Raw genomic sequence first — 71595 nt, forward strand, 5'->3', positions numbered from 1 at the left:
TGTGTTGCGTTCTCTGTACAGCGAGGTGCATCACAGGCAAAGGGATGTCACTCTGCTAAAAGGGCACGTTTCAATTCACCTTTATCTCCCAGCCCTGCCTGGTGGGCACTGGGTCCTTGCAGGGAATGAGCTGACAGACAGAGAACAAATTGCTGCTGACCAAGGGCACACTGTTATCTTTGTCACACGAGAGTGCTGGGTTTCCACGAGATACAAGTTCTCCTGGGATGAACCCACTGAGGTCTGGCAGGTCTGCTGGTGACACTGGGCGCCAGGCAGTGGTGGGGAGGTGATCCCTGGAGAGAACTTCTGTGAGGTTTTAAAGCTGGGAAGGACACCTGCGTGGGCAGCCAGGCTGCTTCACTGGGTGGTGATGCTCCCTTCACCGGCCACATCTCCTTCCTATTGAAACAAATCCCTTAAATCTAATACAGCTTTCCATTTGCTGATGGAAGTGCTGTAACAAATGGTGTATGTTAATTCAAAAGTTGTCTAAACCCACAAACTTAGAATGCAAAGTATCGCAGGCATGTTTTATGAAAAATCCTTTTGCTAGGATTTTTTTCTCCTGAGTAGCTGAGAAGCCTCAGAGGAAAAGAAAAACAAAAATTATCTGCTGCTGTGGAATGCAACAGGTGCATCTTTGATTGGTCTTATGTGGTTGTTTCTAATTAATGGACAATCACAGTCAGCTGGCTTGGACTATCTGAGAGTCACGAGCTTTTGTTATCATTCCATTCCTTTCCTTTCAAGCATTCTGATGGAATCCTTTCTTCTATTCTTTTAGTTTAGTTTTAATATAATACATATCATAAAATAATAAATCAGCCTTCTGAAACATGGAGTCAAGATTCCCATCTCCTCTCTCATCCTGGGCCCCCTGTGAATTCCACCACATCAGAGAACTATAAAAGATGAAAATTTCACTAGGAACAGATTTGGTCACACTTTGAATAACAGAGAATTAATTTTTTAACATCAGCTTTGGGCTGGTGTTTTAACAAACCCACAGCTCCTATGAGAACATGCAGACAAGGTTTTTTTAAGCTGCAAACTAGGCTGGTGTGTTGTGCAAAAGTAAGAGGAGAAAACTTCTGTTTGTCTGATTTCCTTTCAATGCATGTTCTGAGAAGATGACACTTCTGCTGAAAACTTCCCACTCAGGCATTAGTAATTTTAATGAATGACATACCATTTCATGTCAAAAAGGCATCTTGGTCCCTGTCATCATTACTGGTGTATGGAAAAAGCAATTACAGTCTCTTTCAAATTCAGCAAGGGAAGAACAGCTTTGCAATGAATCACAGAACTATTTATGTTTGTGGGGAGCACAGGGGAGAGTGGAGTGGCAATAGAAAACACTTTCTGTGTTCTGCCTGCTTTCAGTGACCTAGAAAAACGTTGGGGTTTTTTTTTTGGCTCTCCATAGTTACCAGAATATCCATTTTTCTCTTTTTGTTTTGTTTTGTTCTCAAAGCCTGGCACCTGCAGGAGGTGTTTTCTGAGCTCTTTGAGCATTGGATCAGTAAATGGGGAAGAGCACATCCTCTCTCTGTAAAAATGTGCAGTCTCCTATAGTTTTTTCCTATTCAGGAGCTGCTCAAAGGGACATACCTTTCAAACATAATTCTTGCTATTCAGTGAACAAAGCTGAGGTTGAATATTGACCTCTTAAAGGGAATTATTCCCTTTTCAACACAAAGCTGGTTGCATTCCAGCTCAGAATGGCTGCTGCTTCTGCTTTTTAAAGATGAAGAAGCAGACACCAACACAAAGGGACTTGAACTGCCACATGCTATTTGCCCTTTACTTGAGTCTTGCTGTGCACACTCATAGAGGAATTGTGAATCTCTGTTTTCAGAGCAGTGAGGGTGTGCAATCACACAAATAAACTGGCACGGTGAGGTTCAGCTTCAGGAGACTCCTCCTGTGGTCTGGATTGTTCTTTCCATTCTGTCCAACATCTGCTCAGTAAATTGTGCAGAGCAGAGATTTGTGCAGAGCAGAGCTGCCAGATTGCTGTCTTCTCTGGTGCTTGGTACAGCAGGGCCCTGGGACTAGGCATGTGTTTCCAACAGACTCCTGAAGCAGATGATAAATGGCCTGAGTGTTGTGGTCCCTTCCACCAGTGTTGTTCCTGCTGGATCAGGCTGAATTCCATCAGGGCAATGTGGAGAGCCAGGGAGACTTTCTGGCAAGTTGCAGAGAAGGAAGAGCTTGTGCACAGCAGCCTGGGCACACTGGGACCTCGTAGCCAGCTTTCCTGAAAGGAAGGATGTGCTGAATGGCAAACACAAGCTGTGGCACATCCCTCTCCTGACTGCCCAGAGCTGCCCAAAGTGCCTTTGCTTTTATCTGTGCAGCCAGGTTTTACTTCTGGTCAAAGCAGAGCACCAAGGGCAAGGTGGAGAGGGAAAAGGGCTTGTCATGGCTGAGCCTGATCTCCACAGAGCCAGCACGTGGAGGGGTTCCACAGCCTGACCTGTGAACCAAGAAAAGCTCCAGGAGCTCCTGACTTATCTGGGGTGAGTGTCCCAGTCTGCTCACAATGCAAAGTGTTTGGGAAAAGAATACAGAAGCTTTCAGCATTTATTTAGGTGGAAATTTTGACTGAGTCCAAGGCAGCTTCCAGTTTTATAAATTTAAAAATCACCAGCCAATTTGTCTCTGGCATCCAGCCCACAAGTTAGCAGCTTTAGTTCATTGCAATGAGTTGAAGTTCCTAAGCTTTTCAAGAGTTCACAAACACTGAATTCTGAGCTCTGAGGCTTGTGGATGTAGCATTTCTTAGCAGGATCTGAAGCCTGTTCTCCTAAACCACATTTGACAGGTGAATGCAAGAGAGAAAATGTGGTTCCAGTGTGTATATTGAAAGCAGATGCAGCAAACTGAGTTCAGTGGCTCAGAAGGGGGTAGCTGCTGCAAAGCTTGACACAGAAGATAAATTATGAGGTGCTATTTCTGGCCTCTGGCAAAAAGAAAGGTGGGTGATAGAAGATTGACTTGAAAACAATCACTCTAAATGATTTTGGAATTGTATGAGCTGGAGATGTGCTGCATTTCACTGATGGATGAGTTCAGAAGCTGACCTAATTCCCCTTATTTTTGTCATATGGGCTTTTCTTTACCTGTTTCACTTACAGAAGAAATATTTAAAGAGAACTTAAAGTAATTTCTGTCTTTGAAAATAACACATATGACAGGCTATTTGCAACCTCTTTTATTTAAGCTAGTTATTTAAGATTTCTAAGCATTTAATTTGCTTTGTCTGATTCTGTTAGCTCCTCTACAGTGATTTATTTATTTAGGTTTTGTGGGTTTTATTTTCTTTGTTTTATTTTTTTCACATAGATGTTAACTTCTTCCATAAAGTAGTAGATAAATGTCCACCTATAATGTGTTAATTCTCATTGTACCTCATCAGAGAATGCATGAAGGAAAAGTCTATGAAAGGTGCTTAGATTCAGCTGAGACTTTTTCTGTAACAGTGGAGCAGCCCCTTTTCTACTTTCATTAATTATGCACTGCAGCAGTGAGTTTTGCAGTGAAATTTCCACATGCCTTAAGCCACACTAATGAACACAGATAAAAAGAAGTGATATTGTTTTCCCCCCTCCCTTTTATTTACTGTAAACAAAGCTGATTTTGTTTCTATTTCCCTCTGCATTGCTTTCCATTCACTGTGTTGCTTTGCAGCACCTCCACGATGGTTTTGATCCTGCATGACATTTTCAGCTGATATTTATTAAAGAAATTGCAGCAATGAATTAAGCTATTTAAAAGCTTAGCCCCTCTGTTCTAGACTTAAGCATATGTCAAACTGGTGGTGTTTGGAATTAGGAATGCTATGCTGGCTCTGCTGCCACTATAATTCTGCCAGCAAAAGTTCTCCTGGTAAAGATTTATGGCTTAGAAATTGTTGTCTAACAGCAAAACAGAACGGTTCTGACCACATGAATATAAAAGAGTATTTTCTTTGAATTCTGCTTTCACTTCTAGGAGACATGGATGAAGCCAAGTGGATAGGTCTTTGATTTAGGGATAAAATCTGTCCTGGTGAATCAGGCTTGAAGCAGAAAAGGAGCAGCTTGCAAGAGGGTGTGGCAAGAGCAGAGAAACTGATTGACCTGAGGCAGAATCTGTTAATGCTATTTATTACCATAAAAAAACAAAAAAAAAAAAACAGGATTGGAGTAGATATTTATTTGTAACATCAGAAGATGGCAATTAAAAGGTGCTTTAGTCCCAGATTCCTTTAAAAGCCCTCTCATTGTATTCTTATTTCCTGATAAGTTCTACTAGTTCTACAAATAGTTGATAGAAGAAAAGGTGTGAATTTAAAGCATGGCACAAAGAAAAAACCTCCTAGGAATGCTTCTGCCTTTTCTTATCTTTTCTGCTGATATGCTGCCAGGAACTCCACATTTATTTTTTTCTTTCATTCTGGCATGAAGTCAGAATTAGTCTTCAATAATGCTCATCTATGATCTTGCTAGTTCATTGCTTTCTGTTATTACGTAGTGTTATATGTGTAATTTGCATCTAAATTTCTCCAGTCTGTGGTGAATTTGGGACAAATCTGCTACTAGAAATAAAAAATAAAAATAAATTGAAGCATAATTTTGATGGGAAAAGGCTGTGAATTGATTAATTCCATTACTGCTGTAATCCAGCAGCTGGTCAGGGATCAGGACCTCACGGTGGAAGAGAAAGGAGATGAGTGTCCTTCCCAGACCTCACTATCAGACAATTAATGAATGGATACAGACAGGGAGGGAGGCAGAAGGACACATGAGCCGCTCTGAGTCAGAGGGCTGCAGCAAACCCACAGCCGAACACTTAGGGATGTTATTGACGTAATGCCACGGGAGAATTAGGAGGATAATGAGGATAGTTTCACAGATACTTAGGGCTGCCTGGGAAAAAGCACAAAGGTGCCTAAGTGAGTGTTTTAACAAGTGGGAGATAAGGGCTTTTATCCTGAATGGATTAGAGGACGGAGTTGGTTTCCTGACACTTAATGAAAGACAAGAACTGCATCATAAAGAACCTTGAAAGTGAAGCTTCTGTGTGATGCAATGGAGAAGAGGGTCCAGAAACCCAAGAGGGGTCTGAGATGGTTTAGGTTTGATGGATAAGGGGGGAACATAACCATGTCTTTTAGGGGAAGTGAAAAAAAAAAAATAGGGCACTGTAAGAGAGGAAAGAACCTGCACCTTTGGGGGATGAAGAGAGGGTGGATGCCAAAATGTCTCCTAAAGCACTTCCCAAGAAGGGCCAGGCCAGGGCAGCAGCCAGCTGGGGTGATGGGACTGTGCCCGAGGAAGAGGAGGGATGGAGATAAGGCTGTGAGTCCAGAGGGAGAGTTAAAGATGTCTTTGAGGTTTTTGATGTGCTGAGGTTGTACTGCTGCCAGGAAGGAAGGGAGGAGAGAAAGTTGAGGCAGGGACACAAACACGACATGGGCGGCGGAGGAGAGGCTGAAGGGAAGAAATAACTGAAGAAGTAGGAAGAAAATTAGAGAGTACTGAGCAAGGAAGCCAGACAAGACAAGATTGTGGGTGGTGGATGATGCCAGAGCTCTGGGCAGACTGAAGAGGATGAGGCTGAAGCGCTGATAGAGAAGTTTGATTAAGATAAGGCCACTTGCTGTGCTAGGAAGAGCAGTAATCATGAGGGCTAGAGGCTGGCATTTGTCTGCCTTTGATCCTTGAATAACAACACATGAAAACCCCTTGCATTTTTTATTTCTGTGTTTAACCTTGTCTCTAAAACCTCTTGCATTTGTGTAATTCCTTTCACCCTGAAGTATTTTACAGAGGGGACATTAGTTTGGCCAGCAGAGATTTTGGATTGAACCAGAGCAGGTGTAAATCTGGACAATGCAGAATGGAAAGTGGGAAGCAGCAGCAGGTACCACAGAATACATGGGTGAACCTTCCTTTGAGAGTATTAAATTGAAAGCAGACAAAAAAACTGCTTTAAAAAAATTTTTAAAAAAAATTCTCTTTAAAGCCTTCTCCACCGTGACAACTTACATGGAAAAAAGTTTTAATGGACCAGTATCTCCTCTCTTACAGCCCTGGAAATAAAACAGTCAGGTTTAAAACTGAAGGCATGATGAATTCATGCATTATCTTCCAGCAGGAGGAACTATGGATGCTCTTTTTCCATTTCCTGAGAAAATACAAATAATGAGGAAGTCGATACCCAGTATCTGATAAAAAACAAAGACTGGGCACCCACTCTTTTGTTGCTGCACAATGGTAGCTTATGCCAGCCCAGATAAGTGCTGTGCAAATTATTTTCCAGAGTGCCTTAGATGTGAAAGCCAGTGAAAGATGTAATGAAGAAAGCTTCCCTACTATCTGATTAAACAGTCCTAGAAAGGCCTGTTCTTGAAATAGCAAGAGAATTGCTGCTTGACACCTAAAGATTGTGCAAGACAGTAATCAGCAGCAGGGCTCTGCATGGCAGGGCAGCAAAACATTGCTCTGTGAGGAAGGTGCTGCTTGTTCTCTTCTCCTTTATGTGTGGTTTTCATTTGTGCAGAGATTCTTTTTTCCCCCAGGCTCCCTTCCCACATTTTCCCCTGAGAAATTCCATTGTGGCTATCACAGCTATATCCTAAACCTTCCAGTAATCTGCTGCTCACTATTGGTGAGGATGTATCACACCCACAGAGCCATTACTGAAGCAAATCCCTGACTTACATTATTACTATTTCTGTTTTCCTGTGTTATTGCTCAGAAAACGTCTGCCGCTCAGTGTTGAGCCCTGCAGATGACTGGCTCCACCTCTAGGCCAGTTACAGCTGGCTCTGCAGGGTGAGAGCTGTTCATGCTCAGGTTTTTATTTTCATTTAGGAGAAATCAGACCAGAATGTTTTGTTGCATAGATGGCTCTCAGTTACAGGCATATTTCTACTTTTATACTTACCTGCCTGAAGTCTAGGAGGAAGGAAAGTTTTCACTCTATTCACTCTCATAATGAAAAACTCACAAATACTTCCTAAACTTCATACATAAATATGTTGATAACATCCCTTTAATAAAAGGTTCCTGACTACTAAGAGAATCCTATTGATATCAGATAATATCAAAATATTTTTCTTTTTTTCAAATGACCACAGTTCTCGTGCTTTTTTACCCAACACATCCTTATATTTGCATTCTCAGCGAAAAAAACTGGAAAGGAAAAAAAGAGTTTAAGATTAAAGCTCAAAAACTTTGTGAGATTGTCTGAAAATGTCACTTAATGACTTAATGCATGCACTAATGCACCTTATTTTACTGGAACCAAAGTTTTCACAGACTCTCACATACTCTCTGAATACATTCTGAGAAAGAAATTAAATGCTTAATGACAAAATAAACAAAATCTACACTGGGAAGTCTAGAGTTTGCTTTTTGCTTTTGATAAATGGGTCGCTTTTAGAGATCTTGCAAGAGATTGCACACCCGAGTGGAGGCAGAGGCTCAGTAGAAGATTATTGGGAGATAATGGAGCAAGTCAGATGAGAAAACATGATGAAACAGCAGAAAATTTACATGCTGTTTTGCTTCTTCCCTTTGCATTAATAAAGCTGAAGCTTTTGTGTTTATTTCCAAATGCTGCCTGTTGCTGGATGTACCCGTATGCTGGATGACCTTCCCATTCCTGTGGTGCCGGCTGTGGGGAGCTAATGCCAGGCTGGGAAACAGCACTGAGCACATTTTCAGAGTCCTTTCTGTTGCTTGCACTGACTCAGTGTCATCCAGATTCACAGAATTCACAGAATCACAGAATTTCTGGGTTGGAAGGGACCTTCAAGATCATTGAGTCCAACCCAGCCCCAACCCCTCAACTCAACCCTGGCCCCCAGTGCCACATCCAGGCTTTGTTAAACACACCCAGGGATGGGGACTCCATTCCAGAACTTTATCCCCTTGCTGTGAAATCTTTTCCCTGCTATCCAGCCTATGTTTCCCTTGAGGCTGTGTGCTCTGGTTGTGTCAGTGCTGCTGCAGACAGAGCCCAGCCCCAGCTGAGCACAGGCACCTTCCAGGAGCTGTGAGAGTGATGGGGGCAGCCCTGAGTCTCCTTTTCTCCAGGCTGAGCAGCCCCAGCTCCCTCAGGGGCTCCTCTCAGGGTTTGTGTTCCCAGCCCCTCACCAGCCTTGCTGCCCTTGTCGATAAATGAGACTGGCTGACCAAAGGCCCAGAAAACAGCCAAAATGAGATCATTAATGAATAGCAGGCAATATATTTTATTATTTAACGCAAGACCCTTTGATATTGGCTTATGGGACAGAATAGTCTGGTCATGCCTGTAGTTAGAAGGATTAACACAAATGTGCTTGTAGTGCAATTACACTAAAAGAATTGTGCTTTGTCTTGGTGCAAGAGCAAAATATAGTCCTGTTTTACAGGGTACACACACCTCCCACTCTCCAGCCCTCGGGGCTGGGCTCAGGACACTGCTTTATGTGCCTGACTGATGTGACAGAGCATCCAGAGGTGCTGAGGGTGGCTGTGCCCTGGGGACACGGCTGGGCAGGGCTCTCCTGTCCTCTGCTCCCATGGGCCAAACACTGAGCTCTTCTCATATGCAGGAACTCGGTGACAGAGACCTTGAGATAATCCTGTTAAATAATTTATGAGGGAGGAACATGTCTGGACTTGGCAGAGAAAGGTGACAGGGCATACACAGCATAGGGCAGGTATGGAGTGAACCTTAAGCTCGGAGCTTAAACAGGACACTGGTTTTATGGGAATCTAAGAGAGGCTGGTCTTGTAAATTAGGGTAAATTAGTGTACTCAGGGCCCTCACACCAGGCACAGATGGTGCAGGGAATGGGACCACTAGTGGGGAAACTGGAAAAATTTCAGTGCACATTCTCCTGTAGTCATTGTGCTCTTAATATCTTGCTGGTGAGAGAACTCAGACAGAGAGAGGAGAGCTGGTTTGAATATACATTTTCATTTTAAACATTTTCACACAGCTCTGAGTCCTATCCTCTTTGTAAGGCTGAGAAGCAGGAATACAGCTGAAGGACAGAAGCAGGGACGTACTTGAGCCTTATTTAAAACTATCCCATATAGCCCAAGTGCAAATTATCAAGCTGAGTTTTTGCACCCAGGGTACCAGGAGCAGACCATGGAGTGACCCTTTAGCTCATCTCAGGAGAATATGATCTGATTTGACTCTGTATTTATGTTCTGCCCTGCAAAGCAGCTGTGTGGGACAGCACAGGGAAAGGACAGACATCCCTGGAGTACCTGTGTTCGGCCTTGATCAGAGCTCACATCTACCCTGCTGTTCCCTGCTGTTCCCTGGCTGCTCCCTGGCTGTGTGCTTCTCTTCTCCACCAAAGGCACTCTGCTGGCACCTGGCATGAGCACACTCCTGCTGTCTTGGCGGGAATTAGCTGGAATTTCCTTTGTTCACAATAGATTTTTTGCCTGTGGAAGATGGCAAGGATTATTTCTCTTCAGGCAGGTGATTTCTGCTTGTGCTCTGACACTTTCCATCGAGCTCAGAAATTGATAGTGCTGGTCAAACATGTTAACAACCTTTACTTCCCAAAGACTTATCATATAAACTGTGTTTTTCCATTTTTTCCCCCTGCTTAGGCAGAGACCAACTGAGACATCATGAAAATAGAGACTGTATGTAGCCAGTGTTCACAAATTACATGTAGGCAAGAAACACTAAGGATGGTCTCTCCATCCCATAACTGGCACATTTTCAGGAAAACTTTACACTGATCAGCTTGCCCAAAGTGGGAGTTGCTGTTGAAAGAGGTATGTCACAAATTGCCAGTCTGCCATGGGACTTTCAGTCCCCTGTGCCTGAGAAAATCATCAGTTGTCAAAATATGTCTCAAAAATAACGAGCACCTAAACTTCCTTGTAGGTTTATCTGCTCTCTGCCAGCACTCAGCAAGGGGCTGTCTTATTAAGCATTGAAAGAGCTGTGTTGTATGCTCTTCCTGACACATTGCTATTTAGGGCTCTGCCTAGTGATAATTTTTCTTTCTGGTTGGAATTATTTTCTTTTTTTTTAATTTGGTTTTCAGAACCAGAGCTATAAATCTGAAAAGCATTTTGCACGCTGTGTTAGGGCTTGATTGAAAACCCATTGAAATCAATGAAAGCTTTCCTACTGACTGCAGTGGGATTGGTGCTTGGGAAATCAGGAAGAAATGTCTTTTGAAATAAGAATTGTATCCATGTCATAATGTTTATTACCAGTAGCAGGAAATAAACCAAAACACACACATCTTTTCCCAACATGCCTCATATATCATTTAACTGCTACCTATATATCATTTAACTGCTACCTATATATACCCAGCTGGGACACAGAGTGCAGAAACAGCTCTTCTGGGCTACCTAATAATTCTGCTTTATAAACACAAATCGATGAGAAAAACAAAATTCCCTTCTCTGATTGATACAAATGTTCATAAAATTACACAAGAGGAAACATCCAGCAAGTGTCCCAGTCTGCTTCTGAGAACCTGGAAGGAAAAGCTTCCTTGTAGTCTCATTTCTGTGAAGTTCTGTGTAGAAAATATTTCTTTAATGCCTCACACTTTCCATGGACAGGTACAGGTTAGGAAATTTAAATTTGTAGCAAAGCTTGTGGCTGTGACCTGGTTATCAGAAGTTGTGAGCCAGAAAAAAAAAAAAATTAAAAAAAAAAGAGAAAAAAGATATGATGAAGATGTAAGAACCACTTGTGATACTTGTCTGGGTAATTACATGCAGATCCTGGAGACTGAAATGAAAGTGTGACATCTGCATGTTACTTTGTCATCAAAATTGCTGCAGTCTACTGACGAGCTCGTTACAATAGAGACAAGCCTCAAGTCTCTGGGGATGTTACAGAGACGTGAGGATCCTCAGGTCTTGTCAGAACTGAATTTTTATGTGGTATTCTCAGCTAACAGCGAAAATAATTATAGTTATGGTATTTCAGAACCCTAACTTTGCCAAGGCAGTATTTAAAGCCTGAGTAGAATTTTCACATGCTGACGAGGAAAAAAGGAAGCGGTGCAGAGAAGTCTCTGTGCAAAAACAAGTGCTGCTGCAGTGATGAGCCCTTTGATAGTGCCTTTATCAGCGTGCAGGCGTGTTTGGAATAGTGTGAGAGCCATGGATGGCTGTTGCAGCTTGTTCTTTGCCTTATGGGAGGCAAGAAAGGGCTTCTTGTTTGGTTGGTAAGATGAGCTGCCTGCTTGCACAAGGCAGTGAAGTATTTCCTAAGCTTTCCTGGATTCCTGCCACAAGGAAGTGCAGTGAGTGTAGTCACAGTGAATGGAACGTTGTGAGAGGGAATTAGAAGGGCAAAGTACCTTTAAAGATTGTGGCAAAAACCCTCAGCCAGCAAACCAAACCAAACTAAAACAAACCAAACTAAAACAAACCAAACCAACCCAAACTGAACCAAACCAAACCAAACCAAACCAAACCAAACCAAACCAAACCAACCCGACCCAAACCAACCCAACCCAAACCAAACCAACCCGACCCAAACCAACCCAACCCAAACCAAACCAACCTGACCCAAACCAAACCAAACCAAAACAACCCAACCCAACCCAACTCAAACCAAACCAATCCAACCCAACCCAAACCAATTCAACCCAAACCCACCCAAATCAACCCAAACCAACCCAACCCAAACCAAAACAAACCAAACCTCAGCTGTTCAGTAAATTACAGAGATGGCTGCAGAAATAGGTGCAGGCAGTGAGAGAGTATGAAAGAGAAAAGAAGACATTTTAGAACCGAACATGAAAAGCAGTAATTCTAGAACTGAAAAATGCTGTGTTTGTCCACTGCTCTTAAATGTTAGGATAAGCACTTTTGAAATGAGTAAAACAAAGATAAAACTCTACTGATAAGAGTAAGTTTCTGATTCCTCCTCAGCTCGTGATGTTTTTAAACACTGGCAAGCAATCAGAGCCCCACTCCTGAGATCAGCAAGAGCAGATGAGTGGGAGGCTACAGTGAAGTTGCTCTGAGGGCTGAGAACACAAACATGCCTTCCTCGAAGCAGTGAAGATATGCAAACTCCATTTACTTTTCTGTGTGGTTATCAGAATTGTGGTTATCCTCACTTAGCTGAGCTGGAAATGGTTTGCTGCTTTAGCTTTCCAAGTTTAACATCCATTATAAATGACTCTACTGATACCTGCATCACCCTGCACATCCAAGTCACTAAACACAGGTTGCAGCAGAGTGAACAAAAATGTCCTGTCTGTTTTCTTTCCAGGTGTGGGAAAGGTGTGGATAGAAACAAACCAGCAGCCAGAGCAGGCCTGTGCATTTGCTGAAGCTGTAATCTGAGATCTATGTATGATGTGCCAAATCAGCTTGTGGACTCTGAGACCAAATTGTGACTGGTTGGGATTTACCAAGATGGAAAATGGAGAGAAATATCTGCTGGTTTGAACAGAGCATTGATGTTCAAGGTGTGATGTTACATCTAAGGAAAACACTCTTAGCTCAAAAATGTTCTAAGAACTATGTTCTTAGTTCAAAAATGTACACCCCATGCAGTAGGGACAAACTGTTTTCATCACCTGCCTTTATCAAAGCAACTTGAGTTGGTTCCACACTGCTGTGAAATCAGCAGCATCTTCTGCTTTTATAAAACAAAACAACTTTGTTTCATGCTAAAATAGAACCTGGTGTTTCTACTCGGAAGAAATATGATGTGCTTTTCACTTTTTATGAGACATTTTGGAAAGAAGGCCCACCTTTGATTTTATCTACATTTTTCACTTAGTTTTTGTTTTGTTTGCCAAGCAAGATCAAAACCCCACACAGTGGGAATCTATTTTCAGTAAAAGTCCACTGCTCATTTCCATTCTTCCATCACGGTGCCCAGGTGAAAATGAAAATAAAACTTAAAGTAAGTGTATTTGAAGGCAAGTAGGCAATATTATCACAGGATCATGGAATGTGAAGGGGTTGGGAGGGACCTTAAGGACCATCTAGTCCCAACCATAGTGCCAGGGACAGGGACATCTGCTAGACCAGGCTGCTCAAGGATCTTCCAAAGTGTCCCTGGACACTGCCAGGGATGGGGAATCCATGACTTCACTGGGCAACCTGTTCCAGTGTCTCACCACACTCACAGTAATGAATTTCTTCCTAATATCTGACCTAAATTTTCCCTCTTTCAATTTTTATCCTTACTCCTTGTCCTATAACTACAGTTTTGGCGAAGAGCATAATAAAAAATACTTTTTAATTGTTATATTGTTTATTGCAAGACGAACGGGTTTATACGTTATTTGTGCAGGTATTCCCCTTACTAACAGGAGAATGGAAGGGAGCAGTGCTGTGCAGGAACTTCACAGGAACAGGCTGGGCTGGAAGGGACTTTAAGGATGGTTTGTTTCCAAGCCCCTCATGGGCAGGGACACCTCGCAGGGTGGCGGTGGTGCCGAGGAGCGGGGACAGGGTGACAAGCGACATCCCGACTGCGCTCCGTCCCTTTTCCTGAGCGGGCCCCTCACGGCCGCCGCGCTCCCGCCAGGAGGCGCTGTGGGCACGGGGCCCGCTCTCAGCGCGGGCCCTGCCGGAGCCTCCCCGCTGCAGACGAACCCTCCCTGCCCTCGGGGAACCGCGAAGAGCGAACTGCGGGCGCGGCCGGGGACGGACTCCGAGCCGGCCGCGCCTCTTTCCGCGCCCCGGCAGTCGCTCCGCCCCGCAGGACTACATCCCCCAGCATGCCCCGCGGCGGTGCCGCCCGGCGCGGCTGCCGCCTTCCGCCCGGCGCGAAGTGTCGCGCGGCGCGGCCGGAGCTGGGCTGGGGCCCGGGCCGAGCCCGCCGAGCCCCGCCGGGCCTGAGGCGGCGGCGATGGGCGGCGGGCGCTGATCCCGCCCCGCTCCCGCAGCCAGGCGCCCGCCATGGAGGAGGAGAGCATGGAAGAGGAAGGCGGCGGCGAGGCCATGATGGACGACCAGAACCACAACAACTGGGGCGCGGGCGGTTACGGGCGGCACCTGCTCGGCGAGCGGCTGCTGCCGCCGGCCGGGCCGCCGCGCCCCGCGGGGCCCGAGCACAACGGAGCGGGGCTGCGGGGCTGCGAGCCGGGGGCTGCCGCCGGCAGGGTGGGGGCGGCCGGGGCCATCGCCGCCATCAACATCAGCGCCTCGACCTCCAAGTTCCGTGAGTGAGCCGGGCCTGGGCACGGGGGGGCCCCGCCTGCTGCTGTGCTGAACCCGCTGTGCTGAACCCGCTGGCCCCGCTCCCCTCTGCGGCTCCGCTCGTTCCCACCCAGACCCGGAGCTCGCCTCGAGAGGCTCTCGAAGCGAGGTCAGACGGGTTAAGGCGCCTTGGAAGGCGAAAACAGCCTTTGCTCGCACAGCGCCCCAACTTCTGCTTTGCTGTCACGGTGGCTGTGGCTGTAGTGCTGGGAGAGTGAGCGTGGGCAGGGCTCTGGGCCGCTGCTGGTTCTGAAGCCCTTTAGCTCAGACCTTTCCTATACACTTTGCCTCTCAGCCTAGAAAAAGCTAGAGATGAATTGGAAGCCTGTTTGGGATTGCTGCTGGCAGCTGTGGGTAGAGCCCCTGCAAGGATCGTGCTGTCCCGGAAGGGATGAGTGTCTGCAAAGGGTTAATTTACCCAAGTTAGCCCCAAAAATAGAGTGATAACATCAGAGAATGGTTTGGGTTGGAAGGGACCTTAAAGACCATATTGTTCAAAGCCCCCTGCTTGAGTAGAACACCTTCCTCTAGACCAGGTTGTTCAGAGCTCCATCCATCCTGGCCTTGGCATTTCCAAAATGACCTTTGTGTGTAGCTTCTAACAAAAATGGCATTTTCTCCCTATTTTTTCTATGTTAAGATCTAGGCAATGGAAGATTTTTTGCTGTACATTTCAGTTCTACTTTTTTTCCAAAAGTCACCCTTCTGGGCAAAATAGGCCTTTTTTTTTTCTCATGGACTGTTGGAAAACTTGGGTTTGGGTAGTTAAAAGCATTCCTGGAAGTGCAACTGTGTGATTGCCACGACAAAATTGAGATGGGAAATGCACTTTGTGTGTCCTCCCTGCTTTCCCCCGTGCTCTCTCACCTGTCCATGTCCAGGGGTGATCAAAAGCTCAAAGTTCAGGCTCCTGGATTCCTGCTTCTTGGGTAAGCCTGGCTTTTGTGGCACATGGCCAGGGCTGGCTGCTTTGAAGTTAAGACTCCCAGGCTCTGTGAGCTCCCTGGCACTTTTCCTGCCTTGCTTGTCAGGTCTCCAGGTACCTTGGGGTGGCTTCTAAGCCCTGGAGACAGCTGAAATGAGATGTCGTTCGACCTTGCTAAACTAGGCTCTTGGAGTCCTGCTCCAGACATTCAGAATCTCAGTTTTTCTCTGTGTTTCAGAGTTAAAATGGTTTTCAAGCTGTTTCCAGCAAGTGGGAAGGTGATTTTCCAGCTAATCCACAATTTATGACTGAGGGGGAGAAGCAGCAGCAGAGCATGATTTTGCTTAGGGTGTGGTTTTGGAGTTCTTGTTTTCACTTCTCCAGCACTGGTATCCCAACGTAGTGTTTTACTGATCTTTTTTTAAATAATTATTTTCCTGGAAAACAGAAAATTGTCTAAGTGAAGTTCATTAGCACTTTTCCACATCCTTGTGTAGTGGACAGCTGTGGTGGTACATGGAAGTGAACAGAACAAGTCCAGTGAAGTGGGACTGACTGAGAACCTCAAGGAGCTGAGGTGGGCTCCTGCCTGTTCTTCTCCTGGCTCTGACAGAGGATCCCTTGATCACCTTGGTTTAATTTTCACCCATAGAAAAAGGGAGAGGGGTCTCTTTGGATATAAGTGTTTCCTAGGAGGGAATCTGTGTGTGCTGGATCCCTCCTGCCTGCTCTGTCCCACTAATGGCAGAGCATGTGTGGAGAAGTTTGCCAGTCCCAAGCTGGATGGAAAAGTTGTCTGTTCTCTGCTGCATGAGGCAGCTGGATGAACAACAGCTCCTGCCTTGCTTCCTGATGCAGAGGCTGTCCTGGACAGAGTATCCTTCCTGTCCTTCAAAGAGGCTAAATCCAGTTCTCCTACCTTGAGATTTTGGTGAGAGTGAGAGCTAAAAGTGGATTAGTGCATAGTTAATTTAATAGTTTTTTTTTTTTGGTAGCCTTTCTTGTACTTTAAAGCAACTTAAGAAAAACTTCTGTGTTATAGTAAAATTAAAACTAAATATTTACAGTTGATCAGCTTTAAATTACAGCATAACCTGATTGAGGTGAGCAATGAAGAGTTTCCATTTTGTTTCTTTTCTCCTTTTCAAGGAGGGGTGGTTATAAATGTTGCTGGGACAGGCACATGTGGCTGTGTGCACTGGCACATCCACTGGGTCTGCTGCCTTCCCTGTTGCATAACCTTGCTCAGTGCAGTGTGTGTGCATGGCTGTGTGGGCACATGGTCTGATGGAGGAAAAGTTACTGTTACTAACCAGCCTTCATGCAGGCTGAGAAACAGGTTATAAAAATAGAATAGAATTGGAAGCCAACCACGGGGCAAACTCATAAACTTGCTAATGTGTGCTGGGATGTGTCAGGCAGGGGGGCAGAGCAAAATCTCTTGTGAAAACATGCACGTGGGGGCTGAGAAACAGGAAAGCACAGGGCCACAGTCTGTACATGACTCTTGGACAGCTGCCTGAAGAGTTTGTGCACTTCAGCAAAATACTGAGCATTGTAGGGTGCACTGCTAATTGAGCAGTAAAGTTTCATGTATCTCACTTGCTGAGATGAAATGCAGCTTCTGGAAGATGCTTAGTTGCTTTCTTTTTATTGCCAGAATAAATGACAGATAATTGTCAGAGTGCTGTCTGCATTCTTGGCAGTAGGTTGGATCAGCCATCCTGCTCTGTCTCTTGCTTTTTAGCTACAGATTTGAGAAAGTGAGTGTGTGTAAGGTTTTATTACCAGTTTCATGGGGGATGTGTACCTACTCTTGATGGGCTATATTTTGTGTTTTTTTTTAGTCTTAGTGGGTTTTGCCATTCTTTTCATTGAAGTTGATATCAAAGAATTTTGTAGTTGAAGCAGTTCCATTATGACTATAATACTGATATATCTAGGTTATGATAGCTCATGCATATTGTTTTTTAATGAAATAGTTTCACTGCTGCATTTCACCTAAAGCTTTCCTTTTGAACTTTTTTTTTGTATGGAAAAGCAGCAGTTGTTGCTCAAGATTTACTTGTGAAGTCTTTAATAATTTTCTAGAAAATGCTGAATTCTCTGGAAAATACTGACTTCTTTCGATTCTGTCGGACTGATTTGTCTCCCAGCCCCACCCCCAGCCTTGCTGGGGTTGGATAAAATCCAGCATTCTAGCATGCTTTCTTACAAAATATCACTGTCACTTCCCAGAAACCAACTAAATTGCAGTTTGGGGATGGAAGCTCTTGGGCAAATTCTTTTAAATCTTGGACACATAATGTAAGGATAAGCATTTAAGCATGACATCCTAAAAAGAGAGAAAAATAAAAAATTAAAGGGCAATCTGTCTTTCCTTGCTAAGGGTCTGATTCCTTCCTTGCTGGTCTCAGCCCTGTTCTTGCAGAGTTTGTAGTTGGAGGGTCTTCAGGCCACCCTTCACTTGTGTGTGTGTAAGAGCTGCCAGGAGAAAAAGGACCTTACTAACTTGTGATAGTTATTAAAATTTTAAAGTACTTTGTTTACTGGATTAGAAGAATAAAAATAGTGATTGTTCTGTTTGTAGTCTTGGACTTTTAGCTATGTAAATATTGTGGTTGGCTTAGTTTCAGAACTGAAGTGTGGAAATCAAATTACATAGTACTTGTAAGAGACTTTTGAATGAGAATGAAGCTTTTCTGGAATGTTACTGTGAAATTATCAGTACATTTTCTATGCAGACTTTTCTGTGCAAGTCTCACGGGGCTTTTTGTGAAAGTGTTTTGTCCTTTACCTGTGCAGCATGTCTAATGGGCAGACCTTCCTGTCTGCTGCTGCTTTCTTTTTCCATATTGTAAAAAATTAATATCTCAACAGACTGTTAAAATTATTTTAACAGCCTGTTAAAATTATCTTACTTGACTATTTTCTTTCAAATTAATAGGGCTCATTTAATATGTTAAACCAGATGTGGGTGTGATTATACATTGAAATCTTAAAAGCAAGACTTGGTCTAATGTTTATGCTGACTTCAGCTTAATATTTTCTGTGGAGCAGAGTGGTTCTGTGGAGGCCCATCTTTTTTGGGGTAGCAAAGTAAAACAAGCTCAGGTTTTGCTGCAGAGTATAAACAGGAATAGTAAAGGTGCTGCTGCTGAGAACACCTGCCTGGAGTGTGGCTCTGTAAGGGATGAGAGCTCCAACACGGCGCTGCAGGGCAGGGAACAGGGGCTGAGTTCACTGCCAGGGAGGTGCTCTGCTGTTGCTGACTGCATGGCTGCTCCTTCCTGGGGCAGCTGACTTGCTGGACTTGCTAACTGAACTCCTGGTGGCTGTGTAGCTGCCCTGTGACCTCGGCTCTCTCGTTGGCAAGCAGTGATGGCCTTTCAGATTGCAGCCTGGGCTCCTGGGGCAGTGTCCTGCAGCCCAGGTAGAGGGGACCTGGTCACTGCTCAGACACTTTTGGGATAACTAGAACTGATTCTGGGATAACTAGAAGTGATTCTGGGATAACTAGATCTGATTCTGTAACAGCTGTGAAACAAGAGGGCACCAATGGCTGCAGCTGGATGAAGAGGAGCAGGAGTGCTGCACTAACATCCTCCTCTAAGCAGAGTTTCTGGCTGAAATACCCTAACATGGCACACAAATCTGTAATACTTGCTCCTACAGTTAGAGTTCCAACACCTCCTTGTCTCACACCTCTCTCTATTCCATGTTCACTTTACAATCTTTTATTTTCCTCATGATACTCATAACTGTTTTGCCAATTTCCTTACAGTTGTTCCTTATAATGCTGCCAGAAGTGACTCACTCACTCAGCTCCTTTCAATCCCTTTGAAAATACCTTTCAAAAATATTGCTTCTCAAACTCATCAGTGAATCTACATTTAAATGCATATTTAAAATTCATTGCTAACCAAAATATTTCTTTCCAGCGTTGTGTCTAAAATGGTCTGTGTGGGGTGAGAAGTATCTTTATTCTCTGTTCCATTTAGTGGAGTTCAAATGAAGAAGTTATTCTAGATTTCCTAGGCTGGATAGTTTTGATCCATTTTTGTTTCGATAGATTTGCTTTGATTTCATTGCTTGGATTCAAATCAGATTTGACTGAGGTGCTGGTGGTTGCTGAGGGCTTTTTGAGTGGGTGCTGTGAAGCTGTGGTGGTGTGACAAGGCAGTGAGCAAGTGCTGCAAGTAAGGCCCTGAAGGGAGGGTGTGAACCTGTGGGAACTGAGCCACGAGTGGATGGTTCAGAAATCCTCCCTGAAAAGAGAGAAATCCAAACCCTCCCGTGGCTGGGAGGGTGCCCTGAGTCACTGGTGCAGGAGGGGCAGTTGGGAAGCTCAGGAGGAAGGTCAGGGAGCAGTGGGAACCCTAATTTAAACACCTCCTGTTCTTCCCTCCGGTGATCTTTATCTGCAGTAATTGTCCCTGCTAGGGGGGAACTGTAATGCAGATTCAGAAAAGTTGCCTGGAAGCCTAACTGCACTTGAAGGCAGAAGGAATTGCATCATCTTTTAGACCAAGGAAGCTGCTGGTCCCACCTGGGACTTGTGAAATTAATACATCTCCTGGGAAGGAATATTCAAAACCTACCAGTCTTGGCCAGAGCTTGTCCTCATGAATGTGAAGATGCCAGGTTAATGATTGGTTCTGAACTGCCACAAAGTTTCATAATTTATTAGTCTGAACTAATCTTTTTATAATTTTTTATTATTATATTTTCATGTTACAACTCCCAGGAGTTTGCTTTTCCATGTTACTTAGGCCCCAAGGAAATAGCAAAGCACTGATTTGGCAGGTTTTCTGATTTTATTTTTGTAAATACAGAGGTACAAATTCAAGTCTGGGCTTTAGTTTTAGATGAGGTTGTTTTGGTGGAAGTGAGGTGTTCCCAGGTTTTTTGGCCATGATCTTGGTGTGATCTGAAATCACAGAGTGTTCATTTGTTTCTGGGCTTTTAGGTGAAGTTACTACATCTATTCTTGTCTTTTTCTTGCAGTAATGAATGTTATAACAATTGAAGACTATAAGAGCACATATTGGCCAAAGTTGGACAGTGCCATAGATCAGCTTTTAACTCAGAGTCCTGGTGACTACATCCCTATCTCCTATGAACAAATATACAGGTAAGGAAATACTTTAAATGCTGCATAACTTATTTTGTCTTTAAAAGGAAATGTTTATTTGATTTTGTTGTTTATGCATATGTCATATTTTGGGGAGACAAATTGGAAAGTTATATGAAATACAGTACTGTTTAAATGGTTAGAGTGAATAATAGATATCTATCTCCATGTTAATAGGAATAAATGCTAAAGAATTAAAATGCTGAAAACACTAACATTAAACTAAACCCCATCACAGTTGCTTAGTATAATGTCCTAGGAAATGTAGTAAAGACTCAACATCCTTTTCTCCAAAAAAATTGGCATGGTGAGCAGTTGATTTAATGTATCAAAAAGCTTCTTTATGGTAGCTAATAGGAACCAATTTGGTGTGGTTGATGTGCAGAAGGAAATAGAGGCACCTGGTGCCAAGGTCCTTTGATGTAAATTGACATTTGTGTGTTTTGCCTCAGGTGTTTTGGTGTGTTCTCCCCTTGCCAGGTGCCAGGCAGTTTGAAGGACACTCCTTTGGATCTCCATTCTTGTCTGGAGAAGCTTGGGCTGTCTTGGAGCTGCAGTTTGGTTTGAAAGGGATCTAATCACACAGCAGAACTGCCTTCAGGCTAAACCAGTGCTCAGTGCTGGGGATGGTGGAGAGTTTCCTTCCCCATCACACTGCTGCTCCAAACCAAAGTGCTAAATGCTCTGGAGACCTGGCAGTTCCTTAAGAGATGAACTGAAATGGAGATGCTTGTCTGTAGGTGGCAGATATTCAGGGTGTTGGTGAACAGGATGGCAAGGGGTGACTGCTCTGGATTTACTGCCCAGGAGTAAATCAGTAAAACCCCTGGCCCTTGCACAGCTGTGCCACTGCTGTCTTGCTTTTCTTCACCAGAGTGTTGCCCTGTGTGGAATAATGCTGCCAGTCACTGATGGCTGGTTTTAGAGACTTTCAGCTCTGTTATCTCATGGCCACTTCCTTTTAGCCACTCTGCAGTTTAAAACTTTGGATTAAGGCAACTGTTCAGTTTTGCCCCTTAGTTCACATTGAAAACTCAAGAAACTTCTTCTTTCCCCTGTAAACTTTTGGAACTGCTTTGATCAGGACTCAGAGATCAATCATCATGTGTATAAATAATTGAGATGGCTGTTTGAATTAAGAGAGCCAGCTTTAGTGTAAGTAATCAGAATCCTTTCCCAGCTTGAAATCCCCAATGTGCAAACAGTCTGCAGTAAGAGATCTCTCAAAAGTGATCTCTGATCATGAGTAGGTGTGCAAAGTTAATTGTTTAATTATACCTAGTTATGGTTTGCAGATAACTGGACTTCATCCTTGTCATCTTTCTACTCCTCAAAAGTTTTATTTACTGAAGGAATACTGGGTTTTGAGTTTCTCCTGGATAACCCCCCTTTACATCTGAGGCACTTGGTGCAGGACTGTAATGATGCATGGATATCTGTTGGATATATTTTATTATTACCAAAGCTAAAGATTTTCCATAGTTTAGTGTTAATGGTAAAGCTGGTGTGTCAGTTTTCCTTTAAAAATTATGTCTGGGGTTGTAATTACTCTGCCACAGCCTCTTCCAACCAGGAGATTGATTTTGGTGTTTTTTTAAATATTTTTAGACTGTTCCTTTGATTGAGAATCTAGACAAGATAGATTGACAAGGGAAGGATAATTGATATTTAAAAATAATTGAATTTAATAAGGATGCTTGCTTGGAGTATTTTTGAGAATCTGTAGCAGACTTGGAGTATAGATCTTCTCTGTTTCTAAGCCAGTTCTTTTGTCTGAAAAGTGGAATGTTTCTTGAAGTGGTTCAAACAGCTACATGTATATATTTTTTCTTTACAACAAAACTGACATAAAATCCAGTAGTATTCTTGGTCATCTTTGTGCTGACTAAAGGAATCAAGCTTTCCATAATGCAAACTCAAATACATTATTAGATCCCCAAATATTTGGGTATTTCCTGTATTTGACATGGTCAGTGATTGCTGTAGGTGTTTACTCCCCAGCAGTGAGAGCTGGGAGATAAATTCCAAGGTGTGTATGCAGATACTTACCATGGAGCACTTTGTCTCTAAGGCATTAGTGTCTGTTTTCAACTGAGTCCAAAGCCTGCCTGTGCATTGTCACTTCCACTCATAAAAGGGTTGGATAAATTGGCAGAGAGGTGTGAAGGAAGGTTTGAGATGAGGAAAACATGAGCAGCTAAGTTGTATTTCTGGAAGCCTCCACTGCCTCCCAGGTGCAGTGCAGTTTTCTGTTCCTCAGGAGAGCTTGGATATTCATCCACTGCTTGCCCTCTTAAAGTTCATTTGGGATTTCCTTTTCCTAAGGTTTGGTTATGTTAAAGAACTAACAAGCTTGAGACTTTTGGGTAACATCAGGGCAAGGATGATTCACAGAATTAGCCCACAATCAGGAACTGAAAACAGGATCTCAGAAGGAAAAGGAACCTCTAAGTAGAAGTGTTCAAATCAAATGAAACACACCCTGTGTGTACATGGGAAGACTGGTGTTTGACTACTGAACAAGTTGCAGAAATAGAGGCAGCAATAGTGTGTGTAACACTAAGGAGAAGTGTTCTTTAAATATCATTTTAGTTGCATACAAATAAAGCAGTCAGCTTGTGGAAGTGGCTGTGTACTGGTTAGCTGTGCAGCAAACAAATGTGTGGCCATCTGCTGGAGTTACCCAGCTGGCTGATTTTGTAAGAGATCACAAAAATCAATCTCACTTTTCTTATCAGTGTTTCTGTCTTTGATCCAAACCAAACTGATATTTGTGCTCTTAGCTAAAAACATTATACCAAAATATCTTTTGCAGTTGCTTGTTTCAATAAAGGATCTGCTATTGGTAGACTTGATACGAAAGAAAAGGAATGATCTTGACTGATAACATATAAATAATTGCAAACTAGAGATGCTCAGTATTTTTAAAATATAATAATATGACAAGTGTAGGTTGTCTTTTGGGTTTTAACAAATAACATAGTTCACCAAATAAGCAGACTTTTGCCATCTTTGTAGTTTGCCTGTTTTTGTGCCACCTTGTCAGTAGAGAATTGGAGAGCCATAGTTCCCCTACAGAGATACAGTGTAACTGTCCCATAGCCCTATTTTGGCTTTTGGGGCCCTTTAAAATCTGCAGAATTCAAGGCTGGGGTCAGGACCTTCCTGGAAATCATTTGTTTGCACATGTCCTAAGAGCAGTCTCTGCCTAAATTGCTTGTTCTTGGTGCAGAGGAGCGGAGAGGGGAGCAGAACAGAACAGAAATGTGACTTGCCCAGGGTAGCAGGTGAAGTCTCCTTGGGTCTCTTGCATTTGGCAGACACATTTTGAAATGCTGACTGAGGAGTAAAAGCTGCTTGGTACAGATGAATGTTGGTGTTAGTCCTGACAGTGAGGACTACTCCGATAACATCTTGCTGAAAATAATAAATGTATTTCTTTTACAACTTGTGTAAATATATCTTCAATGAATAGCCTTGTTTTGCAGATGTTATATTGCAATATGAAAGCAATAAAGTGTTCTTAGGAATCAAAGGTGGTACTGAAGACCAGACATAACACAGCAAAGCCATAGAATGCAGAATTAGTTTTATAGTCCTTCTTCTGCACCTTTCTTCATTATGAAATTGTAGAATTTTCTTAGAATTTAAGAAAGAAATGAAGAAAGAATGGAGAAGCCTGGTTGGGTCTGTAACTGTAGAACTTTTGCCATTTCTTTTTAACACTTACCATGGTTTTCATGCTACTTCTATGATACTTGTCAGCATTCCCCTTCTTTTAGTGAGGGTTTTGCCCTAGAATATTCACAGAATTGTTAAACCTGCTTATTTTAATGGAGACTTTATTCACAAAGGAGAGACAAAAGCAGAAGTAGGAGTGTGCTGTTGACAGAAATGTCCTGGCTGTTTGGAAGTGCCCTGTAAGAGAACTCATTGTAAGTTAAAATGAAGTTGGGGAGGGGGAATGGGATGGACACCCTGGAGCCTCCAGGGAGCCCCAAGAGCCTGCTGGAGCTCATTCCAACCTTAGAACTGTATTTAAAAGTTCCACAATCATTCAATTAACTCTATAATCCTCTAAATTAAAACTTGAACAAAATGTTTTGGTGTTACCTTTCATTGCAAACTGTTGTAAGTTCATTGTTTGTTCCTATATTTGTTTCTGCAGTTGTGTGTATAAGTGTGTATGCCAGCAGCATTCGGAACAGATGTATAGTGACCTAATAAAAAAGATAACTAACCACTTAGAGAGAGTCTCAAAGGAGCTGCAGGTAAGAAACTGCACAATCTACTTCTCTCTTTCCTGGGATCTGTGATTTTATCAGAGCAGTATGTAGGTGGCCCATGGAGGGGATTGTTATTATGACTGATTTACATTAAGTTACAAAATTGTCAACTGAAAACCAACTACTAGATCCAAAGCTTTGGCACTACCAGACCTTGGAGATCTCAACCACGTGGAGAGCACTGGCTAAACCTAAATATATGATATAGAATGAAAAAATGGAGAATGGGAAATCTTAAGTATCATCTGGGATGTAAATACCTCAGTCAAAGTGATTTGAGCACATGTGATAAATGTCTGCCATTCCTGTGTAAATGTGTATGAACTGTTTATGGTTCTTGTGCAACCAAAAGCAGCACAAAAGGGAAAATCTAAAGGAAAAAATCTAAGTGAATTAAATATAGATTGTGAAGTATAAGTTAAGAGTTAATGCATACAGAGCTCTGTTACAGCTTATTCTGCGTTTTTCTTGCCTATCTGTAGATGTCAGTGGTTTACAGCAGTCCTAATATGTACAGTTTGTCTACCCCTATCCTTCTCTGCATCTTACCTGTGCATCCATGGTTGTTTTCATGTGTGTACCTTGTTGAACATTCTTTTTAGACTAGAATCTCCAGATATGTACTTGAAATTGTCATTGTTGTAGCAGCAGCAGCACTGCTTGATTTTTTTTTTTCCCCTGAAGCTTTTTTCACTTCCATAGCTGATGTTTGAGTTTTGTACTGATTTGCAGTGCATGAGGTAGAGAAGCCAGATACCAAGAAACCCTAAACTACAGCAGCTTCTACAGTGCTTCTAACACATTGGTAACTAATTTAGGTCAGCTCAAAACAGTCTTAATACTTTAACTGCATGAGATATTTCTGGCTAAATGTGCATTCCCAAAATATATAGCACTGTGATCTCTCTGATGTCCTTTTTGTTGCACTGCTTTCCTCTTGTGGCTTTCCTTACAAGAAATTTAATAGGCATGGTATTTGCTAGGTTCTTTCTTCTTTTCTCTTTTATGGTCTCTTTATTCCTCATGGAGTGACAGCCTCAGTGTTCTGTAAAAATTGCTTGGAGCTGGTGAATGTAGTATTTAAAATAAAGCCTTCCCTTGGTTCTGCTGAGCTGGTGCAGCCTTTTTTCTTCTGTTTGTGAGAACTATGAATCATTTCAGCTATACAGGTTTGGCCAGTTCTTCTCATAGATATATCTCATAGTAATCCTTGGCTTTAGTTTGATTTGAATTTGGGAATACCCCAGATTCTTTACTTGCTAATCCTTGACTCTTCTAAGTCCTAAAACTGAGGCAGCTGATTTTAAAGTTTGCTTTAGCACATATAAGCTTAAATATCTCTGTGTAAAAACAAGGCTGCCTTCTGAAAATCAGCTTGTTAAAAGAATAATTAAGACAACTGTTTAATGCAATCTTAGCCATGCAAAAGCTTCCTTATGTGGGTTAGACACACCTGTGATATAACACAATACCATCCTTGAGTGCATCATGTGGGTTTTGTCTGATGTGTGAGCATGACTTGGCTTTTGGATGACAAATGGATCTTTTTGAGCTGCTGCAGGTAAAACGCTCATGTGCCTCAAAAAATTATTCTATAAATAAACTGTTTTAGCTGTGGGTTGTGAAATTAACTCTTAAGAAATTACTACAATATGTTTTATTACTCTGATACTTCTTTGATCTTAGTACATTTTGGTGACATTCAGTCACCTGAAATTTATGTTGAAAATGCAGTTCTAGATCTTTACTCTAGCAACAATAGCAGATTACTTTATAAATGTTGGTTGCTTAGAAGTTTCTGGTTCCCACAGCCAACAATGAAAAAACCCATATATGTGAATCCTTTATATATATGTGAATCCTTTTAATGCACAATTTGTGGTTTTTTGCTTTTTGACATAATCTCATTCACCTGCCAACAACATTTAAGAGTTTTGTTTATTTGGCAAGCTATGACTTGATGCAGGTTGTTGGTTTTTAATGTTCAGAGGTGCAAAGGTAGGAGAAGAAGAAGTAGAAGAAGGAATGTTGGTGTGTGTCAGGAAACAGATGGTTATAGAAACTGAAATGGCAGAAAATGCAATGTCTTTCCCTGGACAGGGCAGCACTTTCTTTGCATAGCAGTGTAACAGTTAAATGGCAAGTGGGCTGCAGAGTGTCTGCATGTAACCAACATGCCAGAGCAAGCTGTCTCCCACAGGAGCCACTCATCGACAGCCAAACCAGTAAAACCCAGATACCAAACAGTAAAAGTGGGAGCACCTCAGGGGACTGGTCAGACTTGCTCTTGCATGGATTTAGTCTTAATGGAGTTTGGTTTCTCTCTTTGGGGCATTCACTGCAGAAACTCCCTGTATATATATTTATTGCCCCCCTCCCTGTGTGTGTAGCCCTGTGCTTGCCTGGCCACAGCTGGAGTCAGCAGTGATGGACACTCCTGTGTCCTGAGCTGGGTGCCCTGGTCATCCTGTGTGACTTGTGCTTTTCCACACTGCAGCACAGCTTGTGTGGTGTTGGTGTTTGTTGCCCTGCGTGTTCCTGAGGGATTGTTTCACAGCTTTTCAGCTCGAGAGAGTTACTGTCAGTGGTGGCAGAGGCCACTGGGAGATGTGGCTGGGCTGGTGCATTTCTGCCTGTTGGACATTGGGTGAAGAGCACTGAGCAGTGCCTGCTGAGTAATGGTACGTTTAGAGGAGATGAATTGCTTGTCACCAGGCTGATCTGGGGCCTCCTGGATGCAAAGCCATTTGCAGCTCCCTCATTACTGTATCAGTCAGTTAATGATCCCCTTTCAGGCTGCTATGGAGAGACTCACAGCAAGGATTGCTTTCCTTTTCTGCAGCTGATGTCTGACTAGCTTCTCTGCATTAGTTAAGACAGAGTTTTACCATGTGGACTTTCAGTCATTGAGAATTCAGTCTCTATAATTCCTGAGCTGATTGGAATTTTGGATTTTTTCAGCTTAAAAAAAATAACGTGTCGCTGCAGAAAACACAAATTAACTTGTTTCCTGTTTTCTTGAGGTCTCTGAAGCCTGTGGCATGCAGGTGATTTTTCTAAGATGCTTTATTTGGAAACATTCCACTGGTAATGGACATGGTTCATTATGTTGTGGTTTAAAATAATGTCATCTGTTTTTGTGGGTAATTGCTGAGTCATTCAGATGTATGAGGTAGGGTGGATACACAAACATATGCTTTCAAATTAAATACATCTCTTTAAAATGAGTAAAACTCTATTTGCATTAGGCACTGGTGTTTCTGGCTTAATTTATTCTTATGCACTCTGATAAAGTAATTTAAAATCAAGCACTTTACCCTTTAGCACTTCAGCAAAAGATGCTGGAAAGTACTCAAAGCATTGACAATCAGAATGTGCTGTGGCTTTGAGCCTGCTTGTTACAAATGTAGCTTTTTTGTGCAGTGCAATATTTTCCTTTTCGTTAGAATAAATTCAGTGCTTCCTTTTTGAAATGATTGAAGGCTGAAAACCATTTATTTGTCATGTTCCACCTTTTATTTATCTAGAGGAGAGAGAAAAGGGGATCTGTTGTTTTCTGTTTGTGGTGGGGTTTTTATGATGATGAATTATATTTTTTTTAATAATGAACATGACTGCACTGAGGAGTCACTGGTGTTGTAGATGATTTGCATGTCTGCTGTTTGGCCCCCAGGACCTGCAGGTTTATAGTCTTTGTTGTGCAATGCCAGAAAGGTTTCCTGCCTGATATTAATCCTTACAACTTCTCAGCCTTTTGTCTTGGCTCTCAAACCAGTCAGTGCAGTGTATGAAAGTATTGTCCCACTTGCTGTTTCCTTGGGAGTCAGGTGTCCTGAGTGAGGGCTTTAAGGTGCTCAAAGAACCCTGGTAAAGGTATCAGCAAAGCAGATTTAATATTAAAGTGAATTTATTGCTGTGAGATTCACTGACCTGAATCAGCTCATATGGATGTTTTTCAGATGGTAGAAACCAAAAGTGTTATAAATGTTTGTATCTCTGTGTGTGGACATCAAAAAGGTGGCTTTTGACTTGAAGTAGTAGGGGGTGACCATATTGCCAGAATTGCCATTAAAAGTGACAAACCATCAGCAGGTTAAGCTGAGAGGAGCATTCTTGTCTGCAGCTTTTTGGAAAGGCTTGTTTATCTCTGCAGCTCTGTTTATCTGTTTTGTCACACTACACTGGGGCTGCAGACCTTGATGCAACTACAGAAAGATACAAGTACAGCACAAATGAATCTGTATTTAATAGATAGAAAAGCTTCTGAAGGTTTCTTAGTGCTGCACAGTTTTGATGGTCCTTAGATACAATGTCTTTTTGTTTTACTAGCATGCAGAATGGAAGTGCAACATGGCCCACAGCTGCTAACCTGCTGTGAGACAGTTACATGAGAAAATGTCATGAGGCTTTGATCAGCTTTGAGTGCAGGCTTGGCTGGGAAGGCACAGTCTTTGAATCAGTTGTGCTTTGGTTTGATGTCTGTTTTTTGGAAAAGGTTTTAATAATACCAATGTCTAGTGAGGTAGACTTGGGCATCACGTACATTGCAAGGCAAGGTAAACAAATGATATTTTCTTGAGAAAGAACAAAGAGTGGTTTAGAAGATTCAGACCACTTACATGAATAACAGGTTAATTTGTGTAGTCATAGCCATTCTCCCTTTTCACTTGGCAGGCGTGGGAGGGATGCTGCAGCATATGTACTGGCATTTTGGCAGGGAGCATATTCCCAGGAAAATGGAGCTGCCCATTCACCATAGGAATGTAAGCTCCACTACACATACTGCTGGTTGTGCCAGACAACTCTTCAGAAACAGATTAACTTTGTGTTCCTCAAGCACAGAACTGCTTCTCTCTTTCTTTCTTGTGAGCTGTTTGGGAGTTGTTTTGACCCAGCAGCTGCCTTCTGATTTCATATGTTCAGTTTAAGAATGATATTGAGACTGGTTTTCAAGCTCAAAAAATCCGTATCTTTTTGAGATGCATAGTTTCTTGCCCACAAGTGCCTTAAAATGCCTGGATATTAGATTTCAGATAAGGACAGGTTAATTTAGTGCACAGGATCTCCAGCTGCTCGTTTTGTTTGACTGTGTCTTGTATGTAATCCTTTCCCAAATGTGCTTTCTTATTTCTCATTTCTATTGGTGCTGAGATGTCCACTGTGGTGTGTAAGGAGATGAAATTGTGTCTTGAACATCAGCTTTTACACAGCAGCCATAGTATTTTATTCTAAGAAGCAGCTGACTCACAACCAAGCTGAAGATATTAAGCAAATGCAACTGCATCACAGTTTAAGAAATCCAGCCAAACATTCAGTGCTCCTGTGAACAGACACACAATACAATTGTTACTGGAAAACTGTTCTTAACCCTACAAGTGGTAGATAAGAGCAAATGTAGCAGAGGATTTAAACTGTATGCCTGTGTTGAGTGTTTTAAAAAAACCCCAAACAATCCAAAAACCCAACAAATTAAAAAAAAAATACCATCCCCAACCCCCTGAATTGACAGTTTGATGGGATTCAGGATGAGGAGTGAAGGAATGAGGGATTCTCTTCTTTCCTGGAAAACCTTAAGCTAGGAGTGTGCATTTTGTATATTTGAATACCTTCTGTAATACATCCCTCAGGTAAGGTAGGAGTAGGTTTAAACACTTAATAGTTGCTGGGGAGTTGTAAGAAGTAAATGTCAGGCTTAATTCTGCCCCATCCCTTGTAATTTAAACAGCTGAATGTATGCATTCTCTTTTTTTGGACTAGGACCAGGAGTAAAAAGTGTCAGCCAAAGCAGTTTTTTTGGTTTTTTTTTCTTGTAATAGCTATATCTGAATAAATATAGATTTTAAATGCAAGTTGGGCTGTTTAATGGCCACTTAATACAAAAATCTTACCAACTTCTATTTACTCATGAATTTGTTACCATGTGCTGCTTTTTAGTTTACAAAACTCAAATAGTTTATATAAAACTATTCCAGCTCCAGTTTCTGTCCTATAAATGTCAGTGTAGAGATGTGGAGAAAGATCCTGTGCTGAAGCAAATAATTGATTTCAGCCTGGCAGTTTGGTGCAGCTGTACAGTAACACTGTGATGAACAGAAAACAGATGGTTCTGTTTTCCCCACACAGATTACAGTAATTCATAGATGAACTGTGAAAATACCATTATTGATTTCTCTTTGGCTTGGGTATTTTGGTAGTTTACAAGTCAAGCTTTAGTTGAGCAGGGTTTGATTGTCAATCTTGCTTTTTTTTTTTTTTGTTGTCCATTGCTGTTACTGTCTTGGCTATTTGGGCTTGACATGAAACACTGTCAGGACAATAAAACTGAAAAGTGACATGCCATGCTGATAAAGCAGACACCACCATAATTTCTGCATTGCAGAGGTTAAAACCAAGGCCTGGTACTTGCCTGACACTAGTGAGACACTTCTCTGAAGCCATCAGCCTCTCTTAGCTTTGTCTTTATCCAGAGCAGTTGTTTTCCACTTGATTGCAAGGCAAAGGGTTGACGGCTCCCATGTATCCTTCCCTGAGAGGCTCCTGAGGTCATTCTCATGAACAGCCTCCCTTCCTGTGGCACCTCTGGGAGCTGAGCTAGCAGAGTTCCCATCTGCAGAGGGGAAAAAAGATATCAGTGCTTATATCCCCTGTCAGAAGTGTGCCAGGCTGGCTGCACACATTGCCTGGGATCAAATCTCCACTGCCCAGACAGCTTCTGACTGTAGTTTTTCTTGTTGGCTTTATTATTGTTTTTTTTTTTTAATGAAAATGGCAATCTATCAGGGAGAGAAGAGTGGTGCCCTGTGTCAGCCTATGGTCTCCTTTTGTCTGATGTGTTCTTTCAAGTAGAATTTTCCTTTTTCTTTAATCTTAGAAGCTGTATACAAATCAGAGGGTAAAACCATATTTAAAGTTGAAGTTGAAAAGGAGTGAAGCAGGAATACATACTGCTTAGAATGCAGATTTCATTGCATGTTATTTGCAACAAATTGTATATGCAGCTATATATGAAAGGGAGTCCTTGGAGCTCATTGCCACTTTTATATGTTGTTGGCATTTTTGAACTAAAATTTGTTTGGCCACCCCTGAGAACTGCATTTGCAATAAGATTAAAACCTTATGATCAAAATGAGGAATAACCATAAATAGCCTTTGGCAACAGCATATGGAATAACACTCTTTCTTCCTTTGCCAGTTTTGCTTTCCTTTCTGAACTGTCTGCTCTGTTGGTGTTTGCTGTGAAAATTATCCACGTGTTCATTAAGCATATTAAGAAGGGAAGCAAAAGAAGCTATTTTAAGGTGGGAAAAAAGTCATAAATTTAGAATACTTCATAGACCAAAATATCAACATAAATTTTAACTTTTCTCTTAGGGCTGCTGGTGAATGTCCATACAAAAGTTGAAAAATGTGAAGATAGCTTTAAGTTCTGGGGAGGTGGTCAAGGTGCAGCTAAGCCTTGAGTGTTTCTAGTGCCACAGATGCTTTGGCTTTAGGGAAATCTTTGAACTTGTTTTCTTGCAAGGTCCCAGTTACTGCTGTATTCTGCATCTTCTCTTGGCTTGGTGCTGTCAGAGGAGAAAACAGTGCAGGGGAAGAGAAGTTTTGCTTCTCATTGGCAAGCAACACTTTGCCCTTGGGTTTGTGTAGGTGTATCTGTATATGTGAGCAGTAAGAACTCAGGCAGCCACCCAGCCCCTCTGGAAAGACCAAAGAGGGGTTGGGCCAGAGGTAGGGCAGTGTGAGGGGGAGGATTGGGGTGGAGAAGTGGATAGTGGAGAAAGACATTGCTGTAGCTCCACTTCCAGCTGTGGGTATCTAAGTGCACTTCTGAATGCTCCAGTGCAGCTCCTCTGCAGGCCTCCAAATGGATATTGTACCAGAATTCTCTCAATTTAACTTCACCTGCTGATCCTTTAAGTTCCTTTCCCCCTTCTTTGGGAAATAGGGTATTGTAGCCATAAAATAGCACTTGCAGGTTTTGTGTAGCCAGGTTTAGGCTGGGACTCCAGGGGATGCTGTGTGCTGGAGCACGGCTGGATTTCCACAGGCCTAACCTGAAGCATGAGACCTGAATGCAGAATTCTCTCTGAAGATGTTGCTTCTTTGTGAAGCTGAACCTGAGATAACCCAGCAGTGACTTAGAAAGGTTTTCTGTGGAGGGCAGCATTCCCTGGAGCAGGAGGATGTGCCACTTGCCAGCTCAGCTGCAAAGCTTAATGCCACCCTGCTCTGGTGGAATGAAAGCTCAGGGGGGTGGGAGCACACACTGCAGCACTTGTGCACATTTGGTTATGGATTCTAGGCATGACAGCTGGTTCTTTCAAAACAAACCTCTGGTCTTTAAAAAGCAGTGTTTTTATTTGCATATGCTAACTGTCAGCTTGTTACAGGCTCACTGGATTTCTTGTTGAATGGACCTTGTGCTGGGCACTGATGTATAGCCCTAGGAAAATCTAGTTACTGAAGGGAGATTGGTTTTGCTGGAGGGAGTTAGAGCAGAAACTCTGGAATGATGTGTGGCTTGCTTTGTGTGATCCTAGTGTATCAAATCCTTTGTAGTTGTTTGAGTTTGCTATGAAAGCATAGCCCATGCTGTTCCAGATCTTTCTCTTTTTCAAATTCCAACCTGACTTTTACGGTTTCTTGCAGGCCAGCCCTCCAGATCTCTATATTGAAAGATTTAACGTAGCTCTTGGACAGTATATGGGAGCATTGCAGAGCATTGTGCCTCTTTTCATATATATGGTAAGTTTTAGAAAATTCTTTTCAAATAAATATGTCCATGCACGAGATACTGACTGAAAATGAAAAGAATAAAAATGCAGCTATAATAACTTCTGACATGTAAAACTTAAGATTTGTGCCTAGTTTTGGTGCCTGCCTAACCATACTGATCAAATTGTATGGGGGGAGAAAGGGGAAGCCATGCTTTTTAAATGCAGAGTTTTGCAGTTTGAGATTTGCCCTAATACTTCTTTCCTGGAAGTGGGGAGAATGGTTTTGATTTTAAATGGAAAAAAGCCATCTCAAATAGTTCATTATGGATATCTTTTTGTACAGACATCACTTATTAACTTGTTAAATTTTGGCTTCTTAGTTTGAGCAGGTAGTGGAGATTATTATTTTTTGCTTTCAAATAGTACAGATTCAAAAAAGACAGGAAGAAAAGTGGCTTGGAAATGTCTTCATCATTTGATAAAGCAATTCAGAGTGTTGGATCGAGGAAGCCAAAATAATGTTCATAGCACTGTCAGGTGTACTTGGAATGGTTCAGAAACCAGTAATTTGCATCCTTTTTGTCAAAGTACCAAAACTTTTTTTTTGTGGTAATTAATAACTTAGGCTTGAAATTTGTCCTTCTCCCAGAAACTGTCCTTGTTTTGGCATCACTTAGAAATGAAAAAAAGAAAAATAAAAAAGATTAAATAAATCTCAAACTCTTCAAAGTTTTTCTCATTGGTAATTTCACAGAGTTTGGGAAGCCTTTAGGAGGTTCTCCCGTGTCTCAGTGAATTTCAGTAACTTGCTACAGTATTTTGGCATTGTTACCATACAGATTTGTTGCATTAAAAGAGGAATTTGCCTTTCTTGAGCTTGGTGTCTTCTAGTCTGCTCTTTTATCTGGTTCTGTTACCTGGCAGTTCCTCCTGCTGCCAAAAGCAGTGCTGACTTGGCTCAGCCGGTTTAGAAGGCTGATGGCAAATTAGCTGTCACACTTTTTCACTGAAATAATTTCAGTGTTGTGCACGATGTGGGAAATGTGTCTAGAGAAGTCAGGGTGAAAAATGTGTTTCTTAGTTTTTTCTTTGTGCACTTGGAAGTGCTTTTATGTACAGGTACTCTTAGAAATCTTACATTGTAGTGTCTAACCAAGTTTTCTCATACAGTAACAACAGTTTCCTCTCTTTAGTCCAAAAGTACAATTGAAAAACAACTGCAGGAGGTGAAAGCCTAATTACAGTCTAAATTACAGCTCTGCAGTTCCTTTAATAGATACTTTTCAAAGCATTTTGAAGTGGACCAAGTTGTTAAACTCTGCCTTTATGTCAGAGGTGAGGAGAGGCTTTCCATTTCTGTGATTGCTTTAATCAGGGGTTTCCAAGGCTGTTGAGTTGCTCTTGAGGACTTTGTTCTGAAAGGATAATTACATTGCTGCTTAGGAAAACTTTTAATATGCATTTAAATATTTTTAAAATCTATGAAGCTGAGGAAAAACTAAAGTTTTTTATGTAGAACCGGAATATGGCATAATACTTTGTCTTAGTCTTGTGTGTCTTAAAAGCAGCAGCAGCACTTTTCTTTCCTGATATGTACTAAAGCAGGAAAGGTGATTTCTTACCTTGGGTGTGTATGGTGACCAAGGGGTGGTTCCAAGCTTATCAGGAGGGGTGGCTGAGAGAACTGACCTTGCAACTGAGGGAGTTTTCTTTTTCCTTCTTTTCCTGGCAGCATTTTGGGTTTTTTTCACACGGTGATGGATTTTTTCAGTCTTAGGCTGCTGCAGCAGATTTGTCAGAAAAGCACAGAGACCAAATGAGCCTCTGAGATTCTGTGGGTTAGGCTCCTTCAGAAGTTCAGGGATGTAACTGAAGGTGAAGCAAACAAAACTGGAAGTCATCTTCATACACAGTGCTTTGTTCCTTGCAGAAAACTGTTTTGTAAATTTAAGTGAGATTTTTCTAGGTGCTTACAGATTGTACATATCACAGTCTGCTACACACATGAATGAAAACATATTTCCACTTGAATAAAGAATAAAATTTAGAGGATATATTTTTCTTATAGAATCTCATTTTTTCATTTTACTTTGAGATATAGCTGTAAATCTGTTATCATGTTATATGAGCCTAACATTTGTGAGCACTGTGCTTTTGGGATGGTTAAAATTTTTTCATTGCCTCTAAAATATTGTTATCCTTACTGAGTGGTATTGCATTTTGTTGCCTATCAGCTAGAGGGCATTTTGTGTGTGTCTATACACAAATATATGTGAGCATGATGTGATAAGCACACCTATGTTCTGTGTTTTCTTCTTTCAAGTACTTACTGATCTCCTCTTAATATTAACTGAGCTTTATCTTGTCAGATTTGCCAGATTGCTTTATCATAAGGTCTTTTGTAGAATTAATGTTCGTATCATACCTGACTTTCTCAGTTACTCACATCTGCTTACCTTTTTACATGTCAGTTAGACCTTTATGTGACTTTTTTTTCAAGAAATACTGGCATAGTGTAAAACTTATCACTGGTAGTGACAAGTTACACAGAAAATCTTCCTGATTTACCCCTAACAAGAGTGAGGGAGGTGCCAGCTCTTCTGCTCTCTTCTTACAGCACTGTGGGCTGGAAATGAAGTACTTCAGTTAGATGCTTTTTCACTGTCTATTTAAGCTCACAAAAGTGGTACCTCTTTTTGGAAAGGTGTTTCCAAGTAAGCAAATGTGAAGAGTATTTTACATTTCTTCTGGGTTTGTATTGTCTTGTAACTGCTGGGTTGTGGGGTTTTTTTGTTGCTTTTCTAGTAATGAAATTACTAGAATTAAAAGTTTAGGCTTTCCAGCCCCTGAGCAAAACAGAGCATCATAATTTGCACATCTTGTGCAAACTGGTTTAGGAAAATGTTCTGGTGAAAGGCTGTAGTGTGATGTGTAGCTTAACATTTCCTTGAAGTGTATCTTTAGTTACTCTGGGTTTCTGTTGCAATGGAAATTCACCATTGACCAAAAGCATTACCAATAAGTGAGTCTGTTTCTAATTAGGATGTTCTGTCTGCAGAGCCTTTCCCTCAATCTCTGTTCACAGGCCCAGGTGAGGGGAAACAACTGAGTCCTAGTCCTTGATTAAACTTCTACAGGCAGGATAAATTCAGGGTAGCAGAGGCAACCACCAGCAGCAAGTTTTGTAAATTTAATAAAAACATCTTTTTAAGACTGTTGTCTATCACTGCAACAAACTTAAACTACAATAGGGACATATATTCAGCCCTCAGTTTGCCTTTGTTCTACCAGGCAATCTTTATTAAAGGTAAATAACTGCTGGTGAATGTTCTCTGACAGGTTTAAAGGGTTTCTGTCTGGACAGATTGCTGTGGTGTGTTTGTAGTTTTGGTGATGGCTCAGAGAATGGGTTTCACACAAAAACATGAAGATTGCTCTGTGTTCTGAGAGTTCTGGTTTTGCTAAATCCTTTAGTGAATAGGAGAAAAACTTGATCTAAAAGCATGGGAAAACCTTCTCCCTTAAGATACCACTTCTTCTAGTAAATCTCTCAGATAAGAGAGATTCCTGTGGAATATTTTTGAATTGATTTTCTGTTTAACTCTTTTACACCATTTGTCCAAATTAGTTAATTCAATTGCTCTACTTCCAAGTTAGCTTTGTAATGTTAGGAGATTTATCTTGAAGCAAATTTTTCCCCTCAGCTTTTAAAACACCTCTATGAATAAGACACACAGAAGAAATCTTGCTATTAATTGCAGGAAATGGAACATTGATGCCAAATAGACCATTTGGTATTGGGGCCCTGGAGGAACTCATGAATAGAATTATCTTTGAATTTCCCTCAAAGAGATGAATTCTTTATTAATGCTGAATTGGTCAAAGTAATGGAATCTTAAAAATTTTAATTTAGTTCACTTTTCTGTAGTTTTGTATGTATTACTTATTTCCACAGCTGATTCATTCTGAGTAGCTATTCTCTGAGATTGTCAATCAACCACAGAAGTGGATAGTTGTGCTGATGTTTTATTATTGTAACCCATCTATTTTAATGGTTAGTCACTGGAAAAAAATATTTTCTTTTGTTGCAACATGATGTCCAGCTGTATTTTGGTGCTACGAGAATTTTAAAAATTTCTTGAAGTTCTAAAATGAAGTGTTCTGTATACAAGTTCTCCAGTCTGGATCAGTATGGGGTATAGCTGTAGATACAGAAAATAAAATACATATGTATGGCTGTATGTAAGTTGGTTTGTCACCCATTTTTTTTTGTTGTGTAGGAATGTTCTATTTAAATGCAGTCACCAAGGAAACACTTTACAGGTGAAATATTCTACAGCTTTAATGTTCTCAACTGGTTTTATCAGGGAGAAAAAATAAGTTTCCTTTATTTGCTGTTATGAGAAACAAACTTGAAAACTTGTGTCTTGTTTTCCAGAATAAATTTTACATAGAAACCAAGCTAAACAGAGACTTAAAAGATGACCTTATAAAGCTGTTTACGGAACACGTTGCAGAAAAGCACATTTACAACCTAATGCGTAAGTACAGCTGCTGAATTTGTCTTAAAATGGAAAGAGACAGGCTTCAGATACTGTGGAGATCCACAGCAAAAGATACCAATGCTTTCAGATACTGTGGAGATCCACAGCAAAAAGGGATAAAATGCCAAATATTAGTGAACCTCAATACTTTGAGGTATAAGGAAATGTGACACACCTCAGCTTACTTATTTCAGAAATCTGACTTTGTATGAAGTAATATTTTGCTTGAGATCTGGGAGATCCAATATTTATTTTCCCTTGTGACTTGTGATTATGGCAAAACGAGTGTTTTATTGTTCTGTTGTTTATGCTGCTACTTTTCAACTTCATTACCAAAATACTGACAGGTGTCATTAAGAAGGTGGTGTGATCTGTGCCACCTCTGTGGTTATTGCCATGGTGTGCTGGAGTGCTGCTGTGTGTGGTGAGCTGCAGAATGCTGCCAGCAGTTTGTCTCTTGGGTTAATGGGTTAATGCAAGTGTAATGTGCTGCAAGTGACAACCACAGGAGCACTGAAGGGGAAGTGTGACTCCTGTGGTGAGCCACAGTGTTTGTGTGAAACCTGGCACCCCTGGCAGGGTTTGTGTGGGCACAGGGAGCTGCTGCTGGCCTGCCTGGCCCCTCAGAAGGGCAGCTGGCCAAGCACAGGAGCAGTGGGAATGGACTTTACTGCTCCTTTTGTCTTTGCTTGGTAGCAATGCTCTGCTCTTTCCAGGCAAAGGCTGGGGAAAGGAGCTGGGCTGTTGTTTCAGGCTCACTGAGAGGTGAATTCCTGGCTGAGGGATGGGTGACCAGAGTGGTTACAAGGTCAGGGAGCCTGGCACCCTACAGGGATGGGAGATCATCAGCTCTGATGAAGTCTTGCCATCTGGAAAAGCAACACTAGGAGCAGATCACATCACCTTAAAAATAGCAGGACAATGAGAAATGCCCAGCCATGGGCCTGATGCTTTATTTTGTGCTAAAGAGAATTACTGGTATGAAACCTGGTAAGATGATTGCTGCAACAAGGTCATGGAAAATTTAGCTGATAATTGCCTTAAAACGTTGGCATTTTTCAGGCAAAGAATTTTTTTTTTCCAGTGGCAAGGCAAAGGTGTAACAGTGGATAAACCTCTGACAAAGGTGATGTCAGATGTGTTGTTGCTAAGTAATTAACTTTCTGCAGTGATAATAGCAGAATCAAATAGAAATTGCAGATGAACTGTTGAAAGGAAAATACCTGTGGTGTTGTGTGTGTGTGTAATCAGAAATACTTTTCTCCAGCTCTGTTAAATGCAGAAGTAAAATGAAAAAAAAAATAAAAATAAAGGTAAGCTGTTTGTGTTGCTGTATATGAAGTCATTTGTTTAATGGGCAAGAGGTTCATTTCCTTGGGTTCAATTCAGTCTGACCATCAGTTTATTAAAGTTATTTGGGTTTTATCTCCCTCCTAAGATGATCAATACTGACAGGCATGAACTCCTAGCTGTGATCTGATTTAATTAAATCTTGGATAAGAGGATCTATAAATTGAGTTAAAGTATGCCTAAATAAAATTTTAAATTTGCTAACAGGTTCTTGGCAAATAATTGAAGATACATTGCACATGATGTAGTACTGTAGATGTGCTGAAAAACTTCTAGTATTGTATTTTTTTCTGTCTTTCTCAGCTGTTTTTTCTAGCTTCCTGAAATTCAAACCAAAATAGATGAGTAGTATCTTGCTCTTTGGAAATGTAAGGGCTCTATGAAAATAGAATGCAAGTCAGTATTTGTTACTTTGCTTCTCAATGTCAGTGTGTGGTGCTCTTTGCTGGTATTTGATACAGATTTGGTTCAGCAAAAAAATGTTTCTCTATTGTGAGGGGAAAAAAGTACAAATGTGGAGGGGGATACTTTGGAAATTAAAGTAAAGGAAATTGTGATTGGTATGGAGAAATGGAATCCTGGGGCTGTTTTTTAAAGAGATGCTGCAACTGCAGCTTCAGTGAGAGGAAGCATGCCTTCCCTCTGTTTGAAAGTAAAATCAAATTACAAAATTGGTTTAATCTGTTTGTGATCTAGACTTGGAGGGTCAGAGTAACATCTGCTCTCTCTCCTGAAATTTGTTGCTATGTTTGTACAAAGTGGGTTTTGTTTATAGTACCTTGTCATTCTCTCAGAGCCTGGAAGCTGACATTTCTATTTGAAGCTGTGTTCAGGAAGGACTGTAAGTACATTTCAGGTTCATTTGATTTTTGAAAAAAATCCCACTCTACTCCAGAAAGAGAGGGGGGAGAAGCCAGAAGAGCAGTGCAGGCCCAGTCTCTTCCTTGGCATTGGGTCTCACTCAGATTCCCCCAGGCTGCCCCCTCATTCCTGCTCTGTCTGCTGGGGGGCAGGAAGGTGCAAGATCAATGCCTGTCCCTGTGCTGGGAGCACTTTTCTGAGCACTTGGTTGCAAAAATTAGAGTGATCAAGGTGTGGGAATATTCCCTAAGTGAACATTACTTTGGCAAATTTTTCCTGTACCACTTTGGCTCCATTTGGGGTTTGATAGATGATTTTTTTTTAAAGCACTTGACTATCTGGAAGACTTCTCATTAGTTAAACTAAATACATAATAAAACCCCACAATGCACAGATCCATGAACACAGCTGTTTGTGAAACACTTTTACACTCACACATTTATCAAGTCAGTGCTCTTCAAATTAAAGTGGGTACATTTGAACTAAGTGAATATAACCTGATTGTTTTCTTTACAAAGCCAAAGCTGGCTCTTGCTGATAAGACTGCTGCATTCAATGGCCTGGGAGAAGTTGCTGTGTGCAGAACTGCTTAACTGAATGTAACAAGCAAAGATACAGCATCTTATTTACAGGCAGCTTCAGAAATGAGTGTGGGAGGGGGAGAAGGTGCAGATAATATCCCCATGTCACCAGGGAAAGGGGTGGTGGAGAATGTAGTTTTTGTTCCTGCTACAGTCCTGCATGAGGTGACTTGTAAGCAGAAAAGCACAGAAATAGGTTTATTTTCTCCTTATGCAGCCATTGTCTCTTCTGATAGTGCTGCAATGTAATGTCTGTGCCCTGGAAACATCCTGCCTGTTTATTCTTGTCTAGAAAAATGGCAATTACTATGTGAAAGTGGATAGCAACTCCTGAAACTCTCTACTGCTGGTACTTGCAGTAGGCAAAATTCAATGGCAGAGTATTTGTTAGCACCTGCAATTCTTCTCCTTGTGGATATTGGCAGCTTAGTGCCCAAACCAAGCTTGCTTTTGAATCTAACAAAAGAGGAAAAGCCTTTAAGAGCACAGTGTTGGGTCTCCTTGGTGGAGAGATCACTTGGGTTTAAATTACAAGAGTTTGCAAGCATTCCTGTTCTCTTCCTGAAAACTGAGGAAAGGAAGAATGCTAGACTGTAATCCTGCTCTGGGAGGTCGATGATGTTCCCATACTAAAAAAAAGCAACAGAAAGTTAAGCTGGTCATGGAGGTGAAAGCTGTTTCAGAGGACAGTCCTTCCTCTCCTTCCTTCTGCTAATTCCTTGCTGTAGTACTTCAGCCATTTATATTTCTGTGTGTAGGGCTGTTTCTTGCCTTACATGTTCCTGTTTTGAGTTCAGTAAATATTTTTAATCTTGAAAGAGCAATGTGCTGGTACAGATCATTCAGTACAAGTTGGGTCTTCCAAAAAAGCCATCTGCCTGCACTTTTATACAGTAGTTATTCAACTGGGAAGGCAGGTGAATTTTATCAGAGGGAAAATAACTTTGTGCAGCCCTTCTGATTTTGTTCTTGTTGCCTGGGGTAATTACAGAATTAGCCACTGAAGCCTGAGCACACAGAGTGGTTACTGTGTGTGGGCAGTTGCAGAATGTAAGTCTTTATGTCAGTGCCTGTGTGAGTTCAGAGATAAAACCCAGTGTAAAAATACATATGTTTGTTAAAGTATAAGCTTTTCTCATGGTCTCCAAGAAAAAGTTCTTTGAAAGAAGTCAGGAGGAGAGAGACCACTCACAGCCCTTTTCATCATGTTTTCAGTTTCTCATTAGTTACAGAGGAAGTCTTTTTCTCTGAACATTTTACATATGACAGCTTTGTTTCTTTCTAGTTAGGTCACTTGGAGTCAGATGAGGGGAAGAGATCTTGTTGTTCCATTTTCTTTATTTTTTTTTGTTGGAGTTGTATTAAAGTTCAATAGAAGGGCTGTTTATGTTGGAAAAGCTTTTTTCTTTATAAAAGCAGGAAAGATATTTCCAATGCATTACTACTTTCTACAAAGTACCAGAAAAGTTAAGTCAAACATTAACAGCTATTTAACAATGAAATAATTCAGCTTTTTGATTCAGCAGGTAGAAATGCAATGCAGAATTATAGAGAATGGATCTATTTATATCTGTTAGAAGCTGATGAATGCAGCAGGGAGTATGCTGCCTGAGCAGGGATTCTCCTCTTGCTGTGCAGTGCCTCAGCAGGGGTGTTTGTTGCTCTGTGGGCACCCAGCCCTGTGTGTTTAGCAGCTGTGTTTTGCTGTGCTGACCTCCCAAAGAAAGCCTGTTGATGTCAGTGCAGCAAAGGATCCTCCTCATCTCTTAGGCTGTGTGCTGCTTTGACAGAATGCCTTTCATTAATAAGTGCCATGTCCAGCTTTTGTTTGTGAATACAGAGCTCTGTTTGCGAGGAGCAGTGCAAAAGGCTGAGGGAAGGATTGTGATTGATGCCAAGTTCATGGCCTGACTCTACAGCTACAACAGAGACCACAGGGTTTGTTTTGATGTGTGCTTTTATTCACTCCCCTTGCCTCACCCTCTGGCACAGATAGACAAGAAAAAGATGGATTGAATTGACATTCACCCTCCTTGAGGTGGCATTTCTTCCCTCCTCCTCAATTTTGTCACCTGTCTCAAACAATCTGCACATGAGAAGCAACCTGTTACTGCCTTGATGCACAAACTGCAGAGAAATGCCTGACAAGGGGAATAAACACTCTCATCGTGTCTCAGCTTCTTGCATTGCCCCCAGCCTTTCTGTATGCTGCTGACATTGACAAAGTTGTTCTTGGTGCTTCTCATTTCCTTGTCACATTTAATGACTGTTTCAGAAGGAAAATGATCTTGTTCTTGAATGTCTGTCCTGAGCTGCTTTTGACAGCAGTGCCTGGAGCATCATTATAGGTTTGGTGCAGCAGAACCACGAGCTTTTATCTGAAAGGTTTGGGCTCTGTAGGAAGAGCTGGGGTTTCATTGCATGGTTTAGGCTCTGTCTGCATCAATAAGTGGGGTGGTGTAAGGGGACCAGATATGCATTGCCTCCCTGTTGGTGTTGAGGACCCAGTGCTGACCTCTCCCTGCTTTTTTGGGAGTTTTATTTCCTCCTTGTTCATGTCTGCTCCTTTGGATAGAGTGCCAGGGAGTAGCAGTTTGAGCACATCTGGTTTAATCTTGCCCAAAAGGAATTAAAGTAATATGCTGCAAGACAGCTCTGTCATACCGGCCAAGGAGCAGCGGTGTGGGGATGATCAGTGAATTTGCTTCAAAATCACATTTCTAATCTGAACTAAAGCTTTAATATAGAACCTGCCCTCAGGAGTTTGAAATCATTATTCTTTTTGGTTTGGGATTCGGGGTGACTACTGTGATGACAGAAGCAATGTGTTTTAAAAATGTCTTTTTTGATTACTGAGGCCCTTTCCTTCTGCAATATATTAGATGTTAGCCTCTAGACACTGCTTTGCTTTGTCCTTAAACTCTGAAAAGTTAGTATACAGAAGAAAATCTGCACAACTCTACTCTGCCGTGTTCATAAACTGTATTTCTTGCTTTTAAGTTTAAGAATGAGACCCAAAAAAGGGAGATTGCTTTGAAAAAGAAATAGTAACAAAGGCAGAATGACTGGCCTGTGGAGTAGCTTTGTCCTTAGAATTAGCATGTGTCATGGTAGGTTAAAATGAAATCAGGTTTCTTCCTCAGGACCTTAAAAATGAAGAAAGATAGTGGAAGACTAGGAGAAAATACCAGTTAATACCAGTGGCTTGTGCCAGACTAAACCAGGGTGATTTCTGTTAGAATTCCTCTGAAACTAAAAGCTAATGTACTCTTTGCCTCAGCTATGAAGGTGTTGAGGTTCCAGCTTCTGACAGTAATTGATTTGGGGGCAGGAGGGTTCTGTAGTATAAAAAGTCCTTTTTTGAGATGTAGGGAAAGGATGCAATTATTCTGAAGTTCTTCATTAAAAATAATGATAAAAATTTTATTTTACAGGGTTGTGAATTTCAGTATTTCATTTCTAACTTACTTTATGTTAGCAAATAGTTCAATCACTTCAAGTTTTCAATTCTAACCTTCAATGTTCTCCTTCCTTCTTTTCTTCCAAATACTGATAGACACAGATAAGGGATAGTGAAAATCAGCTGCAGTATTGTTCCACTTCTTTTCCAGCCACGGGGAGTGTGCTGGGATGCTGCTGCTGCAGGAAACTCCTTCAAAACTTCTGTCACATGAATGTCACCCTTTTCTTAGACCTCAGCAGACACCTTTACACTCTGCAGGGATAACTGAGAGAGCTTTTGTAGCTGTTAATGTGTTATACCCTCTGTGCTCTGTAGATCTGATGGAATAATATTTACATGCTCAGCAGTTCAAGGGGCCCATCACTAATAGTGAAGTCACAGCTGTAATTTGACATCTAAAGACTAAGTAATTGTGTTTAACAATACTGAAAGCAGTCTGGGTTGTTACCAAGTATTGTAGAACACGTTCAAATTCTTTAAATAACAATCTACATGCAAATATTGTCTCTGAACTAAACCTTTCATGAAAGAACTCTAGGCCATTTTAAAAACTTACAGCTACATTTCTTATTTTCCATGTTTCATGTTGATTGAGTTGCAGCACCTCAAATTAAGTTGGAAAATACAGTCTCAGGTAATGACCCCCATGGTTAATCTAGCTCCTTGGCAAAGAAATAGGAATAATATTCCAATTTCAATAAGACCTCATAAAGTTATTAATGTGAAAATACCACCCTATTTTCCAATTACACAAGTCCAAAAGCATATATGTCTACATTTATAGCTTTTTCATATTTATTCTTTTTACAGCACTGAATATTTTCCACGTGATTAAGATTCAAAATTTTTATTTTGTAGCATTTTTACTACGTACTCAATAAAGCTTTTGGTGTGTATAATGAATATTTTTAAAGTAAGCTGTGGCTTTATTAAATGCCTAGTGGAAAATGCATAGTAATAATTTTTTTTTCTGATCTACATTTTAACTCATTACAAACTTACAACAAATTTAAGTTGGTAAAAATTTAGTTTTAGTTCTGTTTAAAGGAAGATAAAACCCCTAGATCATGAGGAGTTTGATATTACTGCACATGTGAGGGTTAAGCCAAAGAAAAAGTCAGCTTTCATTCAAAAGGCTTTTGAAGTTCTAGATCAGTAATTAACATGGAGGAACTGAAGAAGTGAAAAGGTAATATATGATCAAGTTACATCAGACAGTTTAATAATAAAATAGGCAGCAGGTAAAAAACAAACAAACAAAAAACAAACACAAAAACCTGACCAACCTGCAGAAAACCACAGCCCAAAATGGCAACAACAAAACCTATCAGCTGCATTTTGGCTGCCAGCTGTGGCAGTTCCCTCCCTGTTTAATTGCTGTTGGCATTCGGGTTCAGTCCAGTGCTTTGCATGGGGTGGGATAAAGGAACCATCTTCAGGGTGAATGGGATTTTATCACAGTGAAGTGGAAGTGTTTGTGTGGTCAGATAGACCCTGAATTATTTGGCTGAGGGAAAGAAAGATAATTTATCCTACTATAGATTTGACTCCATGGGACCTGCAGATCTTCCCAAGAAGGCAGAAATGCTCTGCACTTTTGTAAGGACTCAGTTCCCTGGGAGTGCTGAAGTTGTCACTCTGCACAATAATACAGACATTGCATACACAGTGGAATTAAGTCCTGAAAAGCCCAGTTTGTGCAGCAGGACAAAGATCTCCAGTATCTGTTTGTGTTAAGCAATGGGTTCTGCTGCTGTTGGAGACTGGAGAGCACAGCTGACCAATGCCTTGGTGTCGAAGCTGCTGGGGTGTTTTAGTGGGAATATGGTTTCTAATTTTTTTAGATTGCATGGTTGAGTAGTTACAACTTTGAACACATCTACCTAAGTCACACTTAGGTATGATTTGTTAAAATAGCTTACTTAGAAATTCTGTTAGATTACCACAGAGGGAGGAAAAAAGCCCTTATTGCAGAAGTTTCACTGTTCTGCCTGAAAAGTTACATCTTCAGAAGTAAAATAGATTTATTTTCAAGGGAATGTTGAAGGATAGAAAAAACTTTTTAGAACAGCTAAACAAACCTTAGTTTCTGCAAGTCAGTCTTGAGGTGTGAAGAAGTGAATTTCTGCTTGTTGAGATATCATCTGCTACTCCTGGAATTACTGGGCTGCTGGATCTTGCCCCAAGTGCCTCAGTGTAATTAGGAGTGGCTTAAATGTTCATCAAGGGCCGTGGTTCCCCAGTGCTGCTGTGCAGCTTTGGGGCCACTTGGTTACTGCAGAGTACCTGAAGTGCTGCAGCTTCACACCTCACTTATTCCAATACTGTTCATTCACTGGTTCTTAAGAGTCCTTGAGGCCATTTGGGGTATTGTGTTCAAGAATATTTCAAAGCATTTTGTATCTTTCTGCGTTTAATATTTCTCATCATGGGAACCCACACTTCTCTTCTTTGGTTCTGCCAGGAGGTATTTTCCAGACTCTTTCCAGGTTAATTAACTTGTTTGCATGTCAGTCTGTAGAACGTGGTGTTAATTTGTGAGCACTGTGGAGGTGGTCAGATGGTATCAGGGTGCCATTACCACCCTCATTCAGCTGAGGTTCGCCTTTATTTTGCCTCTCCCTCCTCTATCTTTGTAAATGCTGCAGGTGCAGTTCTGGGAGTGGGTACAAGGAGTCTGTGCAATTTCTGTGCAGACTCTGACTAATTATTTAATAAAGCAAGAGCCAAAGCCTTAGTATTTGTTAGTGTTTTGTAAGATTGTGAAATAACAACAGAGTTAATTTCAGCATGTCTGGCAGAGCTGTTTCTGTTCCTTGAGTGAGCCTCTCAAGAAGTAATACAGGATTGAATGAATGTCTACATTTGTTTCATTGCAAAACTGAGGAGGAATTCATATGCAAAAAAGTTTTGCATCTTTGCATCTTAGTTTACAACTTTGTCTTTAAATTTACATTGAGATCTTTTGCTTCTATCCAGCGAGGAGTATTGTTTGCTCTTATGGAAATAATTCTGAAAACACAAATCCTACAGCAGCCATTCATCATTTGAGTCTTGATGTTCAGCTTTGGACAAGCTGGGTTAGTTCATACTGTATTAGTTATTTCATACTGTTCATGCTGCTTATTGAACTGGATATTCTTTAATTTTCTTTATTGAGAATCAGGAAATACATGCCATTACTTTGTTATCTTGTTGAATTTAATACTATCATGGTTGTATTTATTGACTGTAAATCAGGAGTGAGTGATTTAAATCTGCATTGTAGCAGGTGGTGTGTGCATTTGCAGAAAGCAAGATAAGAAATATTAATATCTGAAGCTGCAGCAATGAAGATTTTTTTGTTTTAATTAATTTGTTTTGCATAATTTGATGTCTGCATATGAAGAACAAATTCACCGTTCTTTGGATATTCTGCAAATCTTTTGGTGATGCTTAGGCTGAAGTGGCCACAGTCTAATTAAAGATAGAAATATTTGTATATGCACACACATTGTTTGGTTTGTTCATTACTGTCACATAAAGCACTATGCCCATTTTAATTCTGTGATTTCTAGCTTTCTTGGCTGCCAGGAAGTTGTTTGACAAACCTTTAGGAGAGGGGCTGCAAATATGTCATTACAGAACAAATCACAGGCTCTCATACCCTCAAGGCTTCTGCTGAAATGAGCAAGAACTTTTAATATATCTCTTTGTAAAACAAATTCATCCATAATAGTTAAATATAACAACTTTGATTACTTGAAGGCTAAAAAAAAGTACTTTGTTTTCATTTCCCTATGACACGAGCCACTTAAATAGTTTCAGAAAGAGAAGAAAAAACATGCTACTGAAGATTTTTCTTTCTATTTAAGTGTTTTAGAGGCAGATGCTGAAACCAGAACTGGAGATGCTCTGAACCTTACAAAGCAGAGCTTCTCCAATGGAAGCCCAAGAGACATGTCCCTTGGTAGGATTGTAAGAGTCATTTCTCGTCCTGAGGTGGGCACAGAAAGGTACTCACCTACTTGGTAGAGAAATAAAAATCAAGATGTAGCAGTTGGTTAACACTTTCTTAATTTCCTTCTTTTTTGTGTGTGTGTTTCTGTAATTCAGATTACAAAGCTCATGTAAATACAAATAAGGATAAAAACCTGCACATCACAACAGAAACAGTGAATGTGCTATTGGCAGGTTTTCCCTCAAGAGGAAGGTGCAGTTATTAACTTGTGTTTAAAACAACTTTTCTTTTTGGATGTTTATAATTTTTGTACTACAAGTGCATAGACTTTCAATACATCTTAGTTTTGTGTGCAGGATTCTAAATGCTGTAAAGATTTGTGGATCTACAGGTATTTGACACACTTGGTATGAGTTTGCTTCAGTTCTGTGTGTGAATACTCAAAGCCATCACCTGCTTGTTTTTGCTGCACCTCTGCTAATTCTGATGAAAAAAAGAAGTTATAACACATTTTCACTATTCATAATTTGAGCAGGATATTTCTGTCTAGAAGTGATGTTTTATTACTCTTGAGAATAAGTTGAAATCAGATATTTGTCTGTTTTCTTTGTGAGGACATCAGGTGCCAAAAAAAGCACAATTACTATATTTTTTTGATTGAAAGAATCTATGTGTAAGAGCCTGTATTTCTTGGTTGGACAAGTTGATGATTGTGTTAAATTTTTTTTCAGCTTTACTTTTGGAAGCTCAGTCAACACCGTTTCAGATAACTCCTTCAACCATGGCAAATATTGTGAAAGGCCTGTATACACTACGACCAGGTAAAATGGAAAAATGTTTGTGCTGATCTCATCCTGTGCTTGTCATTTGTTTGCCAAAACGTGCCTGCTCTCTAGCTAATGCACAGTTAACAATCAGAGTTTGTTAACAATCAGTTAACAATCAGATTTGTGCATCATAATGCTCATTCCACCCTGGTTCTTATTGCCTGTCTGTCACCTGGGCAAGGTACTGTGTGAATACCAAATACTTAAAAAAAAACAACGCAGCCCTCTGTTCTGTAAACAAAGGGAAGATCCATTCCTTTTCTGTAGAAATAAGGAAAGAAGGATGTTAATGGGTCAATCATGGTATTGATATGGTGAAAGTTGTATTGAGAGTCACTCTTCAAACAACCAGATCTTTGGCATGAGGTGAATGATTCACTATTTCTTTTATGAAGCCATTGATTTGTTGGTATTATTTCATAGAAGAGCTTAATTTAACTTTTGAATACATTGTGGCATCTTATGCTATAACAATTATATTGAAAGGAAAATGGTGTTGCAGACTTTAATCAATTTTGTACAAGAATCTTCCAAGTTTTGGAGAACTGAGGAGAGCCTCACCCTGTATTTGAGAAGTTATTAGAATCAGGAAGTGTTCACAATATCCATAAATAAATGGTACCTGTTTCCCTTCCTTTTACAGTACTGACAGTTTCTTACTGTGGCGTGCCTGAGAGGATTGTGTCTATTTTTGCAGTCCCCATTTATGGAAATAGAAATGAGAATGGAAATCCCTTAAAAAAAGCTTTAGTGCAATATTTACCATGTGTACAAACCAGGAATATAGTGGACTCTACATGTACAAAATGCACTTTCTGTAAACAAAGATTATTTTTACATCAGCAAAGTGGACAGAGTTCATCAATTTTAAGGCAATGCTAATTTCAATTTTAGAAAATGTTCAGGACCAAAGATAGGAAGGGTGTATATATAATTATAAAAGTATTGCTCTTTTAAAAGCAATTCAGGGTGGTTGTTCTTTGACCACACTTCATATTGTAGGTGATGGACTTGTGATTTCACAGTTCTCCATTTCAGATGGTCCCTGTCTTGCTGTCCACAGCACAGCAGGCACTGCTTTGGGGTGGTACCATGGGACTGACCAGATTTTGAGTAGTTGAAGAGCCCAGGATAGACTTCTTGGTGTATAAGTCTGTTCTTTGGTGGTCCTAGTTGGTGTTGGGGGATTAATTCTGAATCAGAGCAGGGGTTCCTCTGAGGCAGTGCTGCTCACTTTCCCTGTGGGGTTGCTCCATTGGTGTCTGGTGGGACTGGTGAGCAGGTAACTGGGGCCAGGGGAAGGTGCTGTGGGATTGGAGCAGCCTGGGGGTGTCTGAGTGCCCTGCATGGCACCCAGGGGCTTCCCTTCTCACTCTCTTCCTTTGTTTCCTCCTCACGTTGAAAGTCCCTAACAGCTGTCACACTTCCAAACTCTCTTTTAATCCCAGCTCAGTACCGAGTCCTTTTTAAAGGACTTACTGACTCAGTACTCTGTCCTTTTGAAAGTCTCTGTCACTGCTCTGGATGAGGGGATCAAGTGCTCCCTCAGTTGGTTTGCAGGACTGTGGGAATTGTATAAAAACCTGTTATGTTCCTCAGTGAATTTAAAAATGTCCCTTTTTTCTAAGTAAAAATCAAATTTCAGGTAACTTCTACAGCCTGTGGAAAATCTGGCTGCAGAAATAGTTGAGAGCTGTTTATTTTTCTCAGAACTTGGTATATAGTTGCTGTAAACCCAATTCTCATCCCTTGCTTAGTCTTAAAGCCTTGAAGCAACTTCAAGATAAATTGTCTTGCTCCTGTAAAACAGTGTTCAGGGTAGTGAAATTAAATCACATTTCTGTCCTGAAGCTGAACTAGTACAGGTTAGACTTATATTATCAACATAAAAAAAGTGTTTGTCTAAGCTTTGGAAGATCAGTGAGAGAAATGCATGAATTCCTTTGAAATGGACGTGGAGGAATAGGGCTGTATGATGATACTACTGTGATTTTTAGAAGTAAGGCTCAGGAGAGAGAAGGGTACATTTTAGAGATAGATTTCCTGGAGTACAGTGTTACAGTCATTATCTAATTATCCAAGTGAGTTTGCTGATCATCACTTGCCTGTCCTTAAGAGTGTCCAGGGACTCAGCAGGTCCTGTGAGATGCAGCAAGAACTGAATTTCAGTTTGATGATGAGGTTGAGAAACGCAGTAATTCTATCTACATGTAAACATCTGATTTCAACAGTCTCATTATTTGTTCTGCTTTAAGGCATGGTTTCTGTGGATTTGGGGGGGGGTTTCTTTTTTCTTTTTTTAAAATTCAAGATCCTAATATCTGTTCAAAATAAAGTTACATTTGTCAAACAGTAAAAATGTCACAAAATATCTCTTCCATGTATTTTGTTATTGCTTTCTCTCTTCTTACAGAATGGGTACAGATGGCACCAGCTTTATTTTCTAAATTCATCCCAAATATTCTACCCCCTGCTGTGGAATCTGAGCTTCAGGAATATGCTGCTCAAGACCAGAAACTTCAAAGAGAGCTTATTCAGAATGGATTTACTAGGTAATAATTATTAATCTTTAGTAGTGATTGTGCAAGATAGATAACAATGGATACACCTAAAAATACTGACAAAATAATTTAAGAGTTAATGGAGAACCTTCACAATTCAATATCTAAAATATGGCCTTATTTTCAATGTCTTTTGAGCACTAACAGCCCTGCAGATGGTACCTAAAAAGTAGATAATTGTAAGGCTTGACATTTTTTGATCAGGTTGCTTGCAGTTCATGCATCCCTGGGTTTTGGTTGTGCTTCTACTGCATGATCATGGTTCTGTTCAACTTTAACCTTTACTTTGGCTGTTTATTTTCTATAAGCTCTCTTTTATTCATGGTGCTTCTGGAAATGTCAGTTTTCTCCTTACTCCACTTTCAGAGTTATTTATACAGGCAAGGTGTTTATTTTAAATAGACATTCCCCATCTGAGTATTGAATCAGGGAGGGGGAAAAGGGGGAGGAACAAACAGTAAAAAGCACAGCAGAAATGTTCAAATGTAAATTGTTCCCTCTGGGCAGTGCCTGTTGCTCTGTGCTCTTCTATTTTTCTGCCCAGACAAAGGCACAGCACTTTCACCATTTCTGCAGTACTCTCAAATATAAGTTCAGGCTGGGGAAGCCTCATGCTCTACTCAGGTTCATTTCTTCATAAAGAGAAAACATCTTCATTTTCCCTTATTACCTGGGCAATGCTGAGAGTCTGGCCCTGTAGTTTGAACATCCACTAGATGTGGGTATGTTTAGTGCTGGGTGTATTTCTTGATTTCATACCCCAAGGTTTTCCTCAAAGGTCATCTCTCTCTTCACAGTTTGGTAAATTATTGAGCTGCAGAGCTGTACCGTTGACCCAAATGCAAATGATGTGGTGCAGACTCTTTCCTTATAAAGGCTGGCTGTTGACAAAAAGAATGGTTTGAGAGATAAGCATCATAATAAAAGCATCAGACTCTGGGCTGAGAAAAGCAGTGCATTTGGCCCAAGAAATAGAAGTGTGAGACTCTGTAACTGAGTAGGCATGTAATGCTGACAAAAGAATGTAATGTACAGAACAAAACAGAAAAGGGAACAATTTGGTGTTGTCAGACTTTCAGTCTTACTAATTCTGTAGGTGGCTGATAATAGTTCTGCTTACAAGTGCATTTCACCAGTTTCACATTGCTTAGAGAACTGAATGTGACATTTCAATACTAACAGTCTATATCCACAAAAACAACTGGTTTTCTGAAATGCATTTTGCCTTGCAATGGTCAGTGTCCCTTACTGCCCTTCCCAGCCTTTCCCACAGTCTCTCATCCTTCCAGAACCAGCCAAAGAACTTGACAGCCAAGTCTCTCATTTCCAGGTAACTAAAGAAAAATATTTTTCAAACCAGTTGTTTTTGTGGATATAGACTGTTAGTACTCGAAATGTCACGTTTAGTTCTCTAAGCAGTGTGAGACTGGTGAAATGCACTTGTAAGCAGAACTATTATCAGCCACCTACAGAATTAGTAAGATTGAAAGCAATAACCATGAGGAACACAGCACAGTGAGGTGTATTCAGCAGCAGTAATTGCACATCAGCTTCTAGTTGAAGAACAACAGCTTATCAACACCATTAAGTGCTAAAATCTTCTGCTTAAAGAGCAAGTGTTGTCAGCTCAGAGTTGCTTAGAATCTGTAAGATTCAGGAGCATTTTTTCAGACTGACAGATGCAGAGTTTTTTCACATAGTTCTATAAAGTTTGGTTGAGCAGTTCAAAGCGAGGAAAACAATTTTATGCATGTTTTAAGTTCCAACTGCATATGAACATTTTCTCCTCATTTTCATTTTGTAAAAAATTATCCTCTGAGATCAAGCTTACTGTCTGTAGCAAAAGTAATGAGCTGATTAAATCTGTGAAATATGGCTTATACTTTCAGTAAATTGAGTAGTAGTAGTAGTAGTATGTTTGCAATTTTTTTTTAATCTCTTAGAGTTGCTGATTGTGCTGAGGTGTTTCACTGTTGTTTTGAGGAGCACAGGGTGGTTGGGGTCCCTGAACCTTTGAAGGTTCAAAGGATCAGGGAGATCTTTAATTAAAGTTATCCTGAAGACACTTTTCTTTGCCTTCTCCCACAGAGGTGACCAGTCACGCAAGAGAGCTGGAGAAGAGTTAACTTACAGTAAGTACAGACCCAGCCCTGCCCTCACAGCTTGGGCAGACAGCTCCTGGTGGAATTCTGGGTTCTCAGGGTGGGGAGAGGTGTCAGAGGCTGCATCTCCACATGGAGAAGTAATACAAACTGCTTGGATATGGAGCCATTGGAGAATGGAATCTGTTCTGGTACTGTTGTTAACTTCTGCTCATTTTATGGCCCTCTTACCACCAAGTTTCCTCATGTGCTTTCAGCTGAGTATGTTCACTTTATTCCCTGCCATAAAATGTCACTGGTTTATCATGAACTCTTATTGCAGGCTGAAATGACTGAGTGGACATTTCTGTGTGAATGTTTTGCAGACACTGCTGTGTTTTGGAGGATGTAATGTGGAAGTTTAACATGAGAGAATTTCTTAACTTCTTCTATAATTTCAGATGGCTCATCAGCTTGTGCAAGCTCCAGGGGATACAGATAGTGAATATACTGGATCAGCTTCTATTCCTAGCCAGAACAGACGCTGGAGGAGCACAGGTGATATCTGGAGCCTCCTTTGTGGCAACTGCTGATACTCAAGCTCTGACACAAACCATGCCTCAAAGAAGAGTTTTGGACTTTCTTCTTTATATATTAAAATGTCAGTTGCTGCTACAGTTGGAATGACTTTGAAAGACAAATTCCTTGGTCTGGTCTATCAACAAGCTCTTCTTCTGTGACCTTTGTGAGGAATGCACCTTGAAAAACAATCCTTTCAAAGTGGGAATGGGCAGCCAAAATCAGCAGCTTCCAAAAGCATTAGAATGGAAGAATCCTTTTTGCACTCTTTTCTTAATATTAAGGACATTCTTAAAACTAGTTAACATGTCAGTGTATTAGATTTTAAACTTCAAGTTATTTTCTGGAGCTTCTACTTAAATAATAAGAATAAAGTTTCATTATTTTGCAGTATTTGTTTGTTAGTTTAAAAACCTGTCACCTTTCAAGAGTTGGTCCCATATAAATGTATCTTCTGTCAGGGAGTTTTGAATTCCAGATTTTGCTTTTATCTCTTTTTTTGTTACTTGGTATTTTGAAATCTGTTTTCCTATGTGTTTGTACTCTGTGCCTTCAGCTTGTGCACTTTGCGACTTTATAGACCATATTTTGTTACTGCAAAATGTGTTCTTGAGGAAAAACTTGATGTGAACAAACATGCTGCAAAGTTGCACTTTTCTCTTGCATTAATAGGAAGTGAAAATGAGGAGGAAGGAAAGTAAGTTGAACCCATCACCATCACTAATAGTGACTTGGAAGATTGTCCCCAGTTCTTTTTCACGTGTATTAAGTGTTTAATGCAGGGACCAACTCTTGTAGAATCTCCCTCACTGATATTTCATTGGCCTCAGGAGTTGGACTGGATGATCATTGTCCCTTCCAACTCAGACTATTCTGTGATTCTGTGATTCCATAATTGCAATAGATGAAGATGAGAGTTCCAGACTGAACAAAATACCAGGATGTGGTTTGTTTTGTGCTCTGTAAGAACATTGTGGGCAAAACTCTCCAGTCTGGTGGCTCTGCAAAGTGCATCTCCATCAGCACAAGATTTGCACTGGGCTGAGCAATGGTACCTGCCAACATCACTGTGTGGCTCCTGTGCCATTTCTCCTGCTGGGGGGATGTGATGGAGCTGGGACAGTGGGTGTAGTCAGAATCAGGGATTTCAGGAGTGATGTCAAGTGTGCATGTGCCCATCTGCTCCTGCCTCCAGTTTTGTGTCCTGGAGATCCAGCTGAGCCCATCTCCAGGGCATCTGGGCCTAGGGGCTAAGTCTGCTCATTGTCATGTGGGTTTTAATCAGCAGGATGGCTAATGCAGCTCTTTCATGAGGGGAGAAACATACTTGAAAAAGCAGTTTGATTACAGGGTTTGGGTTTTTTTTTTTTCATTACTATGGATTTATTTTTTATCACCTTTAATTATGAAGAGAAATAAGTTGGTAATATAAAAAAAATCTTTCTGAATGAAATAAAAGTTTGTTCAGTTTTGTCTGGCACAACTCTTATGCCTGTTTTAAAAAACAAGACAAAAATGCCAACACAACTCCTTTCATGCTTGTATGGGCCCATTACAAAATGCAAGAAAAAAAGAAAAAAATAGATGCGGCAGGGACAAAGTTTCTTTTTGTTTTGTATCCAGGCTTTATGTTAGAGGATTTAATTCCATCAGTGTCTCACCAGCCACTTTGGCAATGTGGTTTGATTGGAGGGTGGGGAGGAAGAATGAGTTTGACACTGCTGGGATTGAGAGATTCAAATATGATTTTCCTGTGTCTTTCTTTGCATATTTGCAAAGCCTGTTTAATTTTGAGGAACTGTTTCTTTTTTGAGTAAGACCTAAATGCTTCAGTGTTTTGTGTTCAGTGTAGAGCAATGCCAGCAATCTGAACTCATCCTCAGTGGTGTAAACCAAGCCTCTCTGAAAGGGATTTTCAGGTGTTGGTAGTGTCTGCTTCAACTTTGCTACCAGCTGCTTGAGTTGAAGCAGAATTAGATAAAATCAGGGGGTTTGAAAATTTTGTTGAAGTGTGCTGTGGAGAAGTTAATGAAGGCTAATAAGGAACAAAAATAATTTGCCATCTTCCAGGTTTTTAGTCTTGGCTTTAAACAAAAATAAAACCTCTGATAGTGTCCTTAGCTTTAAAAATCACTGTCTGCTGAAATGGCAATATTCTTGAGTTAAGAATAGATGCATTAACCTAATTTGGTTAAATTTGTTTACAACTTCATTACCATCCTGGTTCTCACAGTACAGTAACCAAGCTCTGCCATCTCTGTCAAGTGGTCACAGTTTTTCTCTGGTCTTAAAGTGGTTTTACTGCTTCAGGTTTGTAAATAACAGGTAGTGCCTTTGCTTCAAGTCTGAGGCAAAGGTTTAATATTCCTTTTCCATTGCATTATGTTTGGGACACAAACTCCTAGAGTGACAATTCCATCAAAAGGTAAAGCATTCCTGTCAGTGTGGTCCACTGTGTGTGCACTGAGTAGGGCTTGGATGCTTCTAGTCCTGTTTAGCATTGTCACCACTGCCCCCATGCCTGAGGAATCTGTTTGTTAAGCACTGTATTATGTTGTAAATTTGGCATTACAATTCCTGTATGTTTTGGCATTATTTACATAATGCTGAAATGTTGTTTATCTGTTGAAGACATTACCATTGTGACTGAGCATGGAACAGAATACAGGATACTATACTAAATTATTTTGTTTCTCTGTAAACTTGCATTTTACTTACAGTCAAACTAACTCAGCCAACTTGAGCATTGGTACTGTAAAACCAGAATTACCAACAGCATGATTCTAACTTCAGTATTTAATTTAACCAAATAACTTGTTGTGAATCTGTTGCATCTGTAGCTTACTCTGTTAAGCAGTGAAGTTGGTTATACAATGGGTGTCCTCTTTATGTTGCACTGGTTCTATAGCCAAGCTTGCTACATTAAAATATTTTTAGATTAATTTTATTTCTTTATTTGAGAAGTTGAAATATTTGAATTCAGCATGCTGACTAATGGTTGACAGTCTTTGATACATGGTAAGGATGGTCTTTGGTACAAATTATGGGGTTGGGGGTCTAACCAAGTAAGTACCCAACTCTTCTTCAGCTGCATCTCCTTCCTGCAGTTGTTGGGGAAACGTTTACAGATTAATGCATTGAAGTTTTTGACTCCTGTCAGTTGATGGAAATGTGATCAGCCAAACCCATCCCTTTTAATTTGTCCCTGACATGATTATTCACTTTCTAAAAATTACAAAAACCAAACAAAACCCTCAAGAACTACAAAGGGCATGTTTTGAGTGACTGAAAAATGTTTCTCATGTACACTGTGACAACCCTAGTGAAAGGAATATTCTGTAGAACTATGGAATAAAAAACAACCACTTGAATTTGACTCCTGTCATCAACCCAGCTCCAGCAGAGAGAAAACAAAGAATTTTGGTTTTGTTTTGTTTTTTATTTTTGTGTGATGCCTTGACATGCACAAGGTGCCCAGAGGGCACTTAGTGCAGCTCACGGTGTGGGCCTTTAGGGTCAGTTGACAGCAACCATCCTGGATTTCTTCTGGGATAAACAAGGATATTTTTGGTAGCTTACAAACTTCAGGTATGGGTAATCAGGGCAGGCATGAACCAGGTATGGATTTATTCTGGCAGGTGTCATTCCAGTAGTTACAACTATGGAAATTTACTTTGTAAATTTAGCACAAGTCAGTGTGATACTGGCCCAACAAGATACTTTAATGTCCCTAGTGCCTGTTCAAAGAAAAAGGCTGGAGAATCTAAATTTCACCCTTGTGGCTTCAAATGGGGCCCAGAGTCACCTGTGAAGGGAAGTTGTCCCTGTTCATCAGGAAGGACAGAAAATCAACATTACTGCATGAGCAAAACAGGGCAAACTTGCTGATTTGGCCTCAGCTGGAAACTCCTTGATGGAGTGCTGTGTGCTTTGCTAGAGAGAGTGAGGGAAAGGATTAAACCAATGTATCTTGATCTAACAGGAATGACTTGTTAAGGGGATTCCAGAATTCCATAGGCAATGAGTACTCAGAAATCCCTTCTGGCTGTCTCTGGAATGCTCCAGATACACTGGGTTAATGCTCATCTTTCTGAGCTCCTGCTATCTGACCTAATTAGCACAGAACAGGAATGTTGACTTGCCTAATGATGGCAACAGAGTGGATTTAGTCATGGCACTTATTGCCTCATTAGTATTGTTTTTCAATTAGTGTTCCTTACGAGGAGCTGTTCCAGTTTCAGTGATGACCTGGGCCTCTGTTATAGAGCAGTGGATAATTTATTTGTTATTACTCATGGTTTGCACCACTGGCCATTTATCAGTGAGCTGGATGGTTTTGTACAGAGATCAGTTCATTTGTTAATTAATATCTCAGGGTGGTTGGGAGGTGCTGCCCTGTGCATGAGGTGCATTGCCAGGATGAGAACTCCTGTTCCATTATGGGATAGGTCTGAAGGTTCTGCTGAGGTGATCCCTGGGGTGGGTGTCACACTGCTGTCCTGTAGGAACATCCAGTGACCATGGAGCGAGTTGCACTGCCAGCAAACACCACACAGCCACCATGGGAGAGCTCATGGACTGTAAGCTCACCTCTTAGCTCTGCAGCTGCCTATTCCTGTGGCAGGAGTGCCTGAGCAGTGACATTCAGGGCTTGAAATCTGACTCAAATTCCCTGTGTGGTCAAGGTGAAAATAAGACTTCTCCAGCAGGTACCACCCATCAGTAAATGGATGTGGTCCCAGATTTCTGGTTTGAGGTCTCAGTTATTGGCCATGGTACTTGAACCCACCTTGTGGAAGGAACTGGAAGCAGAACTTGGCAGCCAGGACCAGTGCTACCTGTGCAAGAGCAGAAGGAAAACAGGCCTGCTTGGTTCTTTTTCTTAATTGCTTCTGTATTAAGTCTTTATTGAGCAGGCACCTGCTGTTCCCAGTTGCTGAGGCAGCCTCAGTTGTTTCAGGTGCACAGTTTGGATGTCTGTTGGAATGGGTCTGAGGCAGAATTCCATCCAAGCTGTAAAATAATCATTGCCCTTAAAATGCAGAGATGCGTCATACCTGGTGATTATCCACTTGTTTTGGAAATAATCTCATTATCCTATTTGTTCCCTCAGTTACAACTTCTGAATACATATTCAAGTGAAATGTGCTTGCCAGCTATGGCTCTGATCTGCTTCAGAGAGTGCCATAGTTACAGATATGCAGGGGAGAGACACCCATAAAGTGAAATCCTGCTTCCATGCTTGTTTCCCTCTGGGAATGTGACATGGAATGAAAAACTGCACTTCAGTTTATTCATCCTCTGGCATAATTATGTTTTATTATTTCTTTCTTAATAATTCCCAGCATTGAATTTGCCTTTTCTGACTAGCTGCTGTATATCAAGCAAACTCTTCTTACAGCTGTTACAGTGCCAGGGGCAGCAGCAGCTCCTCCTTGTGAAAGCAGAATTAGGATCACATTTTCCCAGTGCCTCTCTCTGCCTCTCACTGCAATCAGATATTTTTGGAGCTCTCATCCCCCTTGCTGAATGAAATGAAGTCCTGTAGCTCTTCGTAGCCAATGTTCTGCACTTCCCTGGGTGATGATGGCACGTGAACTTCATGTCTCACTGTTCACCTCCTTGTCAGGTGCTGGGAATTATCAAGAAAGAAATAATAAAACATAATTATGCCAGAGGATGAATAAACTGAAGTGCAGTTTTTCATTCCATGTCACATTCCCAGAGGGAAACAAGCATGGAAGCAGGATTTCACTTTATGGATGTCTCTCCCCTGCATATCTGTAACTATGGCACTCTCTGAAGCAGATCAGAGCCATAGCTGGCAAGCACATTTCACTTGAATATGTATTCAGAAGTTGTAACTGAGGGAACAAATAGGATAATGAGATTATTTCCAAAACAAGTGGAATGTGATGCTGACCTCTTTCTGCTGGGAGCACAGTCAGTTCCTGCTGTGCAGCTTCCCATTTGTGTGGAAAAGCTTCTCCATTATAGGAATTGCTGGGCAGACCTAAGGGTCTGAACTCTCACATCACAGGTGACAAATTTCAGGTGGAAATTTGTGGTGTCACACTCTGCCCCTGCTGATGAATTGGGGTTTTCCTTGGGTAAAAGGAAACAAGAAAAAATTTACCATAACATTTCATCTGCTCTATTTAGCAAAGAGTATCTGCTGTAAACTCTCTGAACTTGGACTGATAAATTTATAACTTGCCAGGTCCTCTTGTCAGCTTGCCAGCACAGCTGCTCATCCTGGGAGGATCTCCTGGCACCTGAAGGTCCAAGCTGAGAGAAGGAGACTGAGCAGAGCAGTGCAGCAGCCCCAGTGCTTCTGGCTGAGGTCTCACATCCACGCTGCTGCTGTTTCATCTATAGGGCCTTCAGTGCTTCATTGTCACACTTGCTTCTCTGGTTGTCACTTTAAATAAGCCACAGTCAGTGATCTGCAAATGTCAGGAATCACCTTTGGGGCTCATTTATCAAGGCCCCTCCTGAGCTAAATCTGGGCTCTAAGAAATCAAACTTGTGGCTTCCTGTTTCCAAATCCTGGAAAAATCCAGATCCTGGGTGGGCTGGGCAGGGAGGGTCTGTGTTCAGCTGTGCAGGGCTGGGTGCACAGTGGTCCCTGGGCCACATGTGCTGCAGGAAGGTTTTTATTACAGGTGTAATGGCAGTGTGTGCATGCCCAGAGCTAACCCTCAGGGATGGGAGGTGGTTTGCCTAATAAAGGGGAAACAAAAGATTATCCTTTGCTCTGTATTTGTGTAAGTGAGCAGAAAATGGCTTTAAGCTGTGAGAGAGCAGGTTAGATATTAGAAAGAAATTCTAATACCCTGCTTTACTCAGGGTAGTAAAGCACTGGCACAGGGTGCCCAGAGCAGCTGTGGCTGTCCCTGGATCCCTGGCAGTGCCCAAGACCAGGCTGGGGCTGGGGACAGTGGAAGGTGTCCAAGCCATGGCAGGGGTGGCACTGGGTGGGTTTTCAGGTCCCTTCTAACCCAAACCATTCTGTGATTCTACAAAAACACCACTCTCCCGTGAACTTTGGGGAAAAAAGGAGCAGAAAGCTGAATCAGCCTGGGCAAACTAGAAAACCTTGTCCTGCCAGAGCAGCAGGGACTGCCCCAGGCTGGTTGAGAGCATTTTCGATGTGTTCCAGAGTTTAGAGCTGTGTGCTGATAGAAGTGTTCTGGGGAGAGGGGGATTGCCCAGCCTGCTGGGAGCTGTGTGCTGGGAGGGCAGGGGGTCATTGTACCCCAATTTTGGTGCTTGTGCTCCTTTCAACCATTCCCAGGGCATGACAAACCACCCTTCAGCTGATTCAGCTGCTTTGCAGCCAGTTTTTGGTTGTATATAAAGTATTTCAAGAGCTCTATTCATTTTTAAAAGCATCCTGAAATCACAATACATTTGAAGTTTAGTTCCTAGAGGAGCTAATTTAACTTTCTGCTGGTTTGCATCCTCAGAGTGACTTAGCTCAAGATTGCTTTAGCCTGATGAATTCTTCTTCTGTTGAATACAAACAAATGCTTTGGCCATTATTATATTATTCTCTTTGTTTGTAGGCTACATATGCACAGGAAAAAGCCCAACATGTCTGGCTGCTTTTAATTGAACCACGTGACTTATTTGATTTTTCATCAGTCAAATTAAGGCTAATAAACTGAATTTAAAGCAAAAGAAGGATATTCATGCAGAAGAAATAATTCTTCTCTTGGCTAGATAAATTTCAAACAACAGCTTTGGCTCTCAATATTTATCTCTGAGAATTTTCAGTCATAAAGAGCTAATTTAAAAAGTCCTGGGTCATATTGGATATGTCAACTCATGAGCAGAATGGAGGAAGCACTTCACCACTTGGGACAGCTCATCTCTGACCAAAAACTGAGACTGTGCTAAACTTGTGTGTGCCCCAACAGGCACAATTTCAGCATTTTTTAGCTTTGCAGCGTGTTGCCTGAGTTGTGTTCTGAAATCTGTAACTTTTCATGTGGTTTTCAGCTATTGTCTCTATTTCATCTGTCCAGTGTCTTCTGGCTGGATCATGCTGGACACCTTCAAATCCCCATCTTCCCCCCTAGCCAGGGCACAGTCTGGGCTACTTTGTGTGTCTCCAAAATCAGAGGCTTGGAGGAGAAAGGCAGGACAGGACAGAACTGCTTAGTTCAGGAAGAACAGCAGTGCACCTAGACAGTCTCTGCCTTTTTCTGAGGAGAAACGTCATGACCTGAAATCCTCTGGATTTAGTAATCCTCATCTGTGCTTCTGGCTGTCCAGATGTGCTCTGGAGAGCCTTTACACCATGTTCTAGGTATCTGCACCCTTTCTCTCCACACTCCTGCCCCTGAGTGCTGCTCTGGGTGAGGCTGCGGCTGTCAAGGCAGCTTTAATCTCTCTCCTCTGTGCATGATGTACTGGCAATCCTTGAGCAATGTTGCATTTTAATTCCCCTTAATGGTTATTTGCAAAATGGATGAAAATATTGACAGCTTGATATTTCAAAACAGATTGAAATCTTAGGTACTTCTAGCGTCAACATAATTGCTTTCTTGGGAATGGGGGAATTAATTTAAATATATTTAAATTTTCTACCAGCAGTTCTAGTCTGTTATTCTCTAGTTGTTGCTGTGCTGTCAGTCAGGTTCTCCTGATTTGTAGGTTCCAACATTGTATGATTTTCTTTTGCTGTCACTTTTTTTGGTAGCCTACTTCAATATGTATGAAGCTGCAGATGTGTTCTCTCTGGTTTTATTCTCAAGTCATAGAAACCTGTCACTTTTTCTGCCTTTCACTCTGACTCAGAGCTGTCAGAAAGGCTTATTCCCACTTGGTGGAGAATTCCTGGAAGTTGAAGAGATAAAAACACCCAACTTTCAGTAATCTGCCTGATTACTGAAAAACACTGAGTGGTGCTCTTTGGGGACATCTGTGCTGAGGATGGATGTGTCTGGCCAGCCAACAGTGCTGGCCATTGCTTCAGCATGTCAGGGGTTAGTTTCTTATCCATATTTTAGTAAGAAAATATACTTTAAGTTCTTCTAAACCACAGAACAAACCTGGCACCACCAAATGAAGTGGTGGTTGTAAGGAAAACAGTGAAACGGGGTGACAAAAACCAGTGGTGAAGGATTCCAGGGGTACAGACGCAGAGTGAAGCTCTGCCCCAGCTAAACTGGGCAGAGACTTCCCTGCAAAACACCAAATTCTGCAGTTTAGAGCTGAGCTGTTTGTGGAGGGAAGTGCTCAGACATGTGGCTGCAGGAAACAGCACTCAGCTGCTCTTTAAATTATGCACAAAGCAAACAGGGATGTTCTGTAGAACTGGGACATGTGAAAGATCCATACAGAGCCTGCTTAGGCAATAAATTAAACAATTTATTAGAGTCTGCTGAGGCCTCAGAGAGTTCATTGCAGACCATTTCCTTCACCAAAGAATGGTAAAGGAGATGCTGTGGGCTCTGTTTGCCTGCAGAGTTGTCTGAGCCTTGGTGGTGGAGAGGTGGGAAGGCTTTCCCTGAGGAAATGGCTTTGCTCACAGCTCTTGAGGGATGGCAGCACCAAAACAGCTGAGGAAAACACACCAGTGGCCATGCAAGTGCTCAGGCTGCAATATCTGCCAAACACAGATTGCCTGGTGCTCTTTGGGCTGTTCCTTGGATGGATGGATGGATGGATGGATGGATGGATGGATGGATGGATAGATAGATAGATAGATAGATAGATAGATAGATAGATAGATAGATGATAGATAGATAGATAGATAGATAGATAGATAGATAGATAGATAGATAGATAGATAGATTTCTCCATCAGATACCAGAGCTGCCTGGCCTCTGGGTAAATATAAGGAAACCTGTGGGTTCTATGGGTAGCAACACAATGTTACACAAAATGCCATTACAAAGACCAGGACTTCCCTACTCGATCACCCCAGAAGGATTTGTTTTGCAAGGGACTGTCAGACCAGTAACTTGTGTGAGGGAAAGCAGGAATAGTTATTTGGGTTCTTTTCAAACTCGTAATTATGTCCTAATTGTAAGTGCTGAATGCTTTTTTGAATTGTCCACAAATTGCATTACTCTAGCATTGAGATGAATTTTGATGTTAGTGAATAGCTCTGCTTAGTGGAGGTCATTGAGTTACACCAGGAGAAATCTCATTTTACGGGAAGGAAAGGAGACCTTGGGACTGGAACAAAAGGTCCCCCTATGGCAATGCCATAAAGTCACTTATCAAAACTCACTGGGGGTTTTCCCACAGAGGTACACAATTCCTGATGCTGAAAGACACAAAACCAGGCAAGGGAGAGGATTCCTGCTCTGTGCCCTCCCTGAGCCAGCTTCCTGCAGGATCAGGTAACACCAGCTTGTGGCTCTTGGAAATATTAGTGCTGATATCAGCATAGTAAAGAAGTCCCCCTCAATTGCTTAAAAAATCTAATTTTCAGGCTCCTGAGGGGTTCCTCCATTTTTGGTGGCCATGAATCTCATTGCTTTTGTGAACAGGGAGGGAACAGCTGCTGAGTGATATCAGTGACAGCCCATGGGGTGGCTGCTGCTCCAGGGCCTCTGTGCAAACCCATCCTCTGCCATCCCAAAATTACCCACGAGGGTAAAAGCACAGTTTTCTCTCTGTGGCAGCCAAGGTATTTTATGACTGAAAGGCAGCCCATATAAAGATTTGTTCTGCAGGCTTATTTTCACAAAAATTAAGAAAAAAGGTTAATCCTTCAATTCCCTCCTGTATAAGATTTTTTACATGTCCCTGCCTTGGTAACCACTCACAGAAACTTTAAAACTGTCTAGTTGGCTACTTAGAAATCAAGCTCAGAAATGTTTTTTTTTGTTAGATATTTGATTTTCATGAAGCCACTTTGATATTTATTTTTAAAAAATTGATTACTTTGAATTCCTTTTACCAACTCTCTGCTCATGTTGCTCGCTTGAGATGAAAAGGTGGTGTAAAATGACTTGCTGCAAAATCCTGGCCTCAGTAAACTTAATGTTTTTGATTGGAATAAAGGTGAGCAACAGAGCCTAAAGGCTTTTTGATTTGCATTCAGAAGTTCTTGATTGATTGGTTTCTAGGGGATTACCCAGCATGAGATGGATCTGTGCTCCAGTTTTGTTCATAGTCTAACTTTCTATCTAAATTCCTGAAATCAAAAGTACTTATAAAAACACATTGCATTTCTGTTATTGATAAATGCGTGGCTTTATTTTGGACCCTTAGCTATGATCTTGCACAAACAGAGGCAGAGGAGAGTCAGCAGACAGACATTTGGTCAAAGACACTCTGAGCACTGCAGTGAAAACTGGATGGTTTCACCTGCTATGGAGCAGTGCCCAAGTGTGCACCTGAAGTGACACCTTCAATAAACACAGAGAGTAACCAAGGCACATGAAATTCTTTGAGATTCAGAAACGTGTTGGTCTGCTTTGGGGATTTTACCCTGGGCACTCATTAGGAATTTCCCTGGACTGTCTTTGGGGCAAGCATTGTTCCACTTCGGTGCTCCTTGTTTTGTAGAGCTGACTACAGATTCTTCCTTTTTATTTTGGCCATTTATTTAGTATTAACAAACTTCCTGGTCCCATGCCTCTCACTAAAGGTGTTCTTTAAAAGAGTGACACAAATTACTGTTGGTTTCCCATTGGCCATGAATTTGGACTTTTCATTAGGAGCTGCCTCAAAAGCGGCGCTTGCTTTAATCAGCTCTTGTCTGCTTGTTTGGAAAGCCTTGCAAGGTTGACTGGCTTTCTCAACTTGATCTGTGCTCACAGTAATGAGCTATCAGGCTAATGAGACCGCTGCCATTACAATTACCAGCTTATTAAATCCTAATTAGGGCCCCAATGCTGCCGGGTGCTGAGTGCTGGCTGGAAGCAGCTGGATGTTTTCCTGGGCCCGTTTTTGATCTCCAGTTGAAAGCAGCACTTGAAGAGCATTGAGGCTCCCCGTGCACGTCTCAGCTCTGTTTCAGTGCTAATGGGGTAATTGACTCTAATGATGTTGGCTGGTGTGTAATGGTCAGAGCTGCCTTTCCCTCCCCTGAGCAGCCCAGCATCCATGTCACTGTTAAATGGGCTGTGACATGGCAGGAGGCTGCAGGATGCTGAAGGACAGCATTTCCTGTGTAATGTCCTGTGGCAGGTTGTTTTCTGCACATTCATGCACTGGTGAAAGGAGTTTGCAACTTTATTGTTCATCAGCGCCAATTAAATGCAAACTCAATGTTAGCCGGACATGCTTCCTCCTGAATAAACAACTCAATTCTGTCCTCCCGAGGCTGGAGAATATGAAATGTGCACTGTCTCTTTTGGAATCTAATTTCCACCTGACCTTGCCCAGGCTGCTCTGTGTTCTGAGGCAGTTATTGAGCTGGGCAGGTGGTGCCAGTACCACTGCAGGGCACCTTCCAGAGGTGCATTACAGAGCATTCCCCTGCCTGCCAAGGGCTGCTTGTTTTGCTGTTCTTTCTGCCAGGGCAAGATTGCATGAGCTCTTCGTGATTTTTCATCTCGTGGGGATGAAGTTTGAGGCTCACCTTTGCCGGCCTGTGGAGGTTCTGCTGTTCCTGGCAAGTGAGGCTGTGCAGGATGTGAATCTTTCCAGCTCAGTTTGAAAGCAGTGGCTGCTGCCAGGCTTGGAGAGCCTGGACTGTGCTCCCTTCTCGCCCATCAGCCCCAAATTCTGAGCTGAGGGAGCGCCTTAAAACTGAAACATGAAGGTACAAATGCATCTTGCAGCACATTCTCTGACTAGCAGCCAGGTGGATTCCTCCAGGACTCCAGACATGTTCTCTGTGGAAACTGCCCAGATGGCGCAGAACCCACATCCTGATTTTTACTGCTTCTTTTAGTATTGGTCAATTTGTTCTCCCCGGGAGGAAGATGCTCACTTGTATCTCAATCCCATTTCTCATTAGCAGCCCTGCTAATGAAATCCCAGTAATGATGTGGACTGCTGGAAGTTGTGCCTCATCCAGCCTGGCCTGGAATGTTTCAGGGATGGAGCATCCAGCACCTCTCTGGTCTCCTGATAGGCTGTCACATCCAGAAGCTTTTTCACATCTTCCCCACTTTCCTTAATCCCAGGCAAGGCCCTTGTAGCAGTCACCCAGGAAACACAAAGATACAGGTGTGATGAAGCCTTTTACTGCCACAAGTGAACAAAACAAGTTCCTTTTTGCTGCAGAGAGAAGCAGAACCCTGTGGTGGTGTTCGCAGGGGTCCCAGGATGAGAGAAGAGATGAGAGTCTTGACTCCGTGTTTCAGAAGGCTGATTTATTATTTTATTATATATATTAAAAGAAAATTATATACTAAAGCTATACTAAAAGAATAGAGAAAGGATTTCATCAGAAGGCTTGAAAGGAATAGAAAGGAATGGAATGATAATAAAATCTTGTGACTGACCAGAGAGTCCAAGCCAGCTGACTGTGACTGGCCATTAATTAGAAACAACCACATGAGACCAATCACAGATGCACCTGTTGCATTCCACAGCAGCAGATAACCATTGTTTACATTTTGTTCCTGAGGCCTCTCAGCTTTTCAGGAGAAAAATTCTGGCAAAGGGATTTTTCAGAAAATATCATGGCTGCAGCACCCCATCCTAGAGCTTTTCATGCCATCCCTTTGTGGGTCACTGTGGGAATTTGAGTGTCTGCAAGAGAAGCAAAAGTAAAACTCTTAACAAAAAGTCCACAAGAAAGAAGATTATAATGTTTGTATCTGGGGTACTGTTGTTCACACAGGAGTTTTAGAGAAGTGGCTGGAGCCTTCCTGTGCCTGGGTTTAGTGATTAGACCCAGAAGAAATGATCAGCTGGATTTTGAAGCCTTCAGCCTCACAGAGATGTGTACTTATTTGTGAGACATGTACTTATTTGTGCTGCTCTGAATCCCAGAGAAAAGCTGAGGAGTCAGAGTTAGGCCCTGCACAAAGCTCTGGAAGATGTGGATCTATGATATCAATCTCTTAATTACAGAGGCTGAATTTCCTGAAACCTTTATTCTCTGACATAACTTCATTGAAAAACCCTGCTTGCTATTAACCTTTAAATGCTTAGGCAATTGCAAGGGCTGCTGAATCCCTTTATGCATTAAGAGATTAGGGATGCCTTTTGATGGCAGGAGTCAGTTTCTGGGCTGTCTGGGAATGGCTTATTTCCATTGTCTCTATTTAGATGCTGTGCTGTACCAGCTCCTTTGTTTGTGTTCATTTCCCCCAGGTCTGCACTGCCACACCTTCATCCCTGCTGCAGCCCAGGTAAAACCACCTAAAGTCCTGCCCAAGTGCCTGATGCTCGGGGCAGGCCACAGGGAAATCTGTGGGCTTTGTTTTTTACTGTTGGCAGCTGCTTCTCTGCAAAGACAGCCTCCAGAATCCCAAACAGGCCCTGAAGCACAGACTGCTGGGGGTTCTGCATCCCTGCCCTGTGAGCAGCAGATGCTGCAGACCTCACCTTCACCGTGCCTAAAAGTTCTCAAAACACTCCATTTTTTGCTTGAGGGAAGGCTATTTACAGCTTGGCACCTTACCCTGCCTTGTTCAGGATTACGTTCACCAAAATAAATGTTCCTAAACTTCTCCAATATTCCAGCAATTTGACTAAGGCAGTTATTTGTGGATCACTGTTTCTGCCTGGCCAGGGTATTCTGTTCAAGCCATTAATTGAAAGCAGGAGTCCTTGGAGATACCTGTTGCTGTGTGAATGGCATGTGAATGGATTTTACACCCCTTTGTGCATCTATTCAAGTGGAAAACAATAATTTTCACTGTCTTGCACGTAAGGTATGAAGCTTAATTTATCACTGGAATCACTCTGAGGTGATTGATTCTGGGACCAGGAAAAAAAAATGTGATTTTGCTGCGTGTTTAGGAAATTGGTAGCTCTGATTTACAGATCCTTAACAGGCTCTCTGAATAACAGAAAATTTTTCATGTTGGTGGTGGAGATGCCTCTGGGATAACAGAGCAGAAAGAGAAAAGGGTAATGAGAACTTGTAGTGATTGATAACTGCAGGAATTTTTGATCAGATTAAGGCAATTACTGGTGGGGTGATGGTCATTAGTACTTTGTTTTTAATACAGAGATGAATTGCTAGAAAGCAGAGAAGGGTGCTGAGATGAACAGGAACCATTCAGAACTTATTTTTTTTGCTGGTGTATTTTTTTTTTGTCTTGCTAATCATGATGCAAAGTAGATGGCAATGGCAAAGCAGGCTGGCAGAGGGAAGCAGTGTGTGGGAGCAGGGAGGGGATTGCAGGCTGCTGCTGGGAGCACCCCTGGGCAGGGTCAGCCTCCAGGTGCTTAAAATGAAGGAGAAACGTGGGCAGAAACGAACACAAGAAAACAGCCTGGAAGAGTCAAGCAGACCTGCCTGTTTATCTAATGGAAATACTGACTTGATTAGAGCAAGCGAAGCCCTTGGAGACGATTCTTGGTGATAATAGGGCTTTTTTTATAAGTGAGAGAGAGGGGGACTGATTGGAGGTGAAGCTGGACAAATTAGGAGCAATTTCTTTTCACAATATGAACGGCAGGAAGGAGCTGCTGGGAGGGTCACAGGTGACACAGGCAGATGTCTCCATGTCTAGACTGGCTCATTGTTGAGAATTCCATCTTTTGCCAAGTTGTACCTCAGCCAGCTGCAGACCTTGCTGTGAGGGTGTTTCAGGAACCCCTGTGTGTTCATCCCCTGCTCCACCATGGGTTCTGTGTGGCCCTGGTTTATGGGCTGGCCTGGGGAACAGATTTGCTGTGGCAAACCCAGTCCTTGGGCTTTAACACATCCCCCAGCCCAGTGGGGCAGGCAAGCAAAGGCAGAGATCACCCACGGCTGAGCTTGGTCCTGCCCACAGGTCCTAATGAAGGAAAACATTTCCAAGAGGAGCTGGAGATGCTTTAGTTAAAAAAGCCTAAAGCGAGAGCCCTTTGGTGAGCTCCAGAGCTGGCAAGCTGCAGGTTCCTGCACAGGTTCACGTGAGCAGTGACACTCCCACAGCCACCATGTGAACCCCAATTAATGAGCTGTGTCACAGGGTGAGGCTGCTGTGGAATCAGGTGTTGATCCTTTGAGGAGAACTTCCTGTTACAGATGCTGGTGCTGATAATTCTGTCCCTGACGTGCAGGAGATGAGCTCAGCCCGTTGCAGCTGGCTGGGAATGCAGGGCTGAGGGGGAGGATGGATGCTCTGACATTTACAGTGGCAATGCCCAGTGGATGTGGACAGACCCAGCATGGTGGCATGTGGAAGAGGCTACCAGTGAGCTTGTTAGCTAAAGGAGTGAGAAGAAGCTGTGAAGCAAGAAGAAGCTGATAAAGAGCTCTCTGTAAGGCTGTAATTAAGGAGACTAAAAGAAAGATAAGAGAACTTTGCAGCTGGACGAAGTATTTTTAGAAAGTTAGTTGAAGTCACTGTAACTTTTTACTAATAGTATTATGTTGACTTATTGTAGCTAATAGTTAAAGTAGAAGAAGCATAAGCAATTAGAAAGTGTATAAAAAGTCAGCCATGTTCAATGATAAAGAGTTGCCATCTGAGACTGCTTGTAGTCTCTGCTTTGTGTCGTGACCACCTCAACAGCAGCAGTGGCACTGATGGAGTCAAGCTCTGGTACCACTGCCTTCAAAATAAACATCCTGGGGAATGAAGTCAGCCATGGCATGAGCCCTGTGAGGCTGAGGAGCCAGCTCAGCTGTCCCTGTGCTGGGAATGGGGGATGTGAAGACCCTGTCAGGGTCTGTCTCCTGCCCTGAGGGGTTTCTCTGGGCTGTGTGACTTGGGGACAGGTTTGTCATCACTCACTCCTTTCAGTAGGAAGCCTTCTGCCCTCTGTGAAGTCTGCACGGCTTTCCTGAGCTGGACACCTGCTGTCCCTTCCCTGGTGCAGCCCTGGAGAGGGGCTCAGCACCTGGGGATGCTGGAGCCAGGGTGGTGCTTGTGCAGATCCAGGGGTGCAGCAGGGGAAGGAGGCAATGCCAGCAGCAATCTGTGACCACTGCCTGCCCTGGCTCTGCTGGGAGGAGGGGATTGATTCACCTTCATTTCAGAGAGGGTTCCTCTGAGAGGGGGAAACACTCAGGGCAAGCAAAGTGAGCAAACAGTGAACTCTGGGTGTGGAGGGGAATGGAATACATCAGGTTTGATTTGTGCTTTCCTTCCAGGCATCTGCTGTAAACTGCAGGGGGAAAACAAATGGGCAATGATTCTGCATCTGTCTCTCCCTCCCATCCAGGGCTGCACTGCACGGTGAGCTCTTGAGAAACTGCAAAAAGTGCATGTAAGCTGTGCTGTTTGCTGAGCTGGGGAATGCAACCAGGCTCAAAGCAAAGCCCCAGGTCAGCCCCCAGGTTCCATGGGCTTGTTCTTTGTATTTGAGAAGATCATCTGCTCACCCTCAATATGAGAATATCAACTTGTGCCAAAGAGATGACACATCTCAGAAATCAAAGTCTGGGCTAATATTGATGCTGTGCTTTTCTCCCTAGCAAAGCAAGCCAAGAAAAACGGGTGTGGCATTC

The 71595-nt window shown here is 41.7% G+C and overlaps 1 protein-coding gene across 2 annotated transcripts; it reads left to right on the forward strand.

Moving 5' to 3' along the window:
* The first annotated feature begins 13780 nt into the window (after positions 1 to 13780).
* Positions 13781 to 57430, forward strand: CACUL1 (CDK2 associated cullin domain 1). Of its 2 annotated transcripts, XM_059476738.1 has the most exons (9): positions 13781 to 14172; positions 20143 to 20269; positions 24438 to 24540; positions 33205 to 33300; positions 37711 to 37813; positions 48743 to 48832; positions 51252 to 51390; positions 53488 to 53531; positions 53942 to 57430. In XM_059476738.1, exons 1-9 carry the CDS (start codon positions 13911 to 13913, stop codon positions 53980 to 53982), a joined length of 1005 nt encoding a protein of 334 aa, XP_059332721.1. In that variant the 5' UTR covers positions 13781 to 13910; the 3' UTR covers positions 53983 to 57430. The 2 variants fall into 2 exon arrangements, with proteins under 2 accessions (XP_059332721.1, XP_059332722.1); XM_059476739.1 differs by lacking the exon at positions 33205 to 33300.
* The last annotated feature ends 14165 nt before the right edge of the window (positions 57431 to 71595 follow it).

Source organism: Ammospiza nelsoni, chromosome 8, assembly GCF_027579445.1.
Source record: "Ammospiza nelsoni isolate bAmmNel1 chromosome 8, bAmmNel1.pri, whole genome shotgun sequence".
Lineage (NCBI taxonomy): Eukaryota > Metazoa > Chordata > Aves > Passeriformes > Passerellidae > Ammospiza > Ammospiza nelsoni.

Excerpts from the sequence above, each read along its gene's own strand:
- CACUL1 (XM_059476738.1), top strand. The coding sequence starts at position 13,911 with ATGGAGGAGGAGAGCATGGAAGAGGAAGGCGGCGGCGAGGCCATGATG. Across the intron at positions 24,541-33,204 it reads GAGTCTCAAAGGAGCTGCAG|GCCAGCCCTCCAGATCTCTA; the intron begins GTAAGAAACTGC and ends GGTTTCTTGCAG. Across the intron at positions 33,301-37,710 it reads TGCCTCTTTTCATATATATG|AATAAATTTTACATAGAAAC; the intron begins GTAAGTTTTAGA and ends CTTGTTTTCCAG.